Below are 72,089 nucleotides of genomic sequence, written 5' to 3' on the forward strand. Positions count from 1 at the left end.
TAAAGCCTGGAAAATCTGGAAAACTGACAAAACCCTAGCTCCAGACAATACTAACAACAGCTTAGAAACAAGGCCAAGGCTGAATCCAAAATAAACAAACAAAACTATTTTCTTAGCGCCCAAAGGAAATATTCAAATAGTCCACAAAAATTCTGGCATGCCATTAACTCCCTACTAAAGCCAGGCAAAACCACAACCCCAGCACCCATCTCTACTAACAATACCCTAGACATAGCTTCTCAATTTAATAACCATTTTACTAAATCCATCTTAGCCCTGTCCAGTCAAATAACCAAAAACAGTCTACCTCAGTCACAACATAACCTATTCCACACCACCCCCTCTTTCAGCCTATCACCAGTGCCCACCTCAACTATCAAAAAACTCCTCCTAAAACTAAAGCCAACCACACTAGCAGCTGATAACATACCTGCTGCATACCTAAAAATGGCTAGTGACTCCTTATCATATCGTGTCTCCATCCTTATCAACCGCTCCTTACTAGAATCCTACATACCCAAACTCTGGAAAGTATCTCGCATCATTCCTCTCCATGAAGGAGGTAATTCTTATCAATTCTCCAACTACCGACCTATTGCCATCCTTTGCCCCTTATCCATAATTCTTGAGAAATGCATCCACTTGCAAGTGATGACATTTCTTAACACACACAATCTACTATCTACCACACAACATGGTTTCCGTCCACATCACAGCACTACCACAGCCCTTTTATCTTTCACTAATTATATAAACCTTCACAGGAATGATAACAAATATGTATCAGCCATTTTTCTAGACCTCTCAAAAGCATTTGATATGGTCTCCCACTCCATTCTACTAGACTCACTAACATCATTATCTTTCACCTCCTCTACTATAGCCTGGTTCAGAAGCTACTTGTCTGACAGGCAACAATCAGTCCAGTGGAAAGGAACTCTGTCTACACAACTTCCAGCCACCATAGGTGTCCCACAGGGCTCTATACTGGGCCCACTGTTGTTCTCTATTTTCACAAATAACCTCAAATGCTCTACACAACATGCCACACTCATACAATATGCAGATGATTCAACTCTGATCTGCTCCGCCTCATCTCCCACCACCCTACGTACACTCACTCAAGATACCTTTATCTCAGTAGAAAAATGGATATCTGGGATCCAACTAATTCTAAATCCCAAAAAGACAAAACTGCTACTATTTACCCCTAATAGATAAAAAAAAACCTCTCCTTTACCATAACCTCTAATGATGGCACCACCATCTCCCTTTCTAACCACACCAAACTTCTGGGCATTGAAATAGACAATAATCTCCACTTTGATGTTCACATCTCACATACCATAAAACTAGTACACAAAAAGCTAGGCTCCCTATACAGGCATAAGTCCTTTCTCTCACAAAAGCAAGAGTCACTCTTGCACAAAGCCACCTCCTCTCAACTCTATTATCGCAGCACCAATCTTTACCCAAGTCAGACAATGTGACCTAGACAAACTAGAATCATGCTACAATAAAATAGCCAAGTTTGCTACTAACTCAACCTATAGAACCCATCACTGTGCTGCACTAAAAGAACTAAAATGGCTTGAGCTACCACAGCTACTTAACTATCACCAGCTGGGCACAGCCTACAATATTCTCAAATATCCTGAAAAACCCCTCATTATCCAACCTACTTACTATCTATACTACAAACCGATACCTAAGATCCAGTGAAAAATCTCTCCTCTCCATCACCAAGGCTAACAATAATGCAGGGAAAGCACTCTACTCCCACACCGTTGCCAGAAATTGGAACTCTCTTCCCCTATCTGTGTCCACTGCCCTCCACATCCATATTCAAAAACTCCCTCAAATCGCACCTTCTTAGTACATGGTTATGCCCTTGTATCACATAACCCTACCCATACTACTATTAACTCCCCAAATTCCTCTCTGATCACATGCTGGAGCTCTGATCCCTGTAGGCTTGGTCATCTGAAAGGGTACTTATAACTGTAGAATCTTACTTGATATATTTTCTTTTCTTACCAAAGTATGACTGACATTGTCTTTTTACCCATGTTCTATATCTTTTACCTGGAGTGTTTTTATTAATTCTTGTTATATTACTATGCTCAGCATACATGATGTAACCTGTTTTGTGTATTATGCTGGATGTACTGTATTTGTATAACTTGATGTTGGAGCTTTTCTCCTCGGGCCTCCGCTGAAAATGGACCTGGTCCAGTCGGAATTTCCCAGTTAACAAATGTAAAATAAATAAATAATTAAATGTAGGAGCTTGAGGGGTCAGAGCACTACCTCAAGCATGAATGATTTTGAAATCCAACAAGTCTATGCCCATCTTTTTGAGTTACAATTCCTGACATTTGCATAGTCAGTAGCATTTCAAGAGCATACTTAAGCATTTGTACCAAAGTGGTGCATGCTGTTCTTTCTTTAATAATACTGTGTCAAAGAATAATAATATAAGAGTTTCCAAAAAAAAAAAAAAAAAAACAGCAGCAAACTGGAATGCATACTAAGAAACAAAGTCATTGGGAAGCACATTGTTCTACATACATCATTGACAAAATTAAAACTTATTTTACAGTCTGTAACACTATGAATTTTGCATACTAAGTAAATGAAAATTATCAAAAGGTGCAATGTCTTTCTTCATGCTTATGATTTGCAAATACTTTGCAATGATGATAAAAGTGGAAAAGTGTGAGTTACTGTTTTTTTCTAAATATCTTTAAATGCAAATTGAATGCAGAAATCATATGCAGCTATGTGAATGGAAGAAACAAGTTGATAGATTGTAATATGTGCTGTTTAGTTATGTATGGCAATATGAAAAAAGTAATAATTTGAGCAAATTTCAAATCAGTCTATTTGCCTGGAAAAATATTGTCTTAATGTGCACTTATCTTTAATGTCCAGTGTATCAATAACAGTACAACACATGGCTCTAATTCTTAGTTTTAAGTGCTTACATTATTTGCACTGTACACATGGACCATTCAAATGCTGTCATCCAGAAGTTGTAGTTGAGTTTTCTGAACTGGTTAAACTGAATTGTGCTACACACTAGGGGTGTCCACTGGTATCTCTATTGTTTATTCTGATGGCTTTTTCAGTTGACTTTAGTTACATTGGAATAATGAGTAGGTGGACAAGAACGTGTTAAATATTGGTATGCTAATGACTGTGCTATTTGTCTTAAGGATCCTGTGACACTGGTGGAAATAGTGATATATGTCTGTAGGAAATCTACTCACTTAAAGGGCTGATAGTGAATAGGACTAAGCCCTAGGTGCTTCCACTTAATAAAAGACATTTTCCTTAGACAGTAAAGAGTTAGCAGAAATTAATTCTAGGGCCACAATCAAAATAATTCAGAGCAAACTACAAATAAAGAAATAAAATTACACTTCTATGATAAAAAGCAGGGACTACCAAGAGAATAAGATAACAGGTTAGGATGCATGGATGTTGTGTGCAGTTAGTATAGTATACTGGCTGTGGTTTAGCTAACTGAAAGAAAGGAAGAGAGAAGCGAAAATGTTTTGACACGGCAGTCTAAGGTTGTGTTAAATAACTCTGAAAAGCAGCAGTATTGGGCAAAGTTTTGTTAAACTGTTAAATTGTCAGATGATTAAGTGCCTTACGGACTGTAAAGCTTATGTTAACTAGTGTTCTGACTACTAGTGTTACCTTGTATAAAAATAACTAATCCACAAGTGCCAAAAGACACAAGATCTACGTATGCTCACCCAATATTTTATTATCTTGGTAGTATTTGCATTGCCATTCTATACCAGTGCAAAAAATGTAGTCCCATGGTCTCATGAGCCTGAATTCTATTTTCTAATTGGGTGCAGTAGTCCAGGATTCCTCATTTGTCTATTATGTTTAAAGTATGCCAGAGGTCTTCTTTTAGTATCAGGAAATCCAGCATATTATGTGCTGTGCTAACCCCATGCTTCCTCAACTGATATAAACATCTCTCTTTCAGTTTTCTAGTCAATACTATTTTGAATATTTTTGCATATCTTAATTTCTATCCAGATAACAACTTTCGCGAAGAAGTTTTACTGCAAATACCACCAATGAATCTGTCATATAGAGCTTCATCCACATTTGCACCAACTTCGCAATTCACTACACACTCCATCCTTGCATCAAAATTAAAATAGCCTTCTGCCTGCAGTGGTTAGAATTAAATCTGCTTTCTATTATTAATGCTCTGAATTCTAGCCAGCTGTGCTGATACAGAGGGAATAAGGCCCCGGACAATGACCCAGGGAACCCCAAATTTATTTATGTTGGTGCTGGTGTTGGGAAGAGGAAGGAACAGTAAGATGTTGCCAGAGGCAAATCATTTCTGTGTTACCCTGGTAGAGTCTGAGGCTCAGAAAAGTTACTGGGATGAGTAAGTAGGTGGTTCTGGGAAGGCATTATCTTCCTATGGCCCAGGATGAGGATGCTCCTAAGATTACTACCTACACTGCCTATATCATGACACCATGCCATTAGGTGAGTAGGCCATTACCTTTTCAAGTGTGCCTATGCAAACAGGAGTGTTGATTCCTAGCAGGCTCCCTCACATACCAAGGGAAACCCAACATGAAAAGAATACAAGGAGGTGACCCCCAACACACAGGAGTTAAACACCCAAGCAAAGCTACACATAAGTAATGGGGAGATATGGGGATCTAGGTAGTTGTACCATCAAAGTGCACCTCATACAAAGTCCAAGTAATGTAACCCACTGAAAAAAATAAATGGGTTGAATTCAAAAGTATCCCTTTGATTCTAGCTTTTATCTTCTGATTTCATCAGCCAAAGATCTGAAATAGCATATACATGGAAGCACTCATAAGAATGAATAATGTAACCATATGTTTAGTTTCAAAAATGTTCAGTACTCTCTACAAATGTCGACCAAGACTCCAGAGTTGGCTTAAATGCATTGATTCTTCCAAACAAATTAATTTTCTAGCCATATGAATACTGCCATTACCTCACTGTCACTGTTCCTGTTGTGTGCACTATATTGGGAAAGAACAAGCAAGGAGAACAGCCATATTCTTTAGTTGTGCTTTATTATTCAAATATTGTGCCTGTGCTTAGATATACGTATACTGCTGCCTTGTTTTTACACAAAGTCAGTGTTAATAGCAAGCTCAATATACTAACCGTGAAATGTTTTTTTCTGAGAGATGTTTACATCCAGTGGCAGAAAAACTACAACTGTGAATTTATTAATGACTGCAACACCATTTAATTAATTCTATTCAAATAAGAACACTCTCCAGAGTCCCTTCCAACATCAGAACACATTTCTGGTATAGTAAGAATAGTGCCACCCCACTAGAAAATGTATGGTGCCCTGGGTAGATATAATCATAGTGGACTAAACCTTTGAAGAAAATTAAATTATTTCTACAAAGTGAGTGCCTCTGTCTGCATGGTGTTTTTTGCTGCAAATGGTTGACTCACATAATTACTGTCATAGAATAAAACTTGCACTAGCAGTTATGCCTAGCGAAAAGGATTATTAAAGAACTGAGGACCATTAAAACTTCCATCATTCCCTCTTGCTGAATGATACAATCTTTTTAAAGAGTTTATGCACTTTCATTGTTTGCAAGCTAAATAATTATGTAGTAACTTTTTTATTATCTTTTATATTTTTTATTGTTTCCCTTCCTCTTCTCTTTCAATCATTCTTATGGCATAAACAGAATATTTCTTCTTTCTTAACTTTTTTAAATTCTAAATAACAAATGCATATCAAAAAATATAAATGATAGAAATATCTTTGAATATATGGATTTGTATATTTAGGTAGTAATAAAAACATAAAGTTAAAGACCTTAGTAATACCTTTGCATAATCAGTCTGCATAGTGTGAAGACGTATGCCAATGCATTTTTGACAATATATACTGTTATTCCTCATAGATGTTGCATGATTGGACAGCTAATGATATGAGACTATTAAGCCATGCATGAATTCCTAATTTAACCTCATATATAAATGTGCATGTGTGTTTTATAAGAGACAGAAATAGAGTATATTGCTGTTTGCTTGTATATAGATATATGACAAATAGGAAAGCTTGTTATGATCATATTTATTATCCTGCTTTTAGGAAAAGTACTAACTCCACTAACCTCAAGGCATTCTTCTCTGTACACAACAGCCATTTTAAGCCTCAATGAGTGGGAGCCACTTAGAACAGACAGCTGTGCACCTAATGCCATTTCTTTGGATCCAGTAACTTTCATATCAGACACAATGGAACATTACCACAAAGAACTGAAGGCACTCTGGGGCAAAAATGATGAACTCATTCTACTTTTAGTGCAAAAAGCAAAAAAAAAAAAAATTTGGTAATAAAATCTGTGCAGAAAATATTTCCAGCCTTTTTCATGACATCAATGGGTCTATATAAACTACCGGAAATTTTTTGGTACAATGGCATCAATGGCATAGAAGTAATAATTCAATAATAATAATTAATAATGCAATAAAAAGCTAGACTACTATGTGTAATGTGTTTTCTTGAGCCATTGTGGCATAATATTTCATTTTCAAGTTAAATTTATTAATCTCCAGGACATCTTAAAATGGGGAGTTTGTTTAGTCCAAATCAGTGGTATATTTTTCTTCAGTTCCTAATGCAGAGAGACATCAAAAGCTTATACACTGCCATTCAGAAGTCCAGCAGATAACTGAAATAAGCATGTGTCCTTTATACTTACTACCTCCTTCTGGGCATGTGCCATTTGTCAATATCATGCAGATGAAATGCACTCATCTCCCTGTTATCTGTTTTTGCCTGATCTTCTGACACACTGCTTGACTCTGCTAGAGTAAAATAATTCCATTTGACTGACATGACAAAGTCATAAAGATGCAAATGTTTTTGCATTATTATTCTTCAATAATGTATAATAGTACCTATAAACATTTTCAGGGTGATGTAGGTATGTTGTACACAGTTATCTTCTTAAAGTGTTGCTTCAATATACCAAATGTTTAAATATCTGTCTATTTATCTATCTATGTATTTAAATACATTTATTAACCAGGAAAGTGACATCATCTAGTGCAAATTCCTTTCAGTCTTGACCTGGCTCAAAACAGCAAAATCAGATGTGATGTCTACAGACTGTTGACAATAAACAACTGCATAGCATCATTCTTATCTTCAGATTTGGTTACATAATCAAATGTATATGTTTTGTTATCTTCACATTTGAGTGCACAGGTCTATACTGCATTTCTCACTAAACCTCTGCATACAAATCCTAAATCCTTTTTTTGACCTACATGTCTATCTTTCAGACTCTTTTGATCTTTCTAGCTACTATTTCAAAGAGTTAAAGGCCACCAAGGAGCAGGCATTATGTCTCGATGGTGTGGTATTTTATGTCATCAGAAATATGTTGCAAACCTGATTTAAGTGCCAAATTCCAATGAAGATGCATCCCCTACACCACATATGCAAACAACATTATGTAAACAACTTTTATTGTTTATTGTTATTCAGATGGTTGAGCATGGTGTGCAGATGTTTACACCCCATGGTACGCCTCTACAGGTCTCCAGAGCTTACTGTTAGTTGTTGTTTACTGCAGCTTACAGCATTCTCTCCTCTGCTGTTGTAATGTAAATATCTCTGTATAAATATGTTGTTTATTTCTTACGCATTTTGGTTTTTATTGCTGTTCATGAATGATGCAGGCCCTCTTACTCAGTTGTTGACACTCCGGGGTACAATTCTACAGGTCCCTTGTTAGTGCTATCTGTTGTTTATACTTAAAGATTAAGTGTGATTCATCAGGGGCCACTTCAACAGGCCCCATGTGATTATTGTCAGTTCAGGTTCCTGCAATTATGGTTATTATAATCTTGTGTTTTAAATGCCTATGGATCGTGATAATTATAGGTTAACCTTGCAGGAAATTCCATGTATATTTATGCTCCTGCTAAACGATTTTGCTTGTTACTGTTTTAATGTAACATACCAAACTCTCTGTACACAGTCTGTTACACTGCATAAGCTTATTGTAAGCCTGGTTGAGTGGTCTTTTGAGATATATTATTTTTGTCATGAAAATGCTGTACTTTTATTGTCTTTGGAAGAGGTTTCAGCTCAAGATCAGTTAATTTACTCTTTTGTCAAATATATAAACTCATAAGTGACTGCCATAGACTCTGTGAAATATCCTCCACAAAGATCAAAGAAGTAATCAGTCATACACTTTATTCACATGTCTCAGAAAATTCATGGTTTCCTGTGATCAAAATATGTCCACAGCTACCCATGTTAATACATACAACATAGGTCTGCAAAATTATATGCTATATTGTTAACCTAAAGCAACCATATATTTCTAGACAGTAACAGTTAAAATTACACATAAATTCATCAGGTTTGTAGAAGACAACATTTTCCTTCTCTACCCAGACCACAAAGTACCCTTGGTCTTCTGACTCATTTGTTCCCCATAAGCTGATGGGCTTGGCAGAAGTCGTATAGTCAGGTGAGGTGGAAGCCATAATTTTCTGAAAGTCTCATTGTTTTGTTAGTATACTCTACTCTCAGTCTCCCCCCTCCACCAGAATACATGTGGTGAATACAGATAAGGTATGGATTATCTATCTGATATTCCCATTATTTGAAGCAAGGGGTTGGACCCCCGCACACCACAGCATTTGCAAAAACCCCTTCTCTAACCCCAGGATAGATAAGAAAGTGAAATTTCCACTCCTTCCTCATCCACCAATTAAAATCCCAGAGATCAGGTCTGCATTTTAGACCTAGTTCACCTGAGTTGTACTCAGGACGCCATCATTCTGTACCCTGGAGACAGAGAAAGTACAATATTCTGGGAGATTTACGCACTTTTTTAACATGAGAGATGGAGCAATACGCAGTAGCATGATGCTATAGTATAAAATGGAATTTTTTGACTACAGCTCCCTCAACACAATAGCTACCTTCTTCCATACTGCCACTTTTTTGGCAAATTTAGTCAACGTCAAAGCCTTCCGCTTTATAATTAAGAGTATACAATCAAATGCAAATTATTAAAAAAAAATGCAAGTACTCAGAAACAGAATGTTTGCTTTATATATATTAGTTCAGTTGTAGGATCTCATATTGTAGGTCACTGCAAATGTTAGCTCATGGAAAAACAGAAGTTTGAAAAACTTCCTAGTATATAAGGTATAAATGATGACCTACCTGTGTGAGGGACCACATTTAGACCAGTTATCACTTCTGTTTCCTTTTTTCATTCTGTTTTGCACTTCACAGTCCCATACATGTTGACAGTGGCAGTGATGAAGAGCACTATACTTCATGACACTCCAGGTAAATGAATACATTTATTTTTGTCTATTTTTTAGTTTTAGACTGCCATCTTGTCATAGCAGGTAGAAATACACAATTCAGCATCATGTACAGGTTTGTGAATTATGACATTGTCATGAAGAGATTCATGGGTTATGCCTGGTAAGCATATTACTGGATTTTTGGGGAAATATTTTATCTCCCCCCTACCATCATGTCCTGCACTTCCAAACTGCATCTTGTCAAGTAGGGTGCAAGTAAACCCCTTTCACCATCAGCATAGATCCTTGGTGTAGGTTGAAGTAGGCCAACACTGTCACTGGCATATACCCATGACCCTTTTTGTCCACATTAGTTGATGAGACCAACCTATCTAGAGAAAATTTTTACATCATCCAGTGGCTATCCCTGGTGAAGTATGTGGTCTGTGTCCTCATAGCTAGGGGATACTGTGTACCATAGCTGATGATTGTGGCTATTGGTCTACAGAACTCTTCCCCAGTAGAGTCTGTGCTGCTGCATATGACCCCATTTATTTGGGGGGGCACTATATTACTATATTTCTCAGGATCAACTTAGAGGGCTAAGTTGGTGCCCATTATGTTCCACCCTTAAGGCAGAAACACCCAGCTAATGTTTGGAGGTAGGAGGAGCCCCACACAGGCACAGGAAGAATAACAAATTCCAGAGAGACAGTGAAAACAGGTCAGTATTAAACTCTGGATCTTCTATCTTTGCAGCAAAGAACTTAACAATTCTATGACACCTTCTGTATAAAATGAAATAATAAAGTATTAATTTGAAAGGCAATACTTGAATAATATCTTCATTTTGTTTCAGATAATTTTATAGACAGACTGCCCAAGTAGAATACTCTCCTTTTCATTAGGTGCACTTAAACTGACATTATTATACAACAAAACATGAACAACCATTGGTTCTTCATCTGAGGGTAATCATTGTACATCAAGAATTGTCCAAAAAAGGAGTCTTGTGCCCAAACGTAAAATAACTACAACACAAAAATACAGCCCCTTTAGTATTACATATAAAATGCCCAAAAGTCTAAATATTTCTATCTATAGGTTTCAAATTTAAATATTGGCCAACATCTAGATACTTAAAAAATTTACAGATGTTTCAGCAATACATGGTCTTAAGGATTCTACTCTCCCCTGAGGCCAACACAATTAGTTCATATTCTAAAATACTTTGCAAATTAGCATACTTGTATTCCTAATTTCATTTCCCATTATCCTCATCCACTTTGACTACAGACCTTTTTTACTGGAAAAATTAGAATAATAAAAACCCACATTGAGACTTATTTAGACTTATGGCATTTTATTGAAGGAGAACCATTCCTGATGAAGAAAGCAAAAGAGCTGCAGTAAATCAGTGTTTTATTAATCATGCCAGTTGTTAATGACCACTGTTGGAGTAACTTTAATTTTGAAAGTATGACTGTAATCAGTTGGAATTTACTTTAAGACTTGTAAGGGGGATTCCAAGGCACACCAACAACACATCGCCACTTTATAAATAAAGGCCATGCCCGATTCACACACCCACACAAACAGGTTGGTTGGCAGACCAGGACACACACCACCATTCTAGGGAATAAACAGTTCACACAGTAAATGGCACTCAAATGATCTCTTCAACATTACCACTGCAACTGAGATTGAATAAAACTTTTTTAAAGAAGACCAACATCTGTGTGCTTCACTGAGACTGCCTAGATTGAAATGATTTCAATAAATGAGCATTTTAGAGTCTGGATTAAATATATTATCTGAAGTAGGAAGTTCATTTGTCAGCAACCTGTGGGTCTTGGATCCGATATCGGATCCGAGCCGGCAACTTGTTTCAAGCAAATGGATCCGAGCTCCTAGCTCCTCCCTTCACCCATAATCCCCTGCTAACCCTCCATGACCTCAGATCTAGTTTGCCACGCTTGTGGATAGCTGGATTCCCTTGAGCTCATCAGCTAAGTAGTAACTAACTGTGTTTTTCTGTCTAAATTTTCCTTTTTATTTAAAAATAAAAAGTGTGTAAGTGTTAGGTACCCTTTAGTATATTTACTTTAATTAGTTTTGCCCTCCCTTCGCTGGTCGTTAGTGTGTGCATGTGTGTGGTGTTTTTTTGAGGCCTGTGTGTTTGTGTAGTTATCTTCTTTTAAGTATGGCTGAGGCCCCAAAAGCCATCTTTTCTAAATGTACCTAGTGTGGCCATAAGCTCTCCCCGGCTGATGGCCACACTCGGTGCGTTCGGTGCCTTGGGGTTGAACATCCTACCTCAGGCTGTACCATCTGTGCAGCGTTCAACCCCAGGGCACTGAAAGAGCGGAGGTCGAAGCTGGTCTTAGCGGGACTTTTACCCCCAGACCCGGCTTCGGCCTCCGCTACCTCCGCTGCTCCCGTGGCGCCACCACAGCCTGTGGTTGCTGCCACTCCTGCCCCCCTTCCTCCGTCCAGGACTCAAACTCCCGCTAAAGTGTCAGAGGACAGGGAGGCCAGGAGGGAGAAACGGAGGGAGAAGCACCACAAGCGGCGGGCCGAGACCTCCGTTTCGGCCCCGCCAGCTAAGCGGGCTTCTCCCTCCACTGCTTCTAGGTCTCCTCCTCCTCGGCTCTGATCCCCTTGCTTCTCCCCGGGGCCCGAGGAGGAGGAGACCCGATCTCCGTCGAGGTCATTGAGGCGGCATTCCAGGCCTGCCTCGGTGACCTCTTCGAGATCTACTTTTAGTATGTCCGATGCAGACTTGGACCGGATGATGCGAAGGTTCATCCAGGCCCAGCTGCAAATGGGAGTGCTCTTGCCTCCCCCCCCCCCTCCGGGGGGAGCTCGACACCCTTTTTCTATCCTATTGCTCCTTCTCTGACCCGCTATCCGGGTTCGGAGCCTTCAGAGCTGAGCAGCGTTGGAGCCGGGGGTGGGTCGGTGCCGACAGTACTTGGTACTTCGGATCCAACCCTGCCTGTTGGATCTGACCTCTCGGAGCCGTGGCTCGAGCTTCGAATCCGGGGGATTCAGTGTGCCTTCGGCTCTGTCCAGGTCAGAGCGCACTGGTCCTTCGGATCCGATGGTCTCGGAGCCGGCTCCGATCCCTTCATCGGATCTGAGTGGGAGCCGACATTCGGATCCAATAGAGAGTGGCTCTCCCTCGGCCTTCGATGTTGTGGAGAGGGCTCTGTTGAGAGCATCCAGACCCCCGGTCCTTGTATTGGCTCCTCCCTGCACTCCCTCTCTGCTGGGCCAGGCTTCCATCACCCGGCCAAAGGGACAGCCTGCTTCAATGTCACAGATGGTTCCGTTGGAACAAGATGTTACTGGCGAGGCCTCCTCGGACAGCCCCCCCGAGGAAGTGCCCCTCAAGCATAAGTGCAAAAGGAGGCACGTGGACTCCCCTGAGTCCTTAACCGAGGGCACGGACTTGGAGGAAGGGGAAGGCTCCCCAAGATCACCCCCTGAGGATGTCTCCTTTGGAGACATCATGGAGATGCTGAGGATCAGAGGCGGGTGGTCTGCTCCCAAGTCTTCCTCTGACAAGTCCGTGTTTCTTGAGGCATTCGAGGCAGGCCCGTCTACCTCTTGGGTGTCCCCTCTGGCCGACCCCCTGGTGGACCTCATTACCACCAGGGCGTGGAAGGATCCAGACACCGTGGAGTCAATACCGAAATTCCCGGATAAAATACTTAGCCCCCCCTCAGACCGATCACATTGGAGTAAGGGCCCCCCTGTAGATGCCATGTTGATGGCGGCAGCCACGAAGAGGGAATTGGCTCAGGAGAGCCCCTCAGTCCATCCACCGAGCAAAAAGTCCCGTTTGATGGACCGCTTAGGGAAGTGAGTTTTTAGTTCAGCGACCTTCTCGGTAAGGTCTCTGAACTATATGGCACATGTCATCAGGATGCAGCGGGATCTTATCAAAGAATACGCTGCATCCCCCTGAGTCCATGTCGGAGGATGACAAACAATTTTACACCACCCGAATGGCCACTCTGAGATCAATTTCAAACACCTCTATGCGGCTATTGTCCCACGCCACAGAGGGAGCCGCTAGGGCTAGCGGAGCAGGCCTAGTCATGAGACGTCAGGCCTGGCTCCGTCATTGTGACTTTGTGGAGCCCTTTAAAGCGTCCTTTGCGAATGCCCCTTTCGATGGTTCTGCCCTGTTTGGCAAAACAGTTTGCGAGACACTTGTCCAGAGCGAGAAGGACGGGAAGACGTTGTCTGCCATCGGAGTCCGCTTCTCTGCTCCCCAGCGGTCCTTTTCGAGGAACCAAAAGGGTCAGAAGAAGATGTGGTTCCGAAAATCACAACATTCCCAACCCGCTCCGGACAACCAGTCCTTCTGTGGCAGAGGAGGACAGGGAGGATGCCACCCCAGGGGCAGAGGGGCTCCGAGAAACTTTGGGTCCAGAGAACCTTTCTCTGAGCGGCCCGCGCAGCAGCCCTGAGGGGTTGCCCGGCTGCTCCACTCTGGAGGCAGTCGGGGGGGGCTTCTCGAAACACCTAGCAGCATGGGAGTCCATCACGACAGACCGCTGGGTGCTTCGCATTATATCCAGAGGGTACAAAATACCGTTACTCCATGTCCCCAAATCCAAGAACCTCCCCGATGTACCACCCGATCAGAGGGAGGTCGCAGCTGCAGAAATTCAGCAGCTACTAAGAAAAAGAGCCATCCAGCCTGTCCCCCAAGACCAGCTCGGATTAGGGTTCTACTCCAGGTTCTTTTTGGTGCCAAAAAAGACGGGGGACTTGAGACCGATCCTAGACCTTTCCCGCTTGAACCTGTCAGTAACCAAGGAAAAATTCCGAATGGTCACTCTTCAATCTATTCTCCCCCTTTTAAGGGAGAACGATTGGATGTGCTCCATAGACCTCAAGGATGTGTACTACCACATTTTAATGGACAGACGATCCAGGAGGTTCCTTCGCTTCCGGCTGGGGGCCAGTCACTACCAGTTCAGGGTCCTTCCCTTTGACCTCACCACAGCCCCCAGGGTGTTCACCAAGGTATTAGCAGTGATTGCGGCCCACCTGAGACTCCAGGGAATACAGGTCTTTCCATACCTGGACGACTGGCTCCTGACCTCACCAACAAGGCATCTACTTTGCTCAGCCAGAGACTTCTTTCTCTTTCTAGCCCCACAGTTAGGCATTACTATCAATGTTGACAAATCTCTTCTGGCTCCAACGCAGGTCATAGAATTCATAGGTGCCAGAATAGACACCAGAGAGTTGCGAGCCTTCCTAACTCCCGAGAGAATCCGGAACTTACAACTCCATGTGCGGGCTATCCTCCAATCAGAGACTTCACCAGCGGAATTGGTCCTGAGGGCACTAGGCTCCATGGCGGCAGCGATTACGCTCCTTCCATGTGCCCGTTTGAACATGCGAGTACTGCAATGGACTCTTCTAGTGCAATGGTCTTTTCTATCCCTTCCTCTCCACCATCCCATTGCTATCAGCAAGTCTTGCAGGAGGGTGCTACTATGGTGGCTCCAAGCCTCGAACCTCCATACGGGCCGTCCCTTCTGCACCTCTCCCCCTCTCCCCACAGTGACCACGGACTCTTCCCGCCTCGGGTGGGGGGGGCATTATTCGGGCAGGACAGTCCAAGGCACGTGGAACGATACAGAGACCTCCCTGCACATCAACGTTCTGGAGATGAGAGCGGTGCTGTTTGCGTTGCAAGCATTTCAGGATCTCCTCCCCATAGGAACGATTGCAATTCAGTCGGACAACATGTCGGTGGTCTGGTACATCAACAAACAGGGGGGAACCAGATCTTACCCTCTATGCCGCGAAGCCATGAGAGTGTGGGAATGGGCGATCTCCTCCAACCGCTTTCTGATTGCAACGCACATTCCGGGGAGGACCAACATCCTAGTGGACAAGCTCAGTCGCACCCTTCTTACCCCGTATGAGTGGTCTCTCAATCCACTAGTAGTGAAGCAGATATTCACAACATGGGGGCAACCCTGCTGCGATCTTTTTGCGTCTCCATCAAACACCAAATGCGGCAATTTCTTCACTCTAATCCCCCCTCCAGGGGAAACTCCAAGAGACGCTCTGGTGCATGCTTGGCCACCCAGTCTACTCTATGCCTATCCTCCTCTACCACTAATGCTACAACTCTTACAGAAAGCCTCACGGTTGGGGAGCAGGATGATCCTCATTGCCCCATTCTGGCCTCGGCAAATTTGGTTCCCTTACCTGTGGTCTCACCTTGTGAATCACCCTTGGATTCTAGATCCCACTCTGGATCTCATCTCCTATCCGTTGAACTTACCGACCCCAAACCTGGACAATCTGAAACTGACAGCTTGGTTGCTCCAGTTCCACACCTAGTTAGGACTCCCGGTATCTCTTCACCAGTCAAAGCTATCCTCGTGGCAGCGCATAAGCCCTCCACCAGGAAAGTGTATCACAGTAAATGGAAACGTTTTTCCATTTGGTCGGAGCATCATGATCTAGATCCCTTTACGGCTCCTCTTCCATCCATATTAGTCTTCCTAACTGAACTCTTTCAGGAAGGCGCTAGTTGTTCAACTATCAAAGTGCAATTGGCAGCCATATCACATTACCATGTGGGACATGATACAGGGCCTTTGATGTCGGCCAAATTGTGTAAAACCTTTTTCAAGGGCACCTTTTTACTTAGACCCCCCTGTAAAGGAAGCCGTGCCACCCTGGGATCTTACACTAGTTTTTCAAGCCTTGACTGCTCCACCCTTTGAACCCGCTGCTTCAGTAGATCTCAAATTCTTGTCATGGGAAACAGCATTCCTTGTAGCCATCACTTCAGCAAAAAGAGTGTCGGAGCTTCAAGCTCTCTCGGTGAAACCTCCTTACCTGATCTTTCACCCAGATAGAGTGTACCTCAGGATCAATCCCTCTTTTCTTCCCAAAATAGCATCGGAAACCAACATAAAACAATCCATAAATTTACCTGTCTTCTTCCCTAAATATCAGAATAAGGGAGAGTACAAGCTGCACTCATTAGATGTTCAAAGGCAGCTTTGCTTTTATACTCATAGGACAGCTGGCCAAAGACAATCCGACCAGCTGTTCGTTTCCTTTGCCAAATTTAACTTGGGGAAAGCTATCTCAAAAGTATCTTTATCACGCTTTATTTCTCAATGTATCCTATTGGCATATCAAGCCTCGGGTAGACCCGCACCTGAAGGAGTTCGTGCTCATTCCACCCACTCCGTTTCTACCTCTGCGGCCTTCAAGTCTAGAGTTCCATTGGATGATATTTGTTCTGCAGCCACTTGGGCTTCATCTCATACCTTTATTAACCACTACAAACTAGATGTGCTTTCTAGAGGGAGAGCATCCTTTGGCTCTGCGGTGCTTCGTAATATCCTTCCATGATGGCCACCCAAGGTGCAGGTAGCTGGGGACTCTGTCCCACAGGTTGCTGACAAATGAACTTCCTACTTCAGATTTAGAAGTTATGTACTCACCATAACGTTCCATCTGAGTAGGTAGTTTCATTTGTCTGCAACCATCCCCCCCTCCTTCCCCCTGGCCTTCTTCGGATCTACTGGTAGTTGGATACCATTTTGTTGGGTATATATTGAGGGGCAAACTCGATCTGAGGTCATGGAGGGTTAGCAGGGGATTATGGGTGAAGGGAGGAGCTAGGAGCTCGGATCCATTAGCTTGAAACAAGTTGCCGGCTCGGATCCGATATCGGATCCAAGACCCACAGGTTGCAGACAAATGAAACTACCTACTCAGATGGAACGTTATGGTGAGTACATAACTTCTAATTTATTCCCACAATGACAAGTTGTGGCAAAAATATAGCTATATCAGCGGGCACTACAATCTCTCTCTAAAATCTTTTCTACAGGAGCTCCTCCATCCTTGGACGATACAGAGACTGAATTAAAGTTTAGAACAAAGATCAGCATCCTTTTGCTCTGCCAAGACTGGCTGGACAGAAACCTTTTTTTTTATAAACAAACATTTTTTATATACAAGCATTTTTAAATCTGAGTTAAATAAATATTTTTTCCCACAGGTTCAAGTTACGGCAGGACCGCAGACATATCATCGGGCACTACAGTCCCTTTCTAAAATCTTTTCCACAAGAGCTGCTCCTTCTTCTGCCAATACAGGACTGAAAGAATGGATACCTAACCACCTAAATACCCAGGGAAGCTGGAAGAAGAACACTTCCTCCTACACCAATCCTCCATAAGAGGAATAACAAGGTTTGCTTGAATTATCCTCATCATCTTAAAGTTGCAAATGATGTTGCAAAAAAAAAAGAAGACTGTAGTGAGTCAACTGATATTTTAGTTTCCCAGCTTTCTCAGTTTTTCTATATAACCTCATCCACAAAATTATGTTATGATAATACGAGGTGCCGACTTACAAGAAATGCAAAACGTTATTGGTAAGCAAAAACAACTTACCTCTTTAGAGGCCCAGATTCTTACTTAAACTGTGATTTTATTATTACCTCATCACATGTGCTAATTTTCAGCCTGAGGTGTTCCCTTTTTTTAAAACTATTTTAATAGATTAATAAATGCTTGAAAAGTATTTCAAGAATACTTAAAGTATGTTGCTGGTACGGGCACCTCACTATGAACTACAGAAGGCAATTCTAAATACATTGTAGGCGCTGAGAAGAGCAGTCTTGGCAAATATCAAAATATGAAGCCATACAAATTTCATGAATTTTAATTGTACCCTAACTTACAAATGAGGTCCATTGCTGTCATAGTGTAAGAAGTCCTGAATATTTGGAGAAAAGAGGGGAATGAAAAGAATACAACGGTGGCTCAAGGTAGTGGGCTACATACATTCTAGTTTACAAAATCTATAGAAAAAATGGGGGAGATACAGGCATATTTAGGTTTTGCAGTACAAGACTAGAAATAGTTATGCATCTTTCTGCTGGTTATTATATACTCATGAATGAGTGTCTGTACACTGGAATTCACAATAATGTGTCAAGAGTGTTACATTAGGGAACACACAAACTCTAATGCATACAGGTAGCAAAGAAGCATTGGAAACATGAAGCACAAAGAATTACTGAAGATGACTAATTTTATGAGCTGTAGTCATGGCCTGCATTGGAAATAGTGCATATTCCTATCAACTTATTGGAAACCCTGAACATCTGGATAAATTATAACAGGAGAACATTTACTTTGCAACCAGAAAAACATATTAAAACTTAAAAGTAACAGGAAATACATATGTTCAGAATAAAATCCTTAATACAAAGGACTATATCACAGAAAAGCAGCATCATTGTAAGGGTTTCATTAGCTGATGTGGGCAGCTTACAGCTTTTCTTATACTTACTGTTTCAGTCTAGTGGGCAGTAAAATTATTTTAATCCATTTGTTTAAATGCTGAAGTGTACATAGACTCAGATGATGGATTTTAAAACAAAGATATTAGAAAGCTTGCAGCCAGTCTTCTGCTTGCCAGTTCAAGTTTAAGCTTCAGCAGATAACCACCTCTTGGTAAAAGTGCTTGTGAATTTTGCAGTTTTAGTGCTGCAGTCGAGTCTTTTACAAATTGTATGAGAGGTAGACTTTGTAGAATTTGTAAGAATATGTTAATGTGTTAAAAGTTAATAAAACTGTTTAAAAAGTGAACGCTGATATTTCTAATAGCACAAATGAAAATTTTATTTCAATAATGCAGTAATTGTTTATCCTTTTTGTATTAAAAGGAAGAGCTAAGTACTAAACTCTAATCATAAATAATGACAAGAGTAGAACCTCTAGTAATAAAAGAACTGAATATAAAGCAGGGAATGGGCTAAAAACAATGAAGATGAAAGTTCTGTTACAGAAATTAAGCAATTTTTTAACATTTGACTGTTGTAGTTTTACTAGCATCACAAAGTAATTCATCTTTGATTCCTGAATAATGAGAAATACCTATATGGACGGAAATCCAACATCCTGGTTAGTCAAATGATGTCACAAAGTGCACATTAGTAAACAAGAAGAAGAAGTGCTGAAAGCCCCACATTTCTGGTAGGTAAGATAACATGTGAAAGATAGCTGCATTTTTCAGAACCGTGGACATTGTACAGGCATCTATTTAACCGGCTTTGATGATAATATGGAGCAGGAAGCAGGTTGACGAGAGAAACTAGATAGGTGAAGGAGAGTATGGCAGGAAGCTGAGGAGAAGTACAAGAGGAAATGAGGTAAGAAAGGTACAGCCAGCAGGAGAAGTAAAGAATTCCAAGTGAACAGTTCAGGGAATGGCTCTTTTTTCTGTGAATATAATACATTTGGGCATTGACTACTATTGCAGTCTTAATGTCTGTACCCTAGCATGCAATGGTCAACTCTCAAAAACACTGCTCCCATGTGTTTCTGTGAAAGCTTTTATCCATCATATCACCCCTTGTCGGGGGAGGACCTTGGCTCACCTCTTAATTACTATAACAAGCTTAGAGGTTACTACATTTCAGAGAATGTTAAACAAATGAGTCACCTACCAAGCAAATCAAATGATATTTAAATACAGTTCTGCACACAGTCCCCGGGATTCAGAAATGGCTGATTTCCATGCAGGAATAGTGTAGGAGCTCCTGCATGGAAAATGGCCACCGAGTGATCCAGGAAAGTGCTGTTTTCATGTGCATGAGCGGCCCTACACAGTTCCTGCACAGAAAGCCGTGTGGGATGCAAATCACCTCATTTGCTGGTAAAAAACATGCAAATGAGGTGATTTTGCATTCCATGATGCTCTCCATGCAGGAACAGAGTCAGAGCAGAAATGTATTCAGTTAGTAACTGAATACATTTCTGCATCTGAACAAATGGAGGCAGGACAGCTCATGGAAAGCATGTATTACAGTCAAACACACATGCCAATGGCCAAATAAAAGGCCATTGGCATTAATAACATTTTATTTTTTTATAAACAAAACAACAAACTAGCAGCGTACTATAAAACAAATAAAAAGAAAAAAACGCCACTCAGGAATCACAAACCAGAATTTATTACATCAAAAAACAGTTTAAGCGCTTTCGGTCACTGAAGAAGTTCCTCACCAAAGTGAATGAAAGCCCTTAAATTGATGTGTTTTTTGAGTTTATTTTTTATAAAATTAAACTTTTTTATTTTTTGGCCGATCATGGCCATTTAAGCTTAGGGCAGCAGTGTGCAAACGGGATCATGCCGAAAAAAAAAAAAAAAAATGAGAAAAGTCAATTTTAAGATAATTCTGCATTTTACTATTATAGTCAGTGGCATGCAGAATGGAAACAATACCAGGGAGCACTGTGTTGTTAAGGGGAAAGGGTCCGTGTAAGTGCAGTAACTAAGGACTTACACACTGGGGTATGCAAATGAGGGGAGTTATACTGAATCACATATTTTCTCAAAGTGTCAGCTTGTACCTAACCATGTAGGTGCAGCAAAGCAACAGTGCAAGTATGAGTGGAATGACTTCATAAGGGGGTGTGTCATGCTTGCTGTAAGCTCATTGGAGCTCTGTGGCCCGTGTTTGCCCTTAGCTAAGCACAGCTAAGGAAGGGGGTGTGTCAGATGTGCCTGAGCAGTGTGTACATAGCCTAAATGGGTGTGTGCGCCATGCACTGGATTTTAAACAAAAAAAAAAAGAGGAAATGGCAGCACTGTTTACATTTGAGCACTGGGTATGCATGACATGCCTCTGGGTTTAAATAGGGCGGAACTGGGAAGGGAAAACAGCAGTAGGAAGGCAATCAATGAGAACTAGCATAGGTGGCAGGTGGAATGTATCAAAAGCAGCCAATTAGACATGCAGCAGCCCAGCACACTAATTTAAACTATGCAAACACCCTACAGACTGGTTTTCCCACAAACTCTACACCACCAGTGTACACAGATGGGGGATTTTTAACTGGCAAAACTAACTAAAACTGTTAGAGGCTGCTGCTGCTTTACTCCATCAATATGTGCTAGAGACTGAGGGTGGTGAGGAGGAGAATGCTGACAAGTGACCCACAGTGAGGAGGAGGACAAGAGTGTACAGACCCAGGGTAACCTACCAGGGTCTACATGAGCTGGAGATAGTAGAGTGCTATAGGGTGGACAGGGACATTCTACAGCAAACAGGGACATTCTACAGCAAATTGTTGAGCTGTGCTACCCACACTTTACACACAGAACTAATAGAGAGGAACCCATCCCAGTGGATACCAAGGTATGTCTAGGCTTAAGAATACTAGCCACAGGTATCTTCCAAAGACCAACTGGGGATATCATGGGGGTCTCACAGGCATCAGCATCCAGGGTACTCCACCAGTTCCTGGATGCCATGGCACAACATGCCAATGAACACATGTATCTCCCCACCGCCCATCATGTGCTGACCACATGTATGTCTCTCTTCCACTGTATAGCCGAATACCCTGAGGTAGTTCATGCTATAGACTGCATGCATATTCTCATCAAAGCACCACCCGGTGATCAGGACAGGGTTTACATAAACCGCAAGGGCTTCCCCTCCATCAACTGCCAGGTCATGTGCGATGCCCAGGTCATTATCATGAATGTGTGTGCTGGAAGACCTGGAAGCTACCACGACTCTCACATCTGGCATTGCTCACGGCTGTATCAGGCATTTGCCAGGGGGGACATCCCATATGGCTATCTAGTGGGGGATGCTGGCTATGCACTGGAGCCGTGGCTGATGACACTCATCAGAAATGCACACACACATGAACAAGAACACCATAATGAGGCACACACACAAACCAGGATCATTGTAGAGCGTGTGTTTGGGATGCTCAAGTCACTGTTCTGCTGCCTTGACATATCCGATGGAGCCTTGCAGTACTCTCCAGGTACATGTACACACATGTTCATAACATGTGCCATGCTACACAATATGATCCTGTGGAAACAGCTGCAGCAGGAACAGCAAGGGGCAGGGCCACACAGCCCCCTACCATTGCCAAGGCCAGCATAGGCACAGAGGGACACGGAGAAGGAACATCCTGAGCCTGCCCCTGTAGGCAGAAGAAGGCATGCACAGTATGCCCAAGCCTTGGCAAAGAGGCAATACATAGCACACACACTGACACTGTAGGGATCCAGGGACTGATATCTCTCTCTGACTCGCACATACAGTAAAAGGGATGACAAACATGACACTACCTGAGCTTTGCCATGTACAGGGAATGTACTATGTGCATCCAACATAGTCAGCCCTGCAGCACTGTCCTCAATACTGGTCCAGCAACAAGGTAAGTCACTCTTCCTATCAATTACTGAATGGAGTAGTATGTTCTCACACTTGTATGTATGATATGGATGCAAGCATGCAAGGGAATTGGGTGGCTGAATGGGATAGCAGAAGACAGCTATATGGGACAGCAGGAAATTCATAACAAATACTGGTGTCAACATTCTAGGCAACAATACACAAGGTCTCAACCAACTGCCACAAAGACTATAGAACCAGACAAGCACAGCATGACACAACAACTGCAGGGTACAATTCTTTATTCACCAAGATTTAGCACTTTCTTCACACCAATAGGGACTTCCTCAGAACAATGTAACATAACCCACCCAGCCATTATATAACAACCAATCAATAATTGATACTAATTAATTAACAAACATAAATTAACTATTAAAGCTACAAACTGAATTAAAAAGACATGTACATTAATACATATACAAATGCACTAAAAAGCTTCAGCCTAAAATATTATTTAATTTTAAAAATAAATGTGATTGCAGAAGTTTCATTAATTCCTGGATACTCAGTTGCATTCAACCGCAGCTGCCATTTGAGTTCATATATATCTAAATGAATGTCTATAATTCTCCTCTGAAAATCTTTAGTTACCTGCTGAATAACCAAAAATTTAAATTTGTGGTCCTTATGTAAATTAATGGCAGCTGTGGTTGAACACAACTGAGTATCCAGGAATTAATGAAACTACTGCAATCACATGTGTTTTAAATAATATTTTAGGCTGAAACTTTTTGCCAAGTAACAACAGAATAATGCAATACTCACCAGCTGCAGGCTGCTGTCCCATATGCAGACCAGAGGTTCCTAGGTAGTTGTGAGAGGGAGTTATTGTCAGCAGACACACATATGGCCTTGGTATAGGATGGATGCAGCACGTCTGCACATCTACAGTACTAACTGCAATAATGCACAATTTTCTGTCCTCACCATAGATGTACACCTCTGTGCATTAGAAAACCCCATCCAGAACCGAAATCAGACCTGACACATGCATGTAGATACAATACAGATACATGTATGTCTGATACATTAGTGTACTAATCTCCACTTAGCCCTTACCTGCACGCTCTTCATCCAGTGTGTGTGAGCAGCCCACCTCCACAATGCTTCCCTCAGCATCATGGCTTGTGCATTTGGCATGTGTCCCAAGTGCGGTGAGCAGCTCCTCGGTGGGTGTCAGTAAGGGCTGGATGGCTGGGCCCCCACCTGTGGCTAGCTGGTCCCTCACTACAAAAGCAGCCCATTGATGGGCATGGCATTTGAGGTTGGTGGCCCAATGCTGCACATGCGCATAAGTTCTGCTATGCAGGCTGGCATCATTTACCCTGTGGACCACACTGTTCCACAGGGCAGTCCTCTCCCGCACATCTTCTGCTCTCCATCCACATGACAGGGCATAATGTCCAATCATATATTGGGTGATGATCTCTGTTTCCCCAATGGAGAATGCTGGTAGCCAAGCACTCTGCATGTTACCTGGAAGACATAAACAGGAAAAGGTCACAGAACCTCATACTGTTGTCAAAATGCACATCAACAGTGGATATTATTTGGAAATAATCCAGACTACACCAGAACCCTCCAGGCTATCATGGTTATAGCAGCTTGCATTACATTCCTGTCCCTGAGTTATCTTATTCTCCCCAATGTTGGACACTTGATTGCATAATCCTCTATCCTCCATTCATTTCTGTGTAGAGGGTTGACAGTGGTCATCTTCCATGTGGATAGCGTGTGGATGGTGGCAGGTCTGTGTTTGACTGTAGTGTGTGATGGAGCTCTGAGAACATGCCCGAGTTCATGTAGGAGGCAGACACTGATGTTATTATGCCCCATGGAGATATGCTGTTGTTGCCATCAGTAGGCAATATGTACATGTTCACCATTGCTGAGTGGAGGAGTGTTGTTAATGTGCATATCTCCATGTACAACTGGGGTGGACAAGGTGGCGATGTTCCTACCTAACCTGTGTGATGCAGGTTGCCTATATCCATGGCATATGTGTATGATGTGTTCTTTACCCCCAGTACAGGATGAATTGTGTTATTTCATCTGAGACTTACAACATATATGGAGACATGGTTGCAGTTGTCCTTGGTGGTGTGGATATGTCCGATTCATAGTCATAGTCAGCCTTACAGGCCATCACCTGAAACTTACATGCTTGCTCAGATATAGGTGGACTTGCTTCAAAGTTGTTGCCTGCACCTATGTGTCCCTGTACAGCCAATGTAGCAACCTATTATGTGGTTTGTGTATTGCTGCTGTCCACCAAAGGGGATTACTGTACCTTGGTGGAGGCTGGATATACAGGTCAAGTACTGCTGTGTCCATATAGCTACAGTGGATATAAAGGGTACACACCCCTGATACACTGCCTGGTATTTGTGCAATTGGAACATGACACCACAATAACTCATTTCATAACAAATCCCACCTGTAGTGTGACCTATAACCTGTACAATTCAATTGAAACATAACAATCGGGTCTGTGAAAACATGGAAATAATACTCAGTACAATAAGCCAGTTGAATGAGTGTGCACACCCTTAAACTGATATGTTGTGTATGCACCTCTTGAGATGGTTACAGCATTCATCCATCCTGGTCTGGACTCTAACATCATGGCACATCTTCACTTGGCAATAGTTGGTAACCTTCCTAGAAACACCTTTGATTGCATTTTAATGGAAGTGTACAGGTTAGGGGTCACATAAAGATGAAAAATATTATGAAATGATCTTCAGTGGTCTGATTGTCATACAGCACACATACCTGGCAGTCTAACAGGGGTGTGTACACTTGTGATATCCACTGTATATAGGTGTGGATATAGCTGGTAGTGGTAGGCATGGACAGAGGGTCATAACACAGGAGGACACTTCTCTGATTAATAGCTGACTCTCATGCCTACTCTAGTATCCATATCAGTGTCAGGGCACTGCAACAACCAGCAGCTGTACACATTTCTGTCTGTTGTGTGCATTGACACTGATATTACACATGTACAACATGTACAACCTATGTACCTGAAAGCTTGAAACCCATGTGATTTAGTTTTGTGCCTTCCAGCTGAACATAAGCATACATACATGTGCTCAGGGGATACCTGGCATACATTTCCGTTGTATGTTGGTATGGCAGACTGTAGTTACAGTCTTGCTGCTTAATCATACTTCTCAACCTGTTACAGCAGTACATCTGGACAATGGCACACATAAATGGGTGTCAAAGGGGACACCAGTATTGATACTGTATTAATATAGCTGCACCATACATTAGTACATTGATTGCACAGTAGGGTTTGACATCACTGTGATAACCTGAAAGATGTCTAACAGTCATAAGTAGGCTATTATGTTACAATGTCATTGCTCACAGATCTCCACTGGTTTGGCTGACATAACACAGGTATATGTGCATGTGACTACAGATATCAGTCACAAATGTGCTTATTGTTCAGCAGAACACTGTACAGTTGAATGTTATTAATTCAATATATCACATGCAGTTCAACACACATCTGCAACAGTACTTTACTGTGCACATGACATATATAGGTCTCTTAGCTTTACAAGGCAAACATGTGTCATACTCATAATCACAGGTAACATGGATATAGAAAACATCCCATTAACTGACCTAGCAGTGGCACAGTCACAGCTGCTTGACAGACACCCCTGCAGTTGTCATATATGAGCTGTCCTTTCCTAGGTGAGTCAAGCTCCTGAGCTGTGATTCCCACCTCACAACCTCTCAAAGCATCACACCTGGACAATGCCTAAAATGATAGGAGGATAAATAGGGACAGAGTTTAAATATACCTGTTACAAACATAGGAAATTTGTAGAATGATACATTTAGCATTATGTTGAATATTCTTAAGGATGTGGAGTCTTAAACTCAAGTAGTTGTCATTACCTGATGACTTTTATTTGCCAGAAAAGTACAGATCTCAGGAGGAACAGACAAAAATACATGATGGTAAAATGTGGGCATTCTGTGAAGATCTGTACAGTTGAGAGGTATGTCTGTGATATCTCCCACTGCAGAGAGGGTCAGATGCTATGGCCATAGCAGCTGTTTAGCAGGACATTAGTACAGCATGTCTTGTTGGGACATATGTTCCTACAGCTCATATTTCCCACTATTACAGACCAAGTATTAGATTCAATTACTTGCTTACATGTTCCACTTCCTTTTTTCTTTCTTCTCTTTTCCACTTTATGTTTCATTTATCTCTCTCTCTCTCTCTCTCTCTCTCTCTGCACTACGGGTATAGAGCTGGTTTGAATAGGTGGCAGCATGCCTTTTGTAAGTGATGCTCATGACCAGGTGATAGCCTGTGCATTTACTGGGGCTCCCCACTTGCTAATTGCATGCAGAGCAGCTGTGTAGTTCTTCCAATAGCCAATGTCATGGCAACACACTCCTATAAATGAGTACTCCATGTGGGTGTTGGCCCTTTCCCTTACTTGTGAGGAAGACATCCTGGAGTTGTGTGAGCTACTACCTCTTACAACAAGACTTAAGACAAGCCAACTAAATGGCGGGGAAGGTTCAAGACTTAGGAGTAGAATGTGAGTATTGCTGTTATATGTTGGAAATACTGCCAGTTTTGTCTGCACATGATAATTTTGCATAGCTTTCAGTCAGACAAAGTTATGTCTGCATAGCTCTCAACTGTAAGACCATCCACATAATGGCCACAGGTTAGCCTGCTATGTATGGGCTGTTCTCCAGAGAGGTGTTGTTCTTGGCAAATCAGTAGCATACTCTGGTGATTGCATTATGTAGATGGTAACATCCATTTGTTTTTCTGACTTTATATCCCTCAGAAAATATATGTTACAACAAACCCTGTAACACCAGCAACTTTCTCAGCGTAAATCAGCAATATTTTTATGTAAGGCCATGTATTTGGGATTCTGTCCACCAATTATGTCAGGCTTTGTCCAGATGTCATACAGTAATACATGGATAGGTATTCTGGTCTATCATTATTTACTGCTGTAATTCCTGTTGAAGGGAATGGCTGGGAAACATGTTGAAGTCTGCACATTCAAGAGGTAGGTGTATAAAGAATGCTCTTAGATGGCCTTGTAACATATTTTATGTGGAGAACAGTAACACATGTTTTAAAACTAGGCTGTTAGAACATGTCAGACATATTACTGATAAGAAATTTGTCAGTTCTATAGCTGTACATTTGAATAAATCACACCATGGGGACAGTAGTCGATCTCAAGGTACTGTTTCTGAAAACATCTGTTCTTCAGTGTGATGAAACATTCATAAAAGGGCAATTGTTATGTACAGACTCAATGTATTAATATCAACTGTGATACTTTATCCTAAAGGGGGTTAAATGACGAGTGTAATTGGAGGCTGTGTATTTAATTATGTAATAAGGTGTTAATTGCTTCTTATGATTAAGGCATATGTTTCTGGTAATGTTTACTCCTTGAAGGTTTTGGCCAAGACATCAGAGTATAATAAACACATGTGAATTACTGGCTGGTTGTATTTTTCTTTGCTAAATTCAGACATTTTATTTGTTTTGCTAAGAGATTGTTGTATGTCTAGCCATTGTGTATGGTTTATCATGATTTTGTAGCAGTGTACTGTTCACTTATTTATTTTGGGCTGTGGGGCAGGGGGGGCAGATGTGAGTGTCATGGCTGCTTTTGTATCCAACTGTGTATGCTGCCCCAGTTGTAGTTGGTCTATCAGCAGCATATGTTTGTATGGGCATTTTGGGACATGTATGCATATATATATATATATATATATATATATATATATATATATATATATATATATATATATATATATATATATATATATATATATATATATATATATATATGTATATATATATATATATATGTGTGTGTGTGTGTGTATGTATGGTATGTATGTGTATGTGTGTGTATATATATATATATATATATATATATATATGAAATAACTGTATGTATATATATATATATATATATATATATATATATGTGTGTGTGTGTGTGTGTGTGTGTGTGTGTGTATGTATGTATATATATATATATATGTTGATGAAGGGAACAGAGGGGATGAGGAAGTAATGGGTAGGTATGCTGTTAAGCAAATGAATGCAGAAGGTCAGATGGTAGTGGATTTTGTGAAAAGGATGGACATAGCTGTGATGAATACATATTTTAACAAGAGAGAGGAGCATAGGGTGACATACAAGAGTGGAGAAAGATGCACACAGGTGGACTATATCTTATGTAGAAGGGCCAGTCTGAAGGAGATTGGAGACTATAAAGTGGTGGCAGGGGAAAGTGTGGTTAGGCAGCATAGGATGGTGGTTTGTAGGATGCCACTGGTGATCAAAAAGAGGAGGATGAGTGTGAGGGCAGCACCAAGGATCAAATGGTGGAAACTGAAAAGGGGTAATTGTGAGGTGATGCTCAGGGAAGTGTTAAGACAGGCACTGGGTGACAGTGAAGAGTTACCAAATAGCTGGGTAACTACAGCAGAGCTAGTAAGAGAGATAGCTAGAAAGGTGCTTGGTGTGACATCTGGAAAGATAAAGGAGGACAAGGAGACCTGGTGGTGGAATGAAGAAGTACATGAGAGTATACAGAGAAAGAGGTTGGCGAAGAAGAAGTGGGATTGTCAAAGAGATGAAGAAAGTAGACAAGAGTATAAGGAGATGAGGTGCATGGTAAAGAGAGAGGTGGCAAAGGCTAAGGATAAGGCATATGAAGAGTTGTATAAAAGGTTGGACACTAAGAAGGGAGAAAAGGACCTGTACCGATTGGCTAGACAGAGGGACCGAGCTAGTAAAGATGTGCAGCAGGTAAGGGTGATAATGAGGGAAACGTACTCACAAGCAAGGAAAGTGTGTTGAGCAGATGGAAAGAGTACTTTGTGGGGTTGATGAATGAAGAGAATGAGAGGGAGAGAAGGTTGGATGATGTGTGGTTAGTGAATCATGAAGTGCAGTGGATTAGCAAGGAGGAAGTAAGCATAGCTATGAAGAAGATGAAGAATGGAAAGGCTGTTTGTCCAGATGACATACCTGTGGAAGCATGGAGGTGTTTAGGTGAAATGGCAGTGGAGTTTTTAACTAGATTATTTAATGAAATCTTGGAAAGTGATAGGATGCCTGAGGAATGGAGAAAAGGTGTTTTGGTACCAATTTTTAAAAATAAGGGTGATGTGCAGAGCTGTAGTAACTACAGAGGGATTAAACTGATCAGTCACAGCATGAAGTTATGGGAAAGAGTAGTGGAAGCTAGGTTAAGAAGGGAGGTGATGATTAGTGATCAGCAGTGTGGTTGCATGCCAGGAAAGAGCACTACAGATGTGATGTTTGCTCTGAGAGTATTGATGGAAAAGTACAGAGAAGGTCAGAAGGAGTTGCATTGTGTCTTTGTGGATTTAGAGAAAGCATATGGCAGGGTGCCTAGAGAGGAGTTGTGGTATTGTATGAGGAAGTCGGGAGTGTCAGAGAAGTATGTAAGAGTGGTACAGGATATGTACGAGGGTAGTGTGACAATGGTGAGGTCTGCGGTGGGAGTGACAGATGCATTTAAGGTGGAGGTGGGATTACATCAAGGATTAGCTCTGAGCCCTTTCTTATTTGCAGTGGTGATGGACATGTTGACAGACAAGATCAGACAGGTGTCCCCGTGGACTATGATGTTTGCAGACGACATTGTGATCTGTAGTAAGAGTAAGAACATGTGGAGGAGACCCTGGAAGGGTGGAGATATGCTCTAGAGAGAAGAGGAATGAAGGTCAGCAGAACTAAGACAGAATATATGTGTGTGAATGAGAGGGAGAATAGAGGAATGTTGAGGATGCAGGGAGTAGAGGTGGCGAATGTGGATGTGTTTAAGTACTTGAGATCAACAGTTCAGAGTAATGGTGAGTGTGGAAGAGAGGTGAAGAAGAGAGTACAGGCAGGATGCAGTGGGTGGAGAAGAGTGTCAGGAGTGATTTGTGACAGACGAGTACCAGTAAGAGTGAAAGTGAAGGACTACAAGAGGGTAGTGAGACCAGCTATGTTATATGGGTTGGAGACAGTGGCACTGACAAAAAGGCAGTCGTCAGAGCTTGACATGGCAGAGATGAAGATGTTAAGATTTGCACTGGGTGTGACGAGGATGGACAGGATTAGGAATAAGTATATTAGAGGGTCAGCCCAGGTTGGAAGGTTTGTAGACAAATCCAGAGAGGCAAGATTACATTGGTTTGGGCATGTGCTAAGGAGGGATGCAGAGTATATTGGGAAAAAGATGCTAAGGATGAAGCTGCCAGGTAACAGGAAAAGAGGAAGGCCTAAGATAAGGTTTATGGATGTGGTGAGAGAGGACATGCAGGTGGGTGGTGTGACAGAACAAGATGCAGAGGACAGGAAGAAATGGAAACAGTTGATCTGCTGTGGTGACCCCTAATGGGAGCAGCCGAAAGAAGAAGAAGAATAAGATATATATATATATATATATATATATATATATATATATATATATATATATATATATATATATATATAGATATATATATATTTAGATACAGATATACACACACACACACACACACACACGCACACACACACATACACACACACATATATATATATATATATGTACACACACACACACATATATATATATATATATATATGTGTATATATATATATATATATATATATATATATATATATATATATATATATATATATATAGGTTCACTTTATAATCCCAAAATCCTGAAATATCGAATTTCAGAATTTTGAAATCATAAAGCTGAAACCTTACAATCCTGAAACCCCAGAAGTGCGAATTTTTAAAATCGTGAACAGTACACTAACCATACACCACACACAAACATACACAGACTTTCACTCAACACACAGACACTCAAACCTACACTGCATACAAGCAGGGGGGCAAGGTGATCTGCACAACCCCCTACTTAAATATACTAACTCCAAGGTCACACTGCACAGATAAACACACAAAAACACCACCATACAAGCTACATTCCCCTCGCACACACAGATCACAGTAACCAAACACACTGGCACACACTAAAACCCCTAACCAATGCCCTTAAACATAAATACTTATCTAAACTTTCAGCTATCCCTTCACACAGTGCAACACCAGAAGCGCTACTTCAAAATCTCTGTACTTCGGGATTTTGAAATTCGCACTTCTGGGGTTTCGAAGTTTTGAGCTTTTGGCTTGATAATCTCGGGATTCTGAAATTCGGTATTTCAGAATTTCAGGATTATAAAGTGTTCATATATATATATATATATATATATATATATAGACATATATATATATATATATATATATATATATATATATATATATACACCTCAGTAGTTATTGTTAATATATCTATATATTGTTGTACACATATATGGATCTTCCTACATATCTCTCTCTCTCTCTCTCTCTCTGTATGTATGTTTCTATTCATATATATATATATATATATATATATATATATATATATATATATATATACCAATCCTTCCTAATTGCACACAGGTCTCTTCCATATTGTAAACTGGCTGTAAAGAAGGGCATGTTTGAGAAAACATCCTCAAACAATGCACCTGAGGTGGCTTACTAGTAAATTGCATAGGCTATGGTGTGCAGGGTCCTGGGTTCAAAATCTGCAAGGGCTGTTTATTTCCTTACTAAGCAGAACAAGGACTGTTGGATACAGAGTGGTTATGGCAGCTTTGAGCATGTTTGCATAGGTTTGCACAAAGGTAAGCAGTGCTAACATACAGTTAAACAAAATGGCACTTACACTGTATAGGCTTCTCTTACCAGTGTATAAATCTGCTTAGCATTTACATTTAAGCAATGCTTATACCTGCCAAGCATAGCTTATCCTTGCTAACCAGTGATAACATTCCAGTCTGATAAAATAGCAGGGTGATGACATCTTTAATAAGTGTATTTAATTTCCTGTACATAACATGCTTCTATGTGCTGTCATTACAGTAGCAAGGGGTGTGAGTATAATGTATGGGATACATGGGGAGTACCACAATCTTTTCTCTTTGGATTTGTTTCATAAAGGGGTAGTATCCCAGCTTATATGCAGTCACACTTGCATGTTACACCAGCTACAGTGCACTGGTTGACAGAAATAGTTTAACACATATGATATCATTATGTTAGTACTTTTAACAGTGCTTTTTCAATTAACAGTAGATTGCAGATTGTAGTACTGGAACCATACACCCCTACATGGAAAAGCTGTACTATGAGTACTGAGTATCTTGTTCTTGCTGTTTGAGATGTATGTTTATATGAATCTCCTACTGGGTATTTATCTGATATGTTGATATTAACTGTAGACTACTATGTTTTTTGGACATGTCATTGAGGGCTTCTGTCATGTAGTAATGGCATACCTTTCAGTTTCAGACATGTATCTTTCAAAACATTCATCCTAATGCATAACCTGTTTGGTATCTATCTTCTGTCTGTCCTCTGTACAGATGTGCAGATGTCAGGTATTGCTACAGTCATAACACTATGTGGGTGCCCACATTGTATTTTGCTGTGGGCCTGGACACTGCTGCTAGTTCTGACATATGGGGCATTCCTTAATGTGGGCCTTGCCCCATTTCCTTGCCTGTGTGAGGTACATTACAGAGGTGGTGGCCTACAGATTCACATACAGTGGGTAGCAAAACGTCACAGGAGAGGAGATGTGGAGACAGCCAACCAACATGAGGGACATATCCACAGATTTGTGAACAGATGGCGGATTGATAGATTGACAGGGTTTGTGTGGGCATTCATTTAGTGTGTGATGTCATGACTCACAGGGATATGTCTCTGACATACCTCTTCACTGGCACTCTGTCCACAGACTGGCCACATGTCTGCCTATTATGTTTTGTGTGTTCACCAGACAGTTGGTGTACTTGGTAAATCAGTTGTGGACTCTGAGGAATGCAGTTAGTAAATACTCACATCTATTGGTATTACCAATGTCATATTCCTCATAGAGGATGTTACAACAAACCCAGTGGCATCTGCAACTGTCTCAATGTATGACAGCAGCATGTCCAATCTACCGCTGTGTTTGTGCCTGTGTTCCCACCTAGTGATATAGGGGTTGATGCTGAGCGTAGTGAGTGGGGAATGTTATCAAAGGCTTTGGCCAGATCAATGTCGGCTGTATGTGTCACCTTGTCATCATCTACAGCTCAGGTGACTGATGGCAAGAAGTTGACCAGGTTGAATGAGCAGGTATGACCTACCCTTCCCAAAGGTAAACTGTGTGAGATCCTGAGTCTGCAGATTCCCATATCCCTGTTTATTAGGGACATGATGATGCATTCCAAAGCTTTACTCCAGATGCCAAACAAACCAAATAAATGAAGAAAGACAAGGCTGTAGTAAAAAAACAGCTCTTTATTCATGAACGACAAATACTTATATGTATCCTGGACTTTGAAGGTTTGTGTGTGTGTGTGTGTGTGTGTGTATATATATATATATTTATATATATATATATATATATATATATATATATATATATATATATATATATATATATATATATATATATATATATATATATATATATATATATATATATATATATATATATATATATATTATAATAATGAAAGATGTTAAGATTTTTGTACTTTTGTGATAGGAAGGGGGTTGTGTTACTTTAAATTTAGATTTGATGTTGAGGCAATGCAATGATGATGTCTTTTTAAAGTGTTCCCTTGCAACTAATTTAATTTGTCTGATGAAGGTTACGTACTTGCAGTGCGATTGAAAGAGCTTACAATATTGGTTCGTGAATAAAGAACTGTTTTTTTTACTACATCCTTGCCTTTCTGCATTCCATAGCTTCACATAACAGACTTGTCAGGCAGTTGGTGCATTATTTTCCAGGGTCTGTAGTTACACCCCATTTGTGGAGAGGGGTGACTGTAGCAGTGCACAATTCAGTAGGTGAGGTGAGGCTGTGCCTGCACAGGGCAAACAGGTAAGGTGCAAGGTCATGGATATTCTCAGGTCCCATAGAAACTTTATTCTTGGCCTTGGACAGTGGTGTTTTAACCTGTGCTTCAGTAATACTGGGTGCCTGCTGGTGTACTGCTTTGTGATTGGTCCTTTTGGGGGGGGTGAGGGATAATGTTTGCACTCAAGATGCAAGCCAGTATATAGGCATTATTTGTTAGCTCAGTCTGGGAGGTACCATTGTCTAGTAGCGCAGAACAATTCTTTGTTTTGCTATGGAGATTCTTGACATATCTGTATGAAGCCTTGTGGTTGTCTTTACTATGTGCTCCAATTCTGTTCTCACAGCTAACTTTGTAGTATTTGATGAGGGATCTCAACTATTCATTGAGGCTGATAAGGGTTTATTTCCTGTCTTGGGACTTCACCTTATTTCATATTGGTTCCCTCCTTCTGTTGTACAGTTTTTTATGGCAGGGGACCACCAGATTAGCTTCCTTTTTTTGGAGGTGAGGGTCCTGGTTGTACTGGGTAAGGCAGTATCCATGCATTTGTGTATGTGTTCATAGTACATTGTTGTTTGATTCAGCTGTCATGCAACTAGTCTCCATTTGCATGGCTGCCATGAGGTTAGCCACCTCTGATTTTATGTGGCTATACTTAGCTATGGAAAGGCTTTTCATGGTTGTAACCTGTGCAGTGGGGGTAGGATGGCTGTGGATTTCCAAAGGTGATTAACTTGTGTTCAGATATAACAAGGGAGGTGCTGACTATTGGTGTAGAGGAACAGTCGCCCATGTTAGGAAGGATCATGTCAATCTGATTGGTATGTGCATTAGTACATGAGTAGCTTTCCCACTTAATGGTGGGGTAGTTGAAGTCAACCAGTATGATAGTGTTAGGTTGGATACTAATATTCTCCAGGATGTTTATGGACAGGGAGTGTGAGTCTTGGGACATGTATGGGGACCTATAGCAGGCTACAACCTGAACCACTGTCTTACCCAATGTCAGCTATGCCTGCAGGATTTGTAATGCATAATGTTGGTCTACCACTCTGGAGGTGTGTGCATCCTTTATGAATATAAAAATACCACCACATCTCTCTCTGTCTCTCTCTCTCTCTCTATATATATATATATATATATATATATACATATACATATATAAATACATTTTCCCTACTGTTGAATGACTGTGCTGCATGATATGTTTGTAAAAACAGCAGCTATCACTACAGCTCAGATAGCTTAGTGGTAGACTGTTGAAGCTATGGTGTGCAGGCTTCTGGGTTCAAGACTTGTAAGAATTGATTATTTTGTTGCTGGGCAGAACAAGTGTTGTTGGATACTGACTGATTAAGGCACTTTTTAGCAGTTGTAAGTGGGTTTGCGCGGGTTTGTGCAGCGGTAAGCAATGCTAATTTCCGGTTAAATATGCTTACAGACAGTTAGCCTTAAAGTGCTTAATGATATATATATATATATATATATATATATATATATATATATATATATGTAGTGCAGTTCTACATCGGATCCATACTCTGTGTAGACATTGCTTAGCGCCACGCAAACAGGCTTAATCCCACTTACTGCTGCTTAAAACAGCTTACTCCCACTTACCCCCGTGCTAATTTCTTTAAAAGAAAAGAAAAAAGGAGTGATAGGAAAGTGGTGAAAAAGGGGGCATGCAGAGGGAAAGACAATAAAGAAAGTAGCTAGGGATGTGCAGGACGGGTGTAGTGAAGGTCCATAGTTGTCCATTTCTTCTACAACAACAGCTGTGCATATATACTGAATTTGGAGGTATAGTTGGACACTCAAAGCCCTGAGAGAGGGGTGAGGACAATAATAATGTGTTGTGATGCCAATTAGACCAGATTACATGTGTCCAGTGGACATGTGTGCAAAATGGACAGCTATGTATGGGGCAAAATCTTTAGCGGGGAACGGGTTGCCCTTTTTTTTTTAATGTGAGAGTGGGATGTTAGGAAAGGATAGTAGGTATATTTGGGGAGGTAGGGGTGGGTAGGAAGACAGACAAGACAGCATACAGGGGTGGTATATGAGACATGTGGGGGTAAACACCTTGGACGGGGAGGAGTGTTTGGAAATCAGAAGCCCATGACCCCCCAAATGGAAACAGTGGGACTGAGGTCCCCACTCATGGGCAGTCATCACTGCACCTTCATGGTCCCAAAGGTGGCTGTGCTGGGGGCTGAGCAGGAGTGGCAGGCTGACCCACTAATTACGCCATGCATCCCTCAAGCTGGCATAGCAGATCTCCAAGCTCTTTTCAGAGCTCACCATGCACCAATCCCCAGACCTGGCTTTGAGTAATGGTATCCTGTCTGCGCCCGCACCCAGGGAGGGGGAACAAGCCCCATCCCCTGAGGCGGCTCCACCCGAAGGTGGTGCAGGACCAGCAGATGAGGATGTTCCGAGGTGGGTCTCAGACGTGCTGAGGCCTGGTACCACAGCCGGATGAGGTGGGAGAGGTGGGTCCGCTGGGACTGGCCTTCCCAAACATGCTATGGTGTTGCAGTTTTAGAACATATGTGGGTTAGTAATAGTCAACACAATCCAGGATTAGTTATAACAGCATGCATAGATATTCCCATTAAACCAAAACAACAGATTTAGAACAGTTGAATAGCAAACAGAACACCTGCATATATGGAACCACAGTGACCATTACAATGGCATGCAGGTTACACTGATAGCAACAGGCCACCAATGATAGTATTTAAACATGGAACATTAATAGAAACACATTTCAGTATTTGTTGAACAATAGGACATATGTCCCAACAGTAGGTTTGGTGTAAAACATACCCATTGATTTGTGTGTTTATATTATTGTTGCAGATATGATGGGGGGGATGTCAATTAACAACTTGTATATCCTTGCAGTGCTCACAACTTTAATAATCATTGCTCTAATCATTACTCTACAGGTATTACTACAATACCCGATGGCCTTGGTTTGGGCAGTGGTATGTTTTTACAAAGTGTATAATTCAACCATCTTATAGCTACTTTCTACTTCTCTTACCTGGAAGACCTGTGGGGGAATGTTTCTGAACACTACCTGACTGTTTTTACACATATTCACAAAATCCTAGTTGAAATTATGCATACAGCTTACATAAATAAACTTTAGAACAAAAGAAAGAAACTGTTGCAGAAAAGAGGAAACTCCCATGATGCAAAAAATTCCCTTACTAGCCTCAGTAAGAAACTGAGATCCCTCGCAAAATCCTCCAAATCTAGTTACAAAAATAAAATTGTCAAAGATTCCAAAGACAACCACAAGGCATTCCATAATTATGTCAAGAATCTAAATGGCAATGCTCAGATCTGCTCTGAGCTACAACAGAATGGCATTAAATATACTGATTCCAAGGATATTGCCAATATCCTGGCAGATCAATTCAGCACCAACTTCACCCCCCTCTCACCCCCTAAATGGCCCATCTCAATACCAGAAGATTGCCAAATTCTGGTAATAACGCCACAGGTAAAAAGCACTCCAAAGCTAAGAATACAGAATCCATGGGACCAGATGACATCCCAGGCTGTGTACTACATGAACTACAAAATGAACTGGCACTTCACCTAAGTGTCATGTTTAATCATACCCTCACCACAGGATTCGTGCCCACTGAGTGGCGCACAGTAACAGTTATCCCACTCCACAAGGGGGGATCCACCTTGGATCCCGGGAACTACCACCCCATCAAACTGACGAGCCTGATCTGCAAGGCCATGGAACATATAATCATGGAACTTATAAACAAAGATATTGGCAACCTTCAAACACTGGACCCCTCCCGGTTTGGGTTCGTGAAGGGACGATCTTGTCTCCTGAACCTGATTGACTTCTTCGAATCAGTCTACAGAGCCGTGGATGAGAGTAAGGCAGTCCACACAGCCTATCTGGATCTCACCAAGGCCTTTGACACCATCCCCCACTCTGGAGTCATAGATAAACTTACTAAGCTGGGCATTAATCCCTACATCACTCGATGGGTTGCCAACTGGCTTACTGACAGAACCCACACTGTAAAAGTAGCTGACTCCAAATCCAGCTCCAGACAAGTGACAAGTGAAGTACCTCAGGGTTCAGTCCTGGGACAGCTATTGTTTGGCATCTACTTCTCTGAAGTACAGGGGAACACTAAAGTACTCTGGCTAACAAAGTTTGCAGATGACTGCAAACTGGGAGCCATTATTGAATCCCCAAATGATGTGGATACTCTACAAAAGGATCTTACAGAAACAGATGCTTGGTGCCAGTGCCATGGGCTCAAGCTCAATGATAAGAAATGTATAGTTATGCCCTTTGGGAAAAAACATGTACCCATGAATTACCTAATAGGTAAAGCCTTGAGCCATGGGCTCAAGCTCAATGCCAAGAAATGTATAGTTATCCCCTTTGGGAAAAAACATGTACCCATGAATTACCAAATAGGTGGCAGTACACTAAACACCAAAAGTGTGATAAGAGACTTAGGGACACAGGTGGACAGTGGTCTCACCTTCAATAACCACATCACCACAACAGTCAGGAAATCTTTCTATGTGGCACACCTCATCACTAGGGGGTTTTCATCCAGGAAAAAAGGAGGTAATTGTCCCACTGTACTCATCCTTCATTAGACCCATTATAGAATACAATGCCCCATTTGGTATGTACCTCAAAAGATATCTGCAACAACTGGAAAGGCCGCAGAAATACCTCACTAAAAGAATCACAGGCCTAAAGCAGATACCCTATGCTGACCACCTTAAAAAACTCCAGCTATATTCTGTCGCATATCGTCTACGCAGAGGCGATCTCTGCTTAACATACAAGGCCATGTCAAACCCAGAGCTGATGGACATGCTACACTTAAATAAATCCCAATTCCTTCAGAGCCACACTCTACAGGGATCTAAACCTTGTCATCACAATAAACAAAACATGCTGGAGGATAGGTTCCTGACCCAGAGACTCCCCAGAATCTGGAATAGATTGCCCATACATGTCAAGCAGAGCGCCTCCTTGGCCCTCTTCAAAATAAACCTTGACGATTGGATGGGAGAAAGGAAATTCAACCTGGGGATCACGTCAGTCGCCCTGCTAGACAGGGGTCCAGGGAAATAAATAGTGTGGGAAGAAATAGCCAGGGAATTGTTATGGCTATGCTTGTATAGGCCCTAGGGCCGATAGCCTAGTACCAACCTATAAACTTATGAACCTATGAACCACTCCCGGGACTTGAACCATGGCTGTGTCTACTACAAATATAACAATTTATGTTTCATCAGAGTGTGCTATTGAGAAACTGCTGTCTCTTTATTCAGTGTTTTCTGTCTACATTTCTCTTGGTTGTACAATTTGACCTTGTAATTACAACATTCTTATACAGAGATACCTATACATATTTTTTATGTAGCGTAGTGTGGGAAACAGTGGTTAACACAACATTACTATTCAGATATCAGATCTTCGTGAATGCAACATGTCAAGCCATATAAACACACGTATACACAGCCAGTCCAGGATTTAGAACTTTATTTCCAGGCAGTTACAGTTCTCTTACCCGGAAGTCCTGTGGGGGGAATGTTTGTTAACACTACCTGACTGTTTCTACACATACTCACAAAATCCTAGTTGAAATTATGCATACAGCTTACTACCACTCCAGGGATCAAACCATGGTTGTGTCTGCTAAAAATGTAACAATTTGTGCTTCATCAGAGTGAGATATTAAGAAACTGCTATATTTTCCTTCAATGTTTTCTGTCTAAGTCTCTCTTGGTTGTACAATCTGACCTTGTAATTACAACATTTTTATACAGACATTCCTAGCCATATATTTTATGTAGCACAGTGTGGGAAACAGTGGTTAACACAACATTACTATTCAGATATCAGATCTTGGTGAATGCAACATTTCATGCCATTCAATACCAGAGTAAACACAACCAGTCCAGGATTTAGAACTTTATTGCCAGGCAGTTACAGTTTTATTTAAATATGACCTATACGGGACTAATACTGTCATATTGTCTGGTTTGTTCAGTACAAACCATACACATTTTTTATACTGCCAGGTGACATTCTAGTCCTTTATATTTATTTGGTATGACTTCTACAAGCAGGATTGTTACTAACCAGTCTTGTGACACAGCCTTTGCAACCTACTGGCATGGGCTTCCTAGTTCCCAGCCCACTCAGCTGGAGCTGTAATGAAAACAGAGAAACATTTAGGCATACTTATCTATCACATACACAGGCTGGACTTTAGTAAACAGTTATTGCTATAAATGCTTACACACTGCTGGGACATCAGCCCTATGTCTTGCTTCTTGGACCCACTGTTCTAAGAGCTCCCTCTTCCTCCATTTCAAGTCGGCATAGTGGTGCCAGACCTGCTCATCAGTCCGAGGGATACCAGTGGCACTGGTGAGATCATGGATGAGAATTTCCCAGGCGTCTGCTTTATATTGGGAGCCCTGGTACTGGTCCTGCAGCAGTCTCATGTCATGTCTTTTTACCAAGAGTCGTAGTATGACCTTGGACTCCTGTATGCCCCAGCACTGTGGCCGAAAGCGCATGCCCTCTCCAACACCTGCCATACTGCCTACATTGGGGAGCTACAACCAGTGGTGAGCTGTATTCCCTTCTCCTGGGTTTAAATATGGCTGCTTTCCCACCCTTTGCCGTGATTGGATGGTTTTGAATATGCTGAGCTAAGCTAAGCTATGGGCAAACCTGCTTAGCTAAGGTTGGCAGTGCTTAAAGGGGCAGGTTCAGCACTGCTTACCAATGGACAAATCCACTTAGCTGGGCTACTCATTGCATAGCATTCATATCTACACAATGGTTACACCTGGTCAGCATAGCTGTGCAATGCTTAGCATTGCTTATGTTTTGTTTTATTGGACTACCACCTGTATGGGATTGATTCATCATTCATTACATAATATAAATTTGTTTACCTTCCCTGACATCCCCCAATGTGCTGTAATTACATTTATTCTTGTGTGACTATACTGCAGGGGCAGCTCGTGGTATTGGACTGCCGGACTGCAGCCCTCCCACCTAGAAAAAAAAAAGAAAAATCTTTAAAACTAAAAAACAAACAGAAAAAAGGATAGAGATAGACAGGTACCCAGCAATCATTGCTGCACCCAGGAATCAGTGCAGGGATGACCACACAGAAGAGGAGGTCTGGACTGCTTCGGTTGCAGGCAGATCCAATCAGGACTGAGAGAGGTGAGCTGCTCTCGCAGGGCTTTCATTGCACGGGCTCATTCAGGAGGTAGGTGTAGCAGGTTTTGGTCACGGGTGGTTTTTGCTGCTTTAGGTCACTGGATTGTTCAGGTGGTTTTGCTGCTTGGATTACTTCAGGTCACTGGCTGGATTTAGGTGTTTGGTCACTGGGTGAGACATACATCAGGTGTGTGTGTGAAATGCCCCAGTTACTCTATACTGGTGGCTAGAGAGAGCAAATGGTGGTGGATAGAGATACTCAGTCTTGAGCCCTGTACCTTGATCCACCACCATTGCCTCATATTTGTTCTGTTCCTCATAAAATCTGTGGTTTCTGTATCTACATTTTTCCTTGCAAAGTCTGTAGTGTTGGCTGGGGTGCCTTCTGTGTTCAGACTTCATATTCTTTCAGAAAGTACATGGTAACACAACATTGTTCTAGCAGTTGTCTAAGTTTATATGGATATTATTGAAATGTGTCCCTATTTTTGGGACTGTATTCCCCCATTATTAGCTTTGTCCAGGTATTTATGCTTGAGAGTTATCTATGGTGAGAACTGTATTCATTGAATGTTTGTGGCTGTCCCCCCCATTACTGGCTTTGTCCACATGTTTTGAGAACTGAATTCACTGAATATGTTTGGGGTGTTTTGTGCCAAGAGTGTAGCTATATGCTGGAGAACTGAATTCTCTATGGTAGCCATTTAAGTTTGTCTTCCTATGTGGGGGTACAGGTGCATTTATTCTTTACACTTTCTTTCCTTATAAGCACAAAGCAAAAAATGTGTGTGTTGGTTGTCTCCCCTCCAGTAAAAATTTTCTTTTTTTCCAGATTTTCTTGTGCTGCAAAGTTCAGAATACACTGCATGTCGAGTAGATTTAAAGTGGGTGGATGCTGCAGTCCTTTTGCAAAGATTACCAGAGTAGTAACTATGAAACCTGTTATCGGTTTGCCATACAGTCCAATGCATGCAAATAGGGCAATTTATTCCTCAAGGGCAACAGGCACTTTATTTGTAGATGAATAAAAATGTGGAATTATTTAGATGATGATGGAAATGTTCTGAATTGGAATATAATTTAGTAGAATCAGGAAGGTGAAAAAGAAACATGTATGTTTCATGTGCAAGGGGACTATGATTTGAAATAAAACTTTTCAAATGAAATCCAGATCATCATAGAAGTAAAGCAGTATGCACATTAGTGTTAGACTTCATAACCTTCAAGAAAATGCATGCTGAAGTAAGACCTGTTCTATCAACTAAATAAATTGCTTTATAGAATTAGCAACCTCTCAACCTCTGTCCCCCCCAAATTAAAAAAAATGTTGCTCTTCCCTAATAATCCTCTCAAAAATAGCAATTTTGGAAGAAAATTTCAGAAATGCATGTAGATTCTTTTATTTTGTCAGCAGCTCAAGGTTAGCAGTACTATTATTAAAAAGTGTCCCTTCTTTGACAGGTTCTCAGCTGTATTGTGTGGCTATTTTATATTCATAAAATTGTTTTCAAATTAGTGGTAAATCATTAACAATATTTAAAAATTTGTCCTTATTTTTGGGCCTTTGTCCCACTTCTATGTATGGCTTTGCTCTGAGGGGGTGAGTATGACAATGTGTCAGGGCCATCAGTCAGCCAGAGACATTTTGTGTCCGAGCAAGGCAAGGAGCAGTTGTGCAGTGTAATGTGCAGGGTATCCCCCATGCAGTGTTAATGCATCTGTTCTTGATTTTGAGAATGGTCTGGTCTCTGTCATATTTTTGTACTGTTGATTTATGCTTATTACTCAAAGTGCAATAAAGCTGAATATAAATTATAATTAGAACTGCAGTGCAAGGAGAAGTGGTTTGAGTTGATTGCTGCTTGTTTTTCTTATACTTGATTGATGACATTCCAGTAAAAAAGATTTAAAAAAATTAATTTTTTTTCATGCCTCACAACCTTTTTGTTTCCATCTAGATATTAAAGTAGTAAGCTGTTACAGCAAATTGAAATATTTTTTTTTTTTTTTACACTTCATTTGTCTTGGACTCTCCTCATAATGAGGGTGGGGCACCCAGGGCAGCATATTTAATTAAAGTTTAGTTTTGTGTTTTTGCATTAGCTTCTCCCTTTCTAACTGCTATACTGTATGGAGCAATTGTGTTTATATGGGGGTTTCACTACTTCATTACACTGACACCTCACATCTGGACCTAATACACTACTCTGGTTGAGAAATATAAGTTGCTTCCTACATAAATATACAAATAAATTAAAATTGTAATGTTTACACATAAAAATGGGAACAGCTTTGATGAGGCTTGAACTGTGAATGACTATATGCAAGACGTACACTCTAACTGCTACACTGTTGCACTTATGCTTATGTTGGCTGTCTATTGCTATTTAAATTATCATGCCATTTCAGCTGGGCTAAGCATAGTTAAGCAACGGGCACACCCATGCAGCTACGCTTAAACTTTATTGCACATGTGTAAAAAACATTTATTTGTTGTGTTTTTTCCTTCGTACCCTTCAGAATATCCATGCTTATGCTAAACCTGTTATTCTATCAACTTTCTGGGTTTGTAGGGACAATTGTCCCTTATGGCTTTGTCCAGATTTTTTACCCTGATGGCTTGGGAGGTGTTACGAGTGATCTCACTCTATTTAAATTGCTGTATGGCAATTCCGGTGTGCAGGGGGGCATGTGTATTGTGAGAGTACTGCTCTCAGACACAACCCCTGAACTCGTACACAGAACCATGTCAGTATTACAGCATGGCAGCATGCTTTCATGAATATGCATGGCATGCTGCTGTGCTGCACGGGAATGGTCCCTTCCATGCAAGAATAAGCTATTCCTGCACGGAAGTTTACTGAATCCATGGGAGTGTGCTTTAGGATTGAACAGAAACAGTCCAGAGGGAATTACATGTAAAGGGATTGTCAAACTCCATTTCAAATGCATACAACTCTGAAACAGTTTTAAGAGAAAAGCCTATGATTAACCATATATTGCAATGACAAGTAGATGTAGAATGTTATCAGCTTAGACTAAAGTAAATTGTTGTTGTTTCTAAATAATGTATTGTTGTTATCAACAGTACTAGTATCTAACTCAAAATGAGAAAAAAAAGGGGAAAAGTAGAAGATAGAAACAAAGCATGAGTCTAAATACCTTGCAGCCATTTGTCCTGTATACAAAGCTATGAAGAAGCAAGATCAGCACAGGAATTTTACTAAAGAGCAATTGTATTTCTGAATCACCATATTCTAAAAAAATGGTATAAGAACTCCTAAAAGTTGTAGTCTATGCTGAGAGTGAGTGACATGAGATAAAAGAATCAAGATATGTTTGCCCTGTGCTGACGATGCTTGGTATTGGCAGCCTACAGTCTGTCTACAAATGCATGCATTTTATAAACGGTATTGCCTACATTACAATTGTTTTTCACTGGGATAGGTTCCAGCTCCATTACTAAATAAAATAAAGCATGTATAGGAGAATGAATGGAAGAATAAAATGAATGAATAAATACATGATTTTTCCACTTTATTTGGTAATTTATGTGTATGTGGATGCTTCTGTAAAGTTCTTTAAAAAACATCTGCTTTTTATGGGCCCATGTTCAGCTACCGAAAAAAAATATCTTAATTAAAACATTGGAATGTAACATTACCGAATGTGGATAATTTTGAAAAATAATTCGTCGAATGGCCATAGTCGGCCAACAAGTAATGTAATGTATAAGGTAAGTGAAGGAAACCTTTTACATTTTCACTTTTCCCCACTGTGGTCCTACCTCGGACTTGGTATTTATAGTTAGAGGGAGTGTGGGGGACCAAGCCTCCCATCTTGGCTGGTTGCGGTCATGATGTTGGCCAGCTATGGTCACTCAATGAATGATTTTCTGATGCTATCTGCATTCGGTAATGTTACATTTTGGTGTTTCAGTTTTGCTATTTAGCCATTTACGGATATTTCTGTTTGGTAGCCAAACATACACCCCTTCTTATTTCCTCCACTTGTAAAAATTCAGCTGCAGAAATGATTTATATGACTTCGATACAAAAGATTCCTAGTAATAATTTTCCCCAATACTTACAATCACTTTTACATTTAAAAGATTGGATATCAGGGAAGTTTAAAAGCTAACATGAGAAAGGAATCCGCACACCTCAGATCAGGACGTGATTACACCCTTGCAAGAGCTTTTTAGTAAAGACAAACAATCAAGTAAATGTATAATTAAATGCCCTGATCAACTAACTTTATTTTGATTTAAGGAAGTGTATGTGATGTGCATAAACTAATGGTCTATTGATTTGATAGAGAAATGTAGCAATCCCATGACTCTTTTAGGTACAGCACTCACTTTACCAAGTAATTCTATCAGACAACAACACTAAGGCAGACAATAATTTCACATCCAGTCAGAACAGTACCTTTAATAATCTAAGCTGCCTAGATGTTACTATTTCTAGTACTTTGTTTAATAGCTTATGTTCTGCATTTGATGTCTTATTAGCAAGAAATTTTAAGTGCTCTTGAATAAACTTTACTAGTTGTATTATTGCATTTGAGAGACTATGGGGGTCAGTGAATGTCCACAAATCTAGAAGACTGTTTATGTGTGTTGATTTGAAATTGGAACTGCATCTCAGCAATTGTGTTTTATTTCTGCAAATGTGGTACACTGAAAATTAGATGAACTGTCCATTTTTTGTTTGCATTTCTTGTTTGAGAAAATGTATAATGCATTTAGAATTTTTCTGTATTTTTTGAAGCAAGTATGTTTTGCTTAGCTTGGAAATAAAAAAGACAAGATGGTATGTTAGTATTTAAAAAGTGCATTTTTAATTTAATAGCATGCATTTAAAATATATATTATATACATTAAATTCAAACCTGACTGAAATTCTAGATAACATACTAGGAAAAAAAGAATCACAATTGCTGTTTGATCTCTATCAATTTCAATCCCCATTTTAATTATATATAGTTTTGATGACATTTTAAAAGTTTATGAAAGTTGTTTTAGTTTATTGTAAAGTATACATTTTAGACGTATACACAAGAATTTCTTTAAGTTGCACATCTTCAATATTTTAAAAAAGTTAAGGGCATTGTATTATAAACTCAACTACAGAGAAGAAATCCTATGGATTGTAATCTGAAGGAAGATATGAAGAATGAAAAAAGGAATTTAGTAGATTGCTGCAAAATCAATGCGATGTTTCACAGAATATGAATAAACTTTAAAAAGTACAGAAGAGGACATAGAGAAAAAGAACAGTAGAAAAGGAGGTTTGGTCAATGAAGTGGATAGTATTGGAGGTAAAATATGTAGAGAAATTTGAGTGAATGGGCAAAAGAAATCATAAGAACGTCAGAACAGTTCACATGAAAATAATCTTAGATGTAAACAGAAAAGTATACAGCATGTGTTTAGGTAAGTTCTGAAGAAAGAATGTCAGATACAAAGACACGATTTCGAATTAGAGATAATTTGTGATCACTCTATGCACTCAGACGATCTACTGCAAAATATGCTTGCAAATTGTATTTTTTACATATAAGCTTGAGTTGGTTTATAGATGATGGAACAATGGAAAGCACAGATCAAACTAATTGCTATAGTTCACTCACTAATAATATTCCATCTTATATTAATAGTATATGAAAAATAACTATATCAAATAAAGAATTAAATGCAGGTTGGCATTATGTGACTTTGTGGTGGCCATAATATAGCCATGTTCAGTGAAACTAATAAAAGTAAGGGATACTATTCTCATGTTTTGTAAAATTATGACTAAACACATACAGTTTGAAGGCCTAGCTACTATTTATGCGATCAGTGTCATATTTTGTCTTACAAATGATACATCTGGCCACTCACACACTTCAGACAAGGGGATATGCTGAGAGCCTTTGCCGACATCTTTTGGCTAATACCTCAAGAAATTGATTAGTTTTGCCCTTGTTTGATGAATTTTGTATGGTTTGTCTGTGTGACATTTTCACTCTTTGATTTGGTTGTTAGTTGGGATATTTTGCAGACAGCTTAATGGTTATAGACATCAGCTGGGTATAAAGACCCTGTGTTTCTAGAGTATAGCCAAACATTCCACTTATGCTGTGCTGATGAGGTCATAAGAAAGCCAAAACATGCATGTCCACAGCTAGTGGGGTTTACTTTTATTGGCCTGAATGTGTCCATAAAGACTTAAAAAGGAAAAAGTCATGGACATTCAGAAGTAATATACCTGAAACACTTGATGTCCATAAGGGGCCATTTGCATATATCACATGGACCTCTATTACAGGAGGTTTAATGTATTACACAGTGAAAACTCTAGCTTGGATGGGTTTTTCTTGAAGTTTTTTACTAATTGGTTTGTCTGTGTGACCTTTTTACTCTTTGATTTAGTTGTTAGTTGAAATATTTTACAGACACCTTGATGGTTATGGACATCACCTGGGTATAAAGACCCTGTGTTTCTAGAGTATAGCCAAGCATTTAATTTATGCTGTGCTGATGAGGTCATAAGAAAGCCAAAACATGTATGTCCACAGCTATTGGGCTTTGCCTTTATTGCCCTGAATGTATCCATAAGACATAAAAAGGAAAAAGTCATGGACATTCAGAAAATATATAGCTGAAATGCTTGATGTCCTTAAGGGGCCATTTGCATGTATCCCATAGGCTTCTATTATAGGAGGTTTAAGGTATCATGCAGTGATAACTCTATCTTGGCTAGGTTTTTCTTGTAGTTTTTTTCTGTATGATGGGGAAGGTGTTGAACTGCCCGCAGCCCTGGCATTTCTCATTGGCCCTTCCCATTTTGGACTGTGGCTGATTTAACAGACAATCAATTATCATATGCAGAGAACTCAATGGAGGGCTTAGAGTGGTGTGTGTAGACAGAACTATGTCCAAGGCACAAAAGCCACTTGATAAGCTACAGATCATCAGAGCAAAAAAATCTAGCATGGACATTGTACATGCTGATATAATGCTGGCTGAACCAACACCCCCCACCCTACCTCAACCCCACCCCCAGAAGACTGTGTAGGTATGGAAACAGTATCTATTCACTATTTTGGCCAGCTCTTTGAATTTCAGTACAATGGACATTTTGAACAGCATTACTAATCTTACAATCCTGTTGTGTGTCATGGTGTGCTGTTCTGCTGTTCTGTTGTACTGTTGACCTTTGCTGCCGCACATTTTGCAGTAAAGCTGATACACTGATATCTTGTAGTTATATACCCCTTAACATTTTACTTAGTCAGGCATTCATATTGTCCATTCGTTAAATTGTGTAGGGATTGGCAGAATCACTGTAACATATGCAGTAGCAATCCCCTTTTAGACACTGGCATACTCCTTTCCCAAAACACCTGTGCATCATGACTTATGTCATTGGTCTGTGAAGTTATGAGTCGTGTCTAACAACAGTGTCCTTACATGTAAGCATCATTCTAGGCTTTCCGCTGTGCTTGTTTAGCAAAGCCTGTTGTCAGCACTGTCCAGTACTGGTATTTTGCACTGGTAGTCAATATTAGGACGGTACCTCCATTTACTGGGTACATTTATGGCTCAGCCATTTGTCCATTGCAATTTGTACAGCCAAACCTGAATCTTGTCTACCGGGATCCTTGTGTATATGTTTTATATTGAATGGCCTGAGGACTATAGCAATCACCAACTTATCTGTGTTCAGCATTTTCTATTGTGTTGATGCTAGATTTCCATTACCTTCCAATACCATCCACTTTTCTATTCACTGAAGCTGATTTCCTTATGCTGTTTTTGTAGTTGTCTTTTTGTCTTAATGCACAGATTGCATTATGCTGTGCTATATGCGGCCAAAAATGATTTGTATGTGGTTGACTTGCTGTATTTTCTATATGCCCCCTTTCTTTCACACAATAAACTATAATGCATGTACTAGATCATGTATTTAGAGATGGGGAATGGTGGTGACAACTATAGATTTCCTCAGGTGCCAAAAGGAGAATTGCAGCCTTGCTCATGAACCATAATGTTTAAAAAGCATGAGGAAAGAGATAATTATGTGAAGGTTAAGACAGGAAAGCTTGGATTCCAGAAGACAGTAAATTTAGACCACTAGTAATTTCTTCTCCAGGATTTTAACTTTTTTGCAAACCTCAGAAGAGCAGTAAAATTGTAGCTCAGGTACTTCAAACATCAACAAACATCAAGCAAAAGAAATTTATTAGCAAGAAATGGAGAAAATGAGGTTGATACTATGACGTGATATCAGTGAAGCAAACTGGACAAGACAGTAGGGTAGGCAGGAGGAGAAGAAGAGCATTGAGACAATAAATAAAACAAGGAAGCAGAGGAGAGGAGAACCAGGAATAGAAATAAAGGTAAAGTTGTCAAAGCAGTATCAGACCATTAGAGGCAGAAGATATTCTGCAGAAACCTTGGTTTAGATAATAGAAGATTTGAGATGGAAATGCATGGAGCCATGCAGAATTTTATTAATTTAAGTACATGTACTGTGGAAACAATAGGGGGTATATAAAACAGATAGGGAAGCTAGATGATGCAGGGGTTCTTGAAGATCACCCTATATGGAAACATATACTACCATGGCAGATATGGCTATCATGGGCTTATTTAATCTGATATATATACCCTATCCAAGGGATAAGCTACTATTGTAATCTAACCTAGTTTTGGTTTTTACCTTCTCTTATGGTCAAGGAACAGCCTTATGGAATTCCTGTGCCACTTTAAAATTTTCCATAAATATGAAATCTTTAAACTATTGCAAACATTAAAAAATATATATATATTGTATATATATATATATATATATATATATATATATATATATATGTGTGTGTGTGTGTGTGTGTGTGTGCGTGTGTAAAGAAGTCTTCCACCAGTCACCGTACCCCACTCCCACCCCTTAAATCAGCTTTCTGTAATAATTTCTCTTTATCAAATTGAGCTTTTCTGAACACTGGTCAGAAAGGCATCTGGCTGGGGAAGGAATTTGGAAAAAAATCAGTGAAATTATCTTATGGATGCAGGATAAAGCATAAGTCCAGAAACTTGGAAGACTGGTACTGTTCTCACTTGACTTCAGATGAAAGTTGGGAAGCATGGGTAGCTGCACAATATACTGTCAGGAAGAAGTGATGGCATTACCCTCGAGGGGGGGGGGCAGGAAGAAGATGGAGCACAGTCAGCAGATTGCAGAGGCCAACTGTTCCATGGACTGATGAAATCATTATTGAAAATGAGGGAGGTGGAATCATGAATGGACTACTGCAATAGACATTAGGGGGGAAATCCACAGCAGTATTCAAGACGGCATGGGACAGGGGATAGCTCCCTCTCACTGGCACTGCATGCCCACCAACACCACTCCTAGCATATCAGGGACTTGTGAAAATCCTTTGTCAGCACATATAACACTGCAACCAGTAGGCTGCAGTCATGTCTCTGCCTCGTTGAAGTTACTACAATTAACCTTGCACCAACAGATTGTGGGCTACCAGTTTGGAGAGTTTGTACTAGACAAAGTAGAAGGAGAGACAGAGGAAGAGTTCTGGTCTGCAGCAGATGGCCAAGCCAGTGCATAGTAGCCCCAGAGTGCACAGCAGCCCCCCCCCCAAGAAAAAACATGCATTTTTAACTACTTGATTTACAAGTAGTATATTTCCAGTTTCTGAATGTAGCATTTTTACAGATAATGCATTTGAAGGGACTATAATATCAAAGAATGTCGCTGTATTTTCTACACATGATAAGCTTACAACTTGTTATTGCTCAGTTTGTATCTCAGATGACCTACGGTGTGTCAGCTCATAGCAGGAAAGATCAATACATTTTAGCAACTGAATTGTTCATTTCATTCACATTAAAGAATAGTAGTAAGCTGTCATAAATACAGATATTTTTTAAAGTGCGTCTATATAACTTTGTGTAGGAAAGTTAAGATAAAACAGGCAGGCCATGCTACTCTTTTAACCATGTGTTCTACTAAATCAGAATTCCCTTTCTTGTTGCTTTGCTCTTTGTTTTCCTAGTCAGCAGGGATAAGCCCCTTGCTGTGGAAGAACACACTGGTTATAAATAATGGTTCATTCAGCATTCTCTCTATTCCTTTACCATATATTGTTTTATTGCATACCACTGGGGACATTTAAGTGGGACTATTATGTTTGTACTTTCTGATGCTTCTTTTTTCTGCCCCTGCTGTTTGCCTATGCAGCATCATAACTTTCTTCCTGTAGTACTATTATCATTCACAATGTACCAGCTGTGAACCACAAAAGAGTCTAATGGCATCACCTGTAGACAAGCAAATGGAAGAACAATACAAAAGGAACTAGCTGCCACCAATGAAACAGTTATAAAGGAGGCAATATATCCAAAATCTGAAACAGAACTTTTATTTCTTTGTTTCCTGCTTGCAAATGTTGTTCTGCATACACCAGAGTCTTCAGTGATTGCCTGGTTTGCTAATTTGCAGACAAAGAATCTGATGTAATTAAGATCAATATGACTGCAGTTTCATGTTATGGCTGCAAAAAGTGCTGGACTGACATTGTAGTTCATTTAATATCAAATAGCAATGTACTGAATACTGCTTTTCAAAATCTCTGTAGTAATACAGTATATGAGCTGCCTAACAATACAGCACTGCAGCCGTACTCTTAAATCCTTATGGCATAAAGAATCAAAATTATTATTATAATAAATGGTTTCTCATCTTCCTATAGAAAATAGTTAATATTTGTCTTTAAACCATGCAAATTTTATAAGACAATATGTGAAATCTGTTTCTCACCCCTTTATTGATACTGGCAAGAGTTAACTTGAAAAACATGTCACTTGTGGTCATAAAAAAATGTGCAGGTAATGGGTGTATGAAAGTAATTAAAAGATGTGGTGGTTCACACCATAGTCCATTTATATCTGGTGGAGTGCCACAGACTTTTGATTTTGAGAACCACATAAAGGATCCCTAAATTGATTGCCTTAAATGCAACTATCTTACTTCACAAAAAGGAAGTGTCAAATAAAGCAATTACTTTAGAATGAACATTAAAGAAATTATAGATATAAACATAGACATAGATAGTATAGAAAGATAGATAGAGATACAGACATATACACATATGAAGTCTCAGGCCTCAGTTGTTTTTGCAATTGCACATCCAGTGCATGGTGTGGTGTGCAGTAGAATCAAAATTTAACATTTCTCTTAAGTTGGGTGTACTTTATCAAAACACTTATGTGGGTTTCAAATACCCTATACTTTCTGATATCCTAAATTATCTTACCTTCTACAACAATTATATTTGTACACAAACCTGTTTATACAGTATCATTCCACAACATAAATTTGGCAATTTAAGAAAATTGTAAGTCTTTGTAGTCTGCCCTAACCACCAACACTTCCAGATGTATTTATTGTAGAAAAATATGTGTGTAACTCACATTGATAGAGGTACTACTTTCTGGACCCTAGTTTCACAGTTCCCCACAATGTGTTGCACTTGTCTGCTCTGTACTAACATTTTCTACACTGTTGTACATGTAGCATCACATCTGGACATAGTCATGTGGTTGAGTGGTATCTACACCGTATTTGGACATAGTCATGTGGCTAAGTGGCACACTAAGCAAAAATTATACTTTTTTTTCAGCAGCACCACATTTCCACATTTTTATATTAAACATTTTCACTATAAGACTTTTATGACAGTCATATAGCCAACTGGAGCCCCTTGTCATCTCCTCCATTTGAGAGGCCACTCCCAAATGGATGGAAAACTGAAAGTGAGACAGCATCTAATTGTTTCAAGATTGGGGAGCTATGTTACTTAGCTGTGGAAGTGGCAACATCATTGTGAAGCTGGGAGATTTTGCATCCCCAGCCTTCCATTTTCCCCTGCAACAGCTGCAACAAGCAGAACTTCTACAATACCAGTCGTTGATGCATGCCTGCTTCTGTACATATACCAGCTAGTGCAACAGTGTATAAATGGGCTGCTTAGGTGGGCGAATGCCTTACTGAAAAACCCAGCCTCTGCTGAGTGTTAGTATTCCAGCTAGCTAGGCTGCCACCCTCTTCCTAGGATGGATGAGCTGGCATTTGTCTTTTATGCCCCTCCTCCCTGTTGCTTCATCTAGCACTTGGACTTCTGCTTAAACTCAAATCATTTGGATCAAATTCAAGTATTTATGACTCTGGCCCACAGAACTGACTCACTAATACCACATTTGCTGAAGACACAGTAACATTTAGGGAAGTTGTGAGGGACTGTGACATTCCAGTAACAGTGGGGTGATTTTTTTAGTGGTGTGTGAATTAACTACATAATTATATCTGAATGGTTGTAAGAAAGGAGTCAGGGGTAAGCTACGGAGGGGAATCAGTATTTAATGAGATAATGTGTGCTGTTCTATTGATGTAGACAGAACATTCCCATCTGTCACATATGTATCAAACTGGTTCAGGATAGCTGATGTGTGTGCGTGTGTGTGTGTGGGGGGGTTAAATAATGGCCCCACCTATGTTCTTTTCTGAAAACTGGGTTTGGCATTTTACTGGCCTTGCAAATCTTTGAGTGAAGACTTACAGTCTAGCACTAGGCAGCTAAGTGCAGAGGTAGCTCTGGTAAATACCCCCAGTAGGGTTTGAATGTCAACATAGTATAAACTCATTGTCTACCTAAACATCACTCCACTTCAGAGCAGAGGAAAAGTAATAGCTAGGCTAATAAGAAAACAGCCCCACCCCTACGCCAGGATGATGTTCCAGAACTCTCCTAGTTAGGTACTATTTGCACAATGCCCAAGGTGACACATATTGTTTCCTAACATGAATCCTCACTTTGAACTGAAAGTTAGTCTTCAGAGATTTTGGGTAAGGAGTTTGCGGAGGGACATTGGAATATGGTGGAGGATTGTAAGCCAACAATGCAAAAACATGTACTGAGAAATTTGCTTCATACTATATAATTCATGCTGTTTGTGCTGAAGAATTAAAAATGGCAGGTACAGAGATAATACTTCTGTAAACTGCTGCCGCTTTTCTTGATTAAGTGGTCTTACTCTCTATGAAGACTACATAGAATGATTGTTTTGTTTTTTGAATGATTTTTGTTTGTTTGTTTTCTTGTTTGTTTCTTTTTGCCTTAAATCATATAAATATGCAATAGTGATGTAAAAAGGACTTTGGATTTGTGCCAAGCACCTCTCTGCTTATTTTCCAAATGGTTTACATAATATGAAGTAAAAGTTGTTTGTTCTTCTGAGTCACACTAGAAATAAAAAACATGAAAGGGTGTTTTGTAAGCACAAGACCATTAGTGTTCTATATCACTTGCATTCCAATACATGCGGTCATCTATAGTGGTGTCTAGAAACTTTGACATTCTTCCATATCTCACGCAACTGAGCTAGGCAGATTAGCACTGAAGTATAATTGTTTGTAATTGTGCCTTACTGCAGATTGACCTGTAGCAAATAACAGCTTCAGTAAGAAAAAGAAGAATGCGTGGCACTGCAGAGCAAACATTTATTAAAATAATGTACTTTATATATATGCAAAAAAGGATAAAACTTGAAGCAAAAAAGATAAATAAAATAAAAATAGGAAAAATGACCAATAATGACACATGGAAGGATTAGCATGGACTGGAAAAGAAGACTGGGATATATAGCATCACTACTTTATGGTGCCCCCATCTTTATTAATCACCAGGCATCACAAAAATCAAAACTTAAACAATGCTATAATAAGGTGGCTAAATTTGCAGCAAATGCCCATTTCAGAACCCACCACTGTATAGCACTAAAAAGCCTAAACTGGCAAGAACTTCCTCATCAACTAACATATGCACACCTTCTTACCACCATTAAAATTATCCAACATCATTCAGCTTGTCCAGTACTAAACATCATTTTGCACAACTATGGTCCTAATTGCCCATTATTATCCAATGACCAAAAACTCCTCTCTGTCCACAAACCTATCAAATCTGCTGGGAATGGTCTATACTCATACCATATTACTAAGGCCTAGAACTCCTTACTTGTATCCATCCGGTCAATAGCTTAGTAATATTCCAGTCTTTTAAAACCATTTTGAAGGACTTCCTAGCCAAAATCTGTCTCTGTTCTTGTTCATCCCCAGGATAAACTGAACGAATGAATGAAGACGAACAACAAACTATATATCCTAAATATGAACAAGTACTTTATACCTTACATCTCCTTACTCTCTCTTCTTCATGTACTTCCTTACTTCAATTGATTTCTCCCCTAGACTTTCTAAATCATTGTCATATAAGTTGTATTTGCTCTTAACCAATGTTTTCACATTATGTCTGGTTTGGTATAATTATTTAAACTGTAGATGTTTTTGTATTATTTTTTGAAAATTGTAAAATTATCGCTCTTAAAATGTTTCTGTAAAGCTCAGGAGCTTTTATCACCAGACCTCCACTAAAAATGGGCACCTACCTAGTCAGTATGTCTTGGTAATCAACATCTGTACATCTGTTTGGTTCAGGGAGCTTTCAGATGGCAGGTGAACCATTGCCCACAAGATAATGGGGAGCTTTATGGTAGCATACTGGAGCTAGAGATTGTAAGTGGATTGGTTTCTCAAGCAAGAAATGACAGCATGGGAAAGGAGGAGAAGATGCTACAGAAAGGCTGACGACAAGAAGAGATGGGCAGAGGCTGTCAGAAGAGTATAGGAAAGCAGAATGGCACAGGTAAGGTAAAGTGAATGGAGAAAACAAGATGTGCTGTCATGAAAGAGAGGGTAAGGAGAAGAAAACCAGGATGGAAGTACAGATGTAAGAGTAGTGACAAGTAAAAGAAAAAGGTGAGATAGATCCAGAGATAACCATGCAGGAGCCAACACCACAAGTATAGCAGGAGAGAAGTGGGCAGGAAGGGACAGTCAGTCTGATGGGAGATGCAGGGGACAAAAGGAGACATAGTAGATAGATGTTATAGGAAATGCAGAGTAGGGACAGGGAAGGGATTAAGTGTAGCACAGAGAGGGAGCCAACCAGCACAAACAATGAGATGGGCTGAGGATGGTACAACTAGAGGGGGAAGGTTACATATTGGAGGAGTAGTGCCACAGTGCAAGATGATAGAGATGGAGCCAATGCGGTGACAGAAAACATGGTATGAGTGATTGGATATTGAATTACAATAGGCATTACAGGACTAAGCAAGCAAGGAAAGTGTCATCAGATTTTAGCGAAAGCTGTCTTTGGTCATCGAATCAGTAAAATATGGGAGGAGATGGCCAAATGATCAAAAGGGTTTTGGAGATGATGTATGTAGTGGTGCATGTAGGTACCAATGACCTGTCACAGGTCCACCTGGGAAGATAGCAAGCATGGCCAGGAAGACATCAGGTAGAAGTCAGGAGAGGGGACTGGAGGTAGTATTTTCATAAGTGTCACTATGCTTGCAACCAATATGCTGAGGAGTGAAAGAATCAGGATGTGTAATGATGGACTCTGGTATTACTGAGGGAAGAAAGGCTTGAGACCAGTAGGATGACAGACAAGATCTGACAAACAGATCAGCTCTGTGTAAGGAACAGGCTTCATCTTAGCCAAAAAAGGGCAGTGGTGTTTAATGATGGATAGTAAATGTACATCTCTATGAGCATACTTTTAAAGTAAGATGAAAGGTGAGTAAAAGCTGATGATGGATGGATAGATATTCAGGTATGGGAAGTAGAAAGAGATGAAGTAGAAAGAAATATACAAGGGTGACTTAGACCATTACTAGATAGTATTACTGTTTAATGCGAAAAGTCTTGATAGGAATATGGAGACACATTAATTAAAATCAAAAACACAGTTCATGGTCAACATAAATCAAGCATAAATACATAAAAAAGAAAAGAAAATACAATTGATTAAAGAGCAATACATATGTTCCTTTCCTAAACAATGCAACAAATTATTCACTCCCACACAATTGTTTTTATTTAACAACATGTACCGTTTTCTTGTCACGTCAAAATCTTATCCACTAGATGATTTCCCACTCACTAAATCCTCTTGACTTTTAAAGGTAAATACAAATCAGATGCATATGCCAAAATGCTTTGCACTTCTACAATAAGATGTCACACACACATTCTCAGCTAAAGCCCTAACAAATATATCCCAATATGGTTTGTACAAAAGCAGATTCAAATGGCATGGCTGACAAATATACCTCTTTACACAGAAGTTCTTACCAAACCTACCATTGATCAAAACCCTCCCCCATCCCTATATACACACCACTTAACCCAGCTGCAACGTTCTTACTGATACCCTACATGCACATTTTTCCCTAGCTGCACATCTCTGCATTATCAAATGCCCCCTCTTAACCTAATGGAAAAGCATATCAGTCTACCTTTGCCTCCCTCATCAAAATGCCCCATAATGTTCTCAGTGAATCGAAGATACTGTGTTCCATCACTGCATGTGTCTGAAACCCACTGAATACAATAGGCACCACCTTGCAAACTTCTTCTTAAGATGTTTTGTTATAATCAGTTCTTGGATTCATATCAAAGAAAAAATAAACCTCCACTTAAGTACAGCTTCCAAGTTCCTCTTATTATTCCAAAACAAAAGAGCAAAAGCACCCGTCTTAAAAAAAGTCATCACCTCTGTAATGTAAAATAGCTTGAACATCTTTTATCAAGTCATCCTTAAATAAAGTCCTCAAAATTTATAAACTTCATAAGCCAAACCATCCCACCATGGAAACTATTATACGATTTTGTAACAACTTCCCCCACTTCTTCCAAAACAATACTCCCTACCAGCACCACACTTTTTCTGCTTCACACCTCTTCTTCTATACTGAGCACTTAATATTCATTAAATATTTTTGGCTGAATCTGTGGCACCATCTGCTCCACTAATCAACATTCCAGACCTACACAGTAATTTTTGCAGATTATACTTCTTCCTTCCATCTTTAAACACTTTATAAATGACAATATCTTGTTGTCCCCCACAAAATGTATGCTTCTCACTTCAGCTTGCAAAAAACACTTTCACATGGTAATTTAATAGAACCTATGAACCTATGAATTTGCCATCTTATGACTGTATTCCTTTCCTTCACTTTCATTCAGTACATCATATTCTCATTTCCTGTGAGTTCCAGTACTGTAGCATCATTGTATCTCTAGCACAACCAACATACTCAGTTTTATTCTCCTGCCTTGTTATATGTTTATAAAGCTCTTAACTCTTGCTTATGGTCTCTTCACAATTCATACCTGCAGTCGTATAATTCCTGGACAGATTTCGTGAACAAAACTAGATGGTTAGATAGATAGACAGACAGATAGATAGACAGATAGTCTTGAATAAATGTATTCTGTAAAAGAGAGACATCGAACTTCCACATTCCTTCTCTCCAAGCAAATGCCTCACTCCATATCACAGCAAGACATATTGCTTTACAATGTCTAAAACCTATAAAGTCAATTGACCTATGAACATATGTGCCTCCTGCAAATATAACTTCATGAGGACTTCTATAAGGACTCCTAAGGCTTAGCCACACATGGCAATATATTAGTAATAGATGGTTCTGTAGTTAGACACACTGATGCTTCACTCAGCCATTTTATGCAGGGAAGGGTCCTGTTAAGCTGTCTCTCTGGCATCAGAACTCAAGATGTTGCCAGTGTCCTTAGGTCACTTTACCAAAAGTATAAGTATACTCTTCTTATCACCCATGTAGTGTAGATGACCTTAGATGCTCTAACCTGGGGGAGACGCAGAGAGATATTGTTGAGGTCTATATGCATTTGTTCAAGCAGGTAAAAAAATTGTCTTGAGCTGTATTTTGCTTTCTCAGACAATGATGCAAAATGACAAACAAAACAATTGGCTTATTAATTGGTGTCATTCTGGGGGGGGTTGATCTAAAGTGAGTCAGCAATAGCATGGGAGGTAATGACTGACAGTCTGGCCTGCTTTGCCATGGATGGCATTCACTTCACAGAGCTTCTGCATATTGTCTACAACCTTTTCTGCCCTCATGGAGCTTTTTAGGCAACATTCATCTGTGCTGTCCCTGCTCAGTGCTAGGAATCTGAACACTAAACTGTCTGATTTGAAGGCCATCCTGACATTTGTTTGCATTCATATAAGTTTTGTTACAGAACTTTAGTTTCAATATTCTGATAACATTCCCTCTATCACTCTTTATAAAAGATTGCAGACAGTGAGGGACATCACTTTTTTATCTGCTGAAATAATAACTGGTGGCAAATGCTTCAAAAATCTGAATTACATAATATTTTTGTTACATTTGATGGTTAATTACCATATTGTTGCTAATGACAGATCCTTTCAATGAATGTTGCAGGACGACAATAGTTAGTACCTTAGTAAGTTAAATTTCCTATCTATTAATCCCAGTACCCTAATATTCACTAAATGAGAGTTTTACACAACCGGCAGTAAATATCATTCCTTAGAATACATGAATATAAAATCCCTAGATCAAATTGTCCTAGTTCCACAAGAGGAAATAATATACTTGATCTTTTGTTTGGAAATTCTGCCTTTGCCTACACACATAGTAATGTTATGCCACCCTTGATAAGCTCTAACCACCAGTCTGCCTTCTTCCCCCCTGCAGACCCAGTCCCTAAAGGCACCATTTTTCCCAATGATTTTACAGCCATCTCAAGAAATGTTTAGATAATAAAGAGCAACTATGTTTGGAATTTCATGTGTAAATCATATGGTGGAAATCTCAGATAGTCTTTATAAAAATTATATGGTTTGAATCACAAAGTTATACCATCAGTGGGGAGCAGGAGTATAAAAGCAGGTCTACAGGCATCATGAACGCATCACTGGGAAGAGTATAGCTGAACATGAACTGAGGGCAGTTAACTCTCTGAGGGAATACTGCAAGGTAATTACAAGACTTTTTTAAATTATGCTAAGAATTTTAGCTGTAATGCTCAACCATGAACTGAACCTGATATGAATGGCCCTACATATTTTTGATAACAAAATCATAGCAATTGCTGGTTGACAAATATATTTCAAAATGATCCTTCCCTCACACCTCAATGTCCATTCCTTTGAATCATTGCAATCATGTTAATAGTTTGACAACTAATTCCCAGAATGTTAGTACTCTAAAGAATAATGAAAGAAACCACTTTTAGTAAACTTCAGAATCAGGATTTTTTTTTTGGCAGTGGGCAAGCCTGTCTTGTACCCCCAGTGCTGGGGACACCCCACATAGCCCCTAGACTTATATACCTACCACAAGGTTGCACAAAAGTAGAGAAAAAAAGTTTCAGAGCATTTTCTTAGGTCTGTTAGCATTCACATAAACAGCACTTTAGCACTTAACATGCTCGTGATCCTTGTCACACTGCTCCTCCAATTATCACTATGGACCAGACTGTGAAAGCTGTCACCAAAGGTTAAAACAGCAATACCACAGGCACTGAAATTATGGCTACCTTGTTGATAATGCAAAGTATTTTCTTGATGAACCCCTCCATAAAGATTTTAATCTCAGCCTTTCCAGTGTATGTGTTTTGTGCCTCAGCTCTAGAGAAGAGAAGTTGTGGTGTCTCTGTATTGGACTGTTTTGTAGCTGAGCCTTGAAGTTATCATCCCATTAGTCTTACTAGTATTGCCCATAAAATCATGGAGCAGATCTTAGGCGACCTCATAAAAAGGAAAATGAGCATCTTATACACACTCAATCCAAATTGCTATGGTTTTCTGAAGGGTAAATCTTTTTTGTTTCCAAAGTACAGCCTAACTATCCACTTATGCTGTGCTGATAAGTTCATAAGAAGGCCGAAACATGCATGTCCACAGCTAGTGGGGTTTGGCTTTATGGGCCTGCATGTATCCATAATGACTTAAAAACTAAAAATAAAAAAGTCATGGTCATTCAGAAGTCATATAGCTGAAACACAATGTCCTTACGAGGTCATTTGTACATATCTCATGGGCCTGTATTACAAGAGGTTTAAGGTATCACCCAGAGAAAACTCTAGCTTGGCTAGGTTTGTCATGTAGCCATCATATGAGAACACATCGATCAAACATTTTTCACTCCCCTAAACAATTACTTCTCTGTTATACTCCCACCTTCTACTTTAAAAAGATTGTACCAAAGATATTATAGCTCTCCTTGAAAACGTAAAACTTGACTCGTGCAGGGACAGACATCCTCTCCTCCCAGTTCACATTCTAATACAGGGAGTACATTGTTAGTCCTCTGCTACATACCTACTTAACCCAAAGCTGTACGCCCAATACTTGGAAAACATCAAAAAACATACTTCTCCCCAAAAAATCTAACCCCAAGCTACCAGGTGATTACCACCCAATTTCTATCCTCACTACCCTTACAAAAATCTTAAAAAAACTGGTCTATAATCAACTCTCAAACGGCATAACTCAATACTTTCTTTTCTCTTGCAACCAACATGGTTTAGTGGTCCAACTGCAGCACTTCCACTGCCCTTTGGATCTTCATTGATCACACCCTTTTAGTTATGGACAAAGGGTTCCTTACTGGAGCCATATTTCTAAACTTTACTAGAGCCTTTGCTGTGGTTGAGCACCCAATTTTATTTAACCACCTTAGTGACATTGGGATTAGCTCTGTCACTATTCCCTGGTTCCAAAATGACCTGTCCAACTGACATTTCTCAGTAAATTTTAACAACATTACAGCAGCCCCACTCCATTACTTAAAGGAGTCCTTCAAGGCTGAATACTGACCCCTTTTCTTTTCTCCATTTTTATTAATAAGCTTCACTCGGCCTTCCCCAACTTCTAGTCTTACTGCACACGTATAACATGGTCATCTTCCACTCCAACCTCACAACCACTCAGTTCAACATGATCTGCAAATTATTTCCTCTACCTCTTTAACTGGCTCAATAGCAAAAATAATTATTACTTAACTCCTCAAAAACTAAAACTGTTCTTTTTGAAATCTCCTCTAAAAGGCAAAAGAAACCCAACTCACTCCTTATTCTTGACAACCTTAACAATGTCGAGCAGGTTAACACCTTAAGGTACCTGGGAGTCTGGCACACTTAACTTTCACCACCACCTCAAAAACACCTGAAAGAAGTTAAACTCCCTATTCTTTTGGGCCAACAAAAATCTCCTCTTTCCTCTCCCACCCAACAAAAAAAGTTATTGGCAAAGGGATTCTTTTATCCCAATTTGAGTACTGCCGACCTGTCATAGTATCTATCTTCAAAAGAAGCTCTACCATTATTCAAATAATTTCCAACTCCATCTGCCTCTTCATTACTCTTTAGCCAAAGTACAAATACAACTGACTTACATTAAGCCAAATGTCTGGCAGTTCAGCAATGGGCCAATCTACTCCTTGGCTACCATTTCAACTCCTGAAAGAAAACTCCTCTCCTGCCCTTCTCTTTCCTCTAGCTTACTTAGATGACCTCCATCATATAACCTTACATCTCATAACTACTCAGGGCCTCTCTTGCAAGCACCCAAAACCAGTCTTCTATGCTCTAACCACTCCCTTTCTATCCTTGGACCAAGCTCTGGAAGGATATCATTCAAATCATAAAGAACCCTGTAACTTCTCCTTCTTTTGGGCACAACTTAAAGAATATTTCATAACATAAGCTGCTTGTAAATGCTCTGCTTCAGGTCACATAACCTTGTCCGCCTAATCCCTTTCACATACTACCTATCATTTTCACTACAGCATCTCTTCTCTAACTCCTAACATGACACTACTCTTGTTGTTGTTGTCTTTCGGCTTTTCCCAGTTAGGGGTCAATACAGCTGAACTCCGGTCCGCTAATGATTGGCAGTAGATTTTTACGAACGCCGAGGTGCCAGCTCGACCTTCAACCTTCAACGAAGGCACGCCCATTTATGCATGTCTTTCGAAATCCCACCCAACCACGGGGAGGACATGCAGACTCCACACAAAAGGCACTCCCTGCACTCCAGCTGAGAATCGAATGGGAGAACCTCTTGCTGTGAGGCAACAACGCTACCGCTGCACGACTACGGAAGTCCTAACATGACACTACTCTAACTGAGGTAAATAGTGCACACAGTGGTTTCTGTTGAGTACCTTCTGAAATCATTTTTCTGTTATATATTAACAATTCCCTTGCTCTTAGTGTGCTCTTTTATTGTATAAATTATTTTATATATTTTATATTTTTATATTTATATTTTTTCCACTTGATGTTTGTTCACATTCTGAGTCGTCTGAAATATGTCCAGTAGGATCAGTGCTCTAACCCAATTAACAATTTGTATAAATAAATAAATGGTTGCACAAGCTTGACCACATTAAAACTCCTCATGGTGATACTGTTAGGTGTCACCCATGTGTCAAACCAGAACTGTCTTCCCCTGGGATGGGTGATCTGGCAGTAGCCACTCATTCCAGTTCTCCCTTGTCATCTCTTACAGCCATCCAAGCTGCTAGTCATATGCATGTCAACTGCGATGTAGTCTGGGCTTTATTCCTATATGGCATGAGCTGGCTAACCCTGACTGTGCCTTGATATTCTGGTATTGAGGTTCACAGACCAAAGGGAAGCCATGGAAGTTATTTGCCCACCTTATGTGGGTCCAAATCCTTGCAGTAAATAAGGACACAAGTCTCACTTCTCCTACACAAGAGCTAAATGTCATGCAGTAGTACAAATATGGCCCATTACTGTTGCAGAATTCCCCACAAGACATTTTGGGGTACGTGGTCATGTGCCTTCTCTAAGCCAACAACACACATATAGACAATACTGGCAAACACCCTTGACCCCTCCAGTACCTGTGCAAAGACAACAAGTTCATAAACTGTTCCACTGACAGGATGGAATTTGAATTGCTCCTTCTGTGTCAAAGGCTTAACTGTTTGACTGACTCTTTTTCAGCACCCTGCCACATGATTTTCCAGTCAAACCGAGGAGTTTAGTAGCCACTCTTTTATCATCTTCTTTAAAAAAGAGGTCTAATAATCTAGTTTAGCAAAATACAACCAGTACAAAATGTATATTTATGTAACACACACACACAATATATATATGTGTGTGTGTGTGTATATATATATATATATATATATATATACACACACACACACACATATATATATATATATATATATATATATATATGTATATATATATATATATATATATATATATATATATATATAATAGATATATATATAACTCCCACTTCATCAACTCTCAGTTCATCAACACTCAATATATCAAAATCACACTTCATTGAAGCAGTGGAACAAGGAAGATTTTCCCACGTTAAGTAAGCAGTTACCCAAAAAGAAACAAAATCTGAACTGCAGCAACATCCCTAATCCATCCAGGTGGGGGCTACACCCCCACACCCCACAATGTGGGAGGCTGCACCCCCCACCCCCTAATTAAATATACCAACTCCGAGATCACAGTACAGTTGGGAAAAGGGCAAAGTTCTCCGTCTCTCACAACAAGTTACTTACCATGGGAAAATGTCCCTCAAATGTTCCTCTGCTTCGATGAACTATATATATATATATATATATATATATATATATATATATATATATATATATAGTGTAATAGCTCTTCTTGTTACCATTCTTTTAGTGAGGATGTCATGTACAAACACCCAGTTTAGTACAGACTAAAACCTGCATATATAATCTCAACTACTGTGGTTCTTTCTAGAGTTTGGAGATTTGGTAAACATTAATTTCTAATATCACAGGGTGTAAATGTGTGGTGAACCCATGACTGAGCCATATGAGTATAACCACCAGTAGTTTAGATACAGCAGAAATATATCCCAATAACTTTTTATAGCATTTTGCCTCTATGCCTACTTTCCATCAAGCCTACACTTGATCAGGCTTTAAATTGTGTGAAGGTGGGTCTACCATCCAGGCATCTATGGGAAGTTTTTTGTGCTCTTGCTCTATGCAGGCAATGAGAATTTTTTTCAATTTTTATGTTCTAACCCTACCCAACATGGTAATGTGAACACTTGCATCTTGCAAGCACCACCTATGCCCCCTAGGCCATGCATGCATGCTTGCCCCCGGATTCACTATCCTTCCGTGCAGGACTAGCTTAATCCTGCATGGAAGTGGCCATTTAGGAGCAGGAAGGTAGTGCACCATGCATATTAATGAAGGCGTGCTGCCTGAGCTCTTAAATGGACACAGAGCATGTATGAGTGCAGGGGGCATGTCTGAGAGCAGAGCTCTCAGAATATATTAGCCCCTGCAATCAAGAACAGCAGTGTAAGAGTAAGAATGAGTTAGACCACTCATAGGTGTTTGCATACCCCCAGCAACATCCCCCCAAGTGTACAAGAACAATAGTTAAAACAGTTAAATATAAATATTTTTTTTATGAAACAGATCAAACTTAACTGTAGGTGTGTGGGTTTGTCCATCGCTTAGCTACGGTTAATGCAGCTTAAATGGCACAAGAGGATAAAAAGCAAGATATATGCAATTGGAGCAGTACAGCAATAGTGTAGTGGGCAGAACCTTTGCCTTATGAGCAGCCATTCCCGGTTTGAGTCCCACACCAGTAAAATCCATTTTCCATGTCAAATCACTTTATGATCAATTTATTTTGTTGCATAACCGATGACATAACATATATTTGTTAACTGGAATATTGCATTAAATGCAGATGTGAGGTGTCATTTTCATAATGTTGCAAAGTCCACAGATAATCAATCAGGGATACAAATGGAAGGTAAAATGTGTAATGAATGATAAACCATATAGTTGCCAAATCCACCACCTGCCCAAGAACCATTAGACATTACTGTCTAAATTAGTGCAGTGGTAAGAGGGTGTAAGTACTAGCAAGACTAAGCATAGTTACGCAGGGGTAAGCATATTTAAGCAGCAGTAAGCGGGTTTAAGCCTGTTTCTGCAGGGTAAGCAATATGCACACAGGCTAAACAATATTGAAGCTAATACTCTGTAAGCATATTTAACCGGAGGTTAGCATTGCTTACCTTCACGCAAACCAACGCAAACTTGCTTACAATTGCTTAAAAGTCGCTTAATCAGTCTGCATGCATCAGCCACTGTTCTGGCCAGAAACAAAATAAACAGCCTTTGCAAGTCTTGAACCGAGGACTCTGTACACTTCAGTCACAGCAGTTAACAACTAAGCCATCACAGCAGTACAAAAGATTTAGGTATCACCAAACAGATCCTCACCATAGGAAATACAAACTGAACATGTGAAAGGAATCTATATACAGTTTTATATTGTATAACCTACTACAGGACATAAATATGTGAACTGGAGTACTGCATTAAGCCCAGATGTGAGGTGTCATTGTAATAAAGTGTTGAAAACCGCTAATAAACACAAGGACCCCATACAGTGTATGTACACATGACTCATGGATACCAAACACATATTTAACATGTAATGAATAACAAATCAATGCCCCAGTGCAAATATAATGCAACCTAAATATTAAGCAATGCTAAGCATTGCACAGCCCAGCTTAGTAGGTGTAAGCAATGTTTAGGCCAGCTAACTCAGTCTGCCCATTGGTATACCCCTTTAACCAATGCCAACCTTAGGTAAGCAGGTTTGCCCATAACTTAGCCTTTTCAAAACTGTTCAGTCATGGCAAAGTGTGGGAAACCAGCTGTATTTAAGCCCAATGGGTGGGAATACATGTCATAACTGGTTGTAGCTTCCCCTTGTAGGCACTATGTCTGGAATGGGAGAGGGTGTGCGCTTTTGGGTGCAGCACTGGGGCATCCAGGAGTCCAGAATCATGGCAGGGCATCTTGTGAAAAACCATGGCATGAGACTGCTGCAGGGCTAGTACCAGGGTTTCCAATACAAAGTGGAAGCCTGGGGCCATCTCGCCCGTGACCTCACCAGTGCCACTGGCATACCCCAAAATGGTGAGTAGGTCAGGCATCACTATGCCGACCTGAAGTGGAGAAAGGGGGATCTCTTGGATCAGTGGATCCAAGAGGCTAGGAGGAAAGTCCCACCATGTGTAAGTATCAGTCCACTACCTGTTTAATAATTGCCAGCTCATGTATATTATGGATAAGTATGGCTAAATATTCCTCTTATGTCTTTCACAGTTGTAGGTAAGCAGGCTATGAACCAGGAAGCCCATGGCTGTAGATTGAAATGGTTGCGACGTGAGGCAGGTTAGTAATACTCTTGCATATACTGTCATAGGAAATAAATCTAAAAGTAGTAGTAAGTTAATTGCCTGTATAAAACCTGTATTGTTTAAGGCATGTACTGCACACACCAGAGAATAGGGCAGGAAGAGTCTCATATACGTTGTATGTAAATAAAAGCATAATAGCCTGACAATTAAGGTCTAATTGCTGGACTGCATGTGTTCACTCTGGTATCATATGGTAATGTAGAGTTGCAATCACTTAATAGTACTGTTGTAGTAAGCACTGTTACCCATACTGTGCTACATAAATAAATTGTGTAGGAATGTCTGTATATGACTGTTGTAATCCCAAGAGGTTAAATAGCACAACTCAGAGAGACGTAGACAGAAAACACTGAAAATTGACAACAAAATCCAAACAGCACACTCAACTGCAATGTGAACTGTTGTATTATTTGCAGATACAGCCATGGTTCAAATCCTGGGAGTGGTAGTAAGCTGTATGCAGAATCATAACCCACAAGTGTACAGAAATGCCCAGAAAGTCCAGTAAATCGGCCCATAGATGCTGCCTGTCACCCTGTCCCCCGGGCAAACCAGTGGGATGATCCCGAATGTTTAGGCAGCAAACAAGACATACAACTGATTGTCAGACATCTATAACAACAAACCTGTCACTCTAGCAACCCCCCAAAATGTTATGAGAGTAAGTAGCCAAGTATGTCCCATCTCCACCCCCATGTTGCTGTCACGCTGTGACCAGAGTGTGTACAGTAACAGAGTGAGACGTATGTGCATAATGCTAATGTGGAAACTGGTAATTTGTGTGGCAACATGCAGGTAGTGCTAACAAACATTGCTCCCACAGGTCTGTCAGATACAAACACTGTGCCTATAAATAAAAGATTGATATCCTGTACAGGCACTGTTTACTCTGGTATTGTATGGCATTATTAATGTTGCAGTTGCTCAGAATAATAAGTTATTACTCATCACTGTCACCCACACTGTACTACATAATACAACTGTCTAGAAAATCCTGTATAAGAGTGTTGTAATTACAAGATCAGAATGTAAAACCACAGGAGAATTATAGAAAGAAATCAGACAAGAGATACACAGGAATACCTATATATAGTGATGGACAGTGTCTGATTTTTAGCAGAAACAGCCATGGTTTGAATCCTGGGAGTGGTAGTAAGCTGTATGCAGAATCATACCCCACAAGTGTACAGAAATGTGCAAAATGTCCAGTTATTTGGCCCATATCTGCTGGCTGTTACCCTGCCCCTGCCATATCAGTGTTCCAATTTCTGACATGTAGACAACATGTCATGTCATATAACTGACAGTCAGACCTGTACATATTTGGAAAATGTCAAATAAAACAAACCTGTCATTGTACAAGTCATTAATGTTTAAGAGGGCAATAGTGGAAATATGTCCCAGTTCACCTGCATGTGGTGAAGACATGCCCAGAGTGTGTGCAAAAAGAGTTGGACAGGTATGTGCATAACATCATCCTGGAATCTGGGAGTATGTGTAGAAACAGTTAGGTAGTGTTAACAAACAATACCTCCACAGGTATACCAGGTAAGAGGTGTATACTGCAGGTAATACCAGCTCATGTATATAGTTGTCGACAGCAATACCACTGTCCAAACTAAGGCAATAGGGAAGTGTACTAATACTTGTAAGGTAGAGATCACAGCACTGACTAGGAAAGTAATGCGAACTACAGGAATATACTAGTTGTTAATTGACATCCCCCACACCATATCTGCAACAATAAACTAAATACACAACTCAATTGGTATGTGCTGACTTAACTCTATTGTTGGGACATATGTCCTAGTGTTTGAGAATTATTTAAATCTGTTTCTATGCATGTGCTATGTTGAAATACTCCCACATTGGTGGCATGCTGCCATCAATGTACCTGCATGCTGTTGTAATGACCACTGTGGCCCCATATATACATGTGTTCTGTTTGCTATGCAACTGTTCCATATCTGGTGTTTGGGTTAATGGGAATATCTATGCATGCTGTTATACCTAATCCTGGAATGTGTTGACTATTACTAACCCACATATGTTGATAAAACGTAAACACCATAGCACTTTTGGGAAGGCCGGTCCCAGCGGACCCACCTCTCCCACATCAGTTGGCCATGGCACCAGGCATCAGCACATCTGGGACCCAACCAGGGACCTCCTCATCTGTTGGTCCTGCACCACATTTGGGTGGAACCACCTCAGAGGATGGGGCTCACCCCCCTCCCAGGAGCAGGAGTGAACTGGAACCTGTCATCCATCACCAGGTCCAGGTAGTAGTGCGTAGCAAGCTCCGCAGAGAGGTCAGAGATCTGCTATGCCAGCTTGAAGGCCATGTGTCGCAACTAGAGGGTCGGCCTGGCTCTTCTACGCAGCCCCCAGCACAGCCATCTTCGGGCCCGTGAAGGTGCAGTGGTGACTGCCCATGGGTGAGGACCTCAGTCCCACTGTTTCCACTAGGGGGCTCATGGGCTTCCGATTTCCCAACACCCCTCACCATCAAGGTGTTTACTCCCAACATGTGTCATATACTGCCCCTGTATGCATCTTTTTTGTCTTGCCTGTTAACCTACCTGACCTACCTCCCCAAATCTACCTACTATCTCTACCCAACATCCCACTCTCACCTGAAAAAAAAAGGACAATCTGTCCCCCCCCAAAAATCTCGCCCATATATAGCTGTCCATTTCGCATGTGTCCACTGGACAAATGTAATCTGGTCTAATTGGCTTAACTTATTATTGTTGTCCTCACCCTTCTCTCAGGGGTATGAGTGTCCAAATCAATCTCCATATTCAGTGTATATGCACAGCTGTTGCAGTAGAAGAAATGGGCAGCTATGGACCTTCCCTTCACCCTTCCTGCACATCCCTAGCTATTTTCCCTACTGTCTTTCCCTCTTTGTGCCCCTTTTCCACCACTTTCCTATCAACCCTTTTTCATTTCTTTTAAAGAAATTAGCTTGGGGGTAAGTGGGAGTAAGCACTTTTAAGCTGCAGTAAGTGAGTTTAACCTTATTTGTGCAGGGTTAAGCAATGTCTACACAGGTTAAGGAATTGATAAGCTAAATCAGTGTAAGAAACTGTAACCGGAAGTTAGCAGTGCAAGTTAGCAGTGCTTACCTCCATTCAAACCCGCTTACAACTGCTTAAAAGTGCCTTAATCACTCTGTATCCAATGGCCCTTGTTCTGCCCAGCAACAAAATAAACAGCCTCTGCAAGGCTCAAACCGAGGACCCCTGATTTATCACTAAGCTATGTCAGATATACATAACCCTGATGTTTTTACAAATATATCATCCAGCACAGGCATTCAACAGTACAGGAAATGATTTCAATATGTAGATGTATGTGTGTGTGTGTGTATAAATATTTATATCTACATAGATATATACATATATATGTATATATAAATATATATATATATATATATATATATATATATATATATATATATATATGTAAATATCTACACACACACACACACACACACACACACATATATATATATATATATATATATATATATATACATACATCTATAGATATATATGTCTATATATATATATGTATATACAGATATATATACATATATAGACATATATATATATGTACATATATATATATGTATGTATATACAGATATATATATATATATATATATATATATATCTATAGATATAAAAGAGAACATAACAAATACATATATGACCACAGGCACCATTAATGGGGGTGAGGGGGCCCAAGCTACATACATCTTGTATGTATTGATATTACCCCCCACAGCCAAACAGGTCTGCCCTGCAATACAATACCAACTGTTGCAAGTCCCATAACCAGGACCCGACACAACATGGGCACAAGATGTTAACAGTAATCCATCCCACCTGTATGATG

This window comes from Protopterus annectens, chromosome 5.part0 (assembly GCF_019279795.1).
Source record: "Protopterus annectens isolate FY-2018-M chromosome 5.part0, PAN1.0, whole genome shotgun sequence".
In the NCBI taxonomy this organism is placed as follows: Eukaryota; Metazoa; Chordata; order Ceratodontiformes; family Protopteridae; genus Protopterus; species Protopterus annectens.